At 37.2% G+C, this 60,948-nt stretch overlaps 1 protein-coding gene across 2 annotated transcripts; it reads left to right on the top strand.

The window, feature by feature from the left end:
- The first annotated feature begins 1,031 nt into the window (after nucleotides 1-1,031).
- On the top strand, nucleotides 1,032-43,047 carry LOC108706763 (prostate androgen-regulated mucin-like protein 1 homolog). Of its 2 annotated transcripts, XM_018243446.2 has the most exons (5): nucleotides 1,032-1,331; nucleotides 18,875-18,975; nucleotides 30,251-30,961; nucleotides 38,095-38,173; nucleotides 40,224-43,047. In XM_018243446.2, exons 2-5 carry the CDS (start codon nucleotides 18,951-18,953, stop codon nucleotides 40,306-40,308), a joined length of 900 nt encoding a protein of 299 aa, XP_018098935.1. In that variant the 5' UTR covers nucleotides 1,032-1,331; nucleotides 18,875-18,950; the 3' UTR covers nucleotides 40,309-43,047. The 2 variants fall into 2 exon arrangements, with proteins under 2 accessions (XP_018098935.1, XP_018098934.1); XM_018243445.2 differs by lacking the exon at nucleotides 18,875-18,975 and having other exon boundaries at nucleotides 1,033-1,331.
- The last annotated feature ends 17,901 nt before the right edge of the window (nucleotides 43,048-60,948 follow it).

The raw sequence follows: 60,948 nt of genomic DNA, 5'->3' as shown, positions 1-60,948 counted from the left end.
AAACCCACATGGCTGGAAACCCTACCTCTACAGTATCTATTCTGCCCGGTGAGTAAGACCATTCTGGATAACAGAAATCAGTTATCCAGAAAACTTTGAAATACACCAATGCTCATTTAGAAAATCTATTTCTTATTTTTAATTGATTTGCTTATTTCTGTTTCCTTCTCCTTTAAAGGAGTGCGCACAAGGTAGGCGTGAGGTGACCGGCCAGGTTGCCTAGGGCACCCAACTGGCTTGGCCCGGCTCTGATCACTTACCTGGTGACCTGAACCAAAAAAAAACAGACAGCTGGTCTCAGTGTCGGACTGGCACACCAGGGGCCCACCTAAAAACCTTAGACCAGGGGCCCACTCTCAGTACTATTATTCTTCCTCTCCTCACTCAACCTCTATTTTCCTAGTCTCTTTTCTTTACATACTATAATCAATTATTCCATCTATTTAGCCTCTTTTTCTCATAGAAATAGGGAATGACCATGAAATAGGCCAAATGTTTTAGCAGCATGAGGGCCCACTGACACCTGGGCCCACCGGGACTTTTCCTGGTATCCTGATGGGCCAGTCCGACACTGGCTGGTCTATATATTTATTTATATTTCAGACGTGATTAGCTGATCAGGAATGCAGAATTAGAAATAACAATATTTAATTCTTAAAATGTAGGGATTAGTTAAGACAGCAGTTTCAGAACTATCTGTTTTTCACTGTGATGACCAGAATCTTATTATTTAGAAGGGACAACAATTCCCTTTGTTTTGAAAGGGGGGGTTTGAAAACAATTGAACTGACGCAGTCACGCATACATGTCACTGGCGACTGTACTTATTAAGACATTCTTGTTATGGGTGTGAGCGACCGCCTTTGAATTGTGAGGTGAGTGACCGGCACAATCCATCTTGTTCTGCCCTAGGCACCTTTTATAATAACTGTACAAGAGCTAGAGGTGCGCGTACTGCACACTGTCCAGCAGAGGTCGCTGCCGCAAGGCATTGGCCCATTAAGAGTTGCAGTAGAGGCGTGGGAAGGTGCAGGCGGGTCCGTGACACAGGAGAAGCGTGACGCTCCCTAACAAGCAGAATAAAGAATAACCTGTGGGCGCTCAGACACCTGCTACACCTGATGCGTTTACTGAGGACATCGTCTGGTTCAAGATAGTGACCGGCTCTTTTACTGAGAGAATTGGATAACTGGGACAGATACTGTTTTCCTCCTTATATTTTCTGGTGGTCCAGCAAGAAAACGGAATGGGGCTGAAAGCTCGGTGGATGCAGAGTTCCCTAAGGAGCTTGGTGTGCCAGGGTGTCATTGCGTGCTTGCTGCTCTCAGCAGGTAAAACTCAACTCTTGCCCTCAACTTCCTCCTTATTGCGAAAACTTAGCGCCCAACCTCTGCGTACAGACTGAAGGGAACAGGTGGCTTCTACTCATGGCTGGGGGGTTTGGTATCGATTCTATGTGTATAGATATCTGTGTAATGCTGCACTGTATAAAAGAAATGACTGTATGAATCAGTGATCAGGGGTTGTATATAAGGTGCAAGGAATCAGTGGCGTAGCTAATGGGTTGTAATGAATTTATGTTCTTATATATATTTTTTTATATTTAATTTATGTATTCACCTGGCTACCAGAAACTGTCATGCAATGATCATGCACTTTATCACAATGCTAGAAAATGCTGTAATGCAGTCAGCACACACTTTCTGGCAGGGAAGCATTGAGGTTCCAGGGTACTTCTATATATATATATATATATATATATATATATATATATATATCAGGGAAGCATTGAGGTTCCAGGGTACTTCTATATATATATATATATATATATATATATATATATATATATATATATATATATATATATATATATATATATATATAGCTGACCCAGTTGTAGGTGCAGTAAGAAAAACATAATATTTCATATTACTGAACAGAAGGTCCCACCGGTACATTTTTGATGGCGGTATAGATGGGACTTGCTCTAATGCAGTGTTTATTCACTTTCTGGGATGAAAAAGTCTGTATTACAGTCGGCCCGCTTGTCAGGGATCTCAGCAAATGGCTGTTATACAGTGAGCATGCATATTTTGGCTTCACAGTGAAGGCTATATTGCAGTGATCATAGTATTACTAGGACGTGAGTCATGGAAAGGCCAGTTATACTTTCTGCAGTCTCCTACTGCAATCTTGGGAAGAGACAGAGCTGTATGGAATATAGTCACCTTGTCTTTATTATGCTAGCTGGAGATGCTGTAATGCAGGTATCATATCATTTACCATCTATGTTTGTAAATGAACCCATCTAGCTCTCCTTAGTTACCAACAAATCACTTAATATATTTTCTATTTCATCCCCTTTGAGCCCCTGCTTTCTTAGGGTGGTGGCAGATGTGGCTACTGGGGGAGACTAGTCGTCCAGCAACAAATTGCCTTTTCTCGGGCGACTAATCTCCCTAAATGCCTTCCCGCCAGCTAGAATGTAAATCGCTGGCAGGATGGCACTCAGATTGCTTTGGCTTTCCAAAGTCGCCAGAAGTTTCCTCGTGAGACGACTTAGGAAAACAAATCGTTTCAAGTGCCATCCCGCCGACGGGAAGGCATTTATGGGAGTTCAGTTGGCAGAAGAAGAGGCGATTTGTCGCTGGGCGACTAATCTCCCCTAGTAGCCACATCTGCCACCACCGTTATATAGCTTGGGAGTTTTGGGCTTAGCATTCTTTTCCAAGTGCAGTGACCCATAGCTCCTACCCAGTACTTAGCTTTTATTAGTTTAGTGTAGTTAGAATAATGAAATCAAATTTCTGATTGGTTGCATTGTTATTGCACTGGTGAAAATCCATTTATATTCACGCTGTTTGTTTATGTGCTAAGAGTTTTCTCAGTGTTCCATAGAGTTTATGTTTGTATGCAGTGTGCACATGAGTATGTGTTTACTTGAACTTGCAGTGAGAGTATTGATAGATAACTGAAACCACACTGTTTATTCATATAACTCATTGACTGTCATTTGTGCCAAAACCTACTCTAGTTCCGCCAATCACAGTATAGCTCTTGCTAATGAAAACAGTGCATGGGTTTCAAGAGGAAACAGCATTCAGTTTAATGTTTCACTATCATCTCAGTTCAGACCTTAAAGGGTCGTTCACCTTTGACTTAACATTTAGGGACACAATTACTTAGCTCGAGTGAAGGATTAGAATGAAAATTACTTTGAATTTTTTTTATGGCTACATCGACCATCGAATTGGCTACTCCGACCTTCGACTACGACTATGACCTTCGCCAGCTAAAACCTACCGAGCACCAATGTTAGCCTATGGGGACCTTCCCCATAGGCTTTCTAAGTAATTTCTGATCGAAGGAAAATCGCTCGATCGATGGATTAAAATACTTCGAATCGAACGAATTGTGGCAAATCCTCCGACTTCGATATTGGAAGTCGAAGGATTTAACTTCGATGGTCGAATATCGAGGGTTAACCCTGATATTCGACCCATAGTAAATGTGTCCCTAAGTATGACATAGACAGTGATATTCTGAGGCAATTTGCAGTTGATTTTCATTTTTTATTATGTGTGGTTTTTGAGTTATTTATCTTTTTTTCAACAGCTCTCCAGTTTGCAATTTCAATAATCTGGTTGCCATGCTCCAAATTGCCCTAGCAACCATGGACTGATTTGAATAAGAGACTGGAATATGAATAGGAGAGGCCTGAATAGAAAGAGGAGTAATACAAAGTAGCAATAACAACACATGTGTAGCCTTACAGGCATTTGATTTTATATGGGGTCAGTGACCCCCACTTGAAAACTGGAAAGAATCAGAAGAAAAACGCAAGTAATGCCAAAACAATAAAAAAGAAATAATGAAGACCAATTGAAAAGTTTAGAATTGGTCATTCTATGATATATTGAAAGTTACCTTAAAAGTGAACCACTCCTTTAAGGGCGAGGTCACACACAGGATGTTTTTACGCTGCTTTTTTAAAAAAATGTACATCCAAGCATAAATACGCACAAAATGAAGCCCTACTGAAAATAATAGAAAATGCGCTATAGCAATTCCCACTGGGCACATTCAAGCCAACATCTGTCACGCAAAACAACATTATTTGCATTTTTAGCAGAAAAGCCAACAAATTTGGTTCAAGTGTGCTTCAAAAGCGGATCAGGCTCCTTGCAGCCCCGGGTGCAAGCTGTACCCCCTGCCAGGGCAAACTCTGCATAAATCCAATGAAAACAGCAGCACTCCAAAGTGTCAAAAGTGAAAAACTTTACTTAAAATGCCTTAGGCAATACGCCGAAATGCGACAATACACCAAGGTAACACCCTATTATTTAAATCTATGGGATCCGCAGGTTTTGCTGAAATACACAACGTATTTTCAATATGGTGGCTAAACTGGCAAGATGGATTGCTCATATATGTATTTATGGTATTATAAGTTGGTTACGTAATTACATTGCGTATCGATGGCTACATTTTGCACATGAAAAGGGGTTTTCCACTTGGCTTTTTTCACAAAAGTTTACTAAAATTCTGAGTGGAATTGTGGAGAACAATAAAAAGCAGAAATGTATGTTGGGAAAAGAAAACTACAGGCTGAAAACACATATTATCATGCATGTGTGGTTTCACTGGCATATTTATGTGATTTAAAAATGAAACGTAAAAATGCAATGTAAAAACGCCACGTGACCCCTTAACTGTTTTCGGAGAATTATTGCATCTTCTAGCTCATGTACAAAATGTCAGAAGTAACCTTTTTTTGTGTTGTGGTGGCTTTAAAACACATAGTCCTGTATCATTCCATTCCAATTTGTAGTGTACGTAACTACAATCTGAGTTTTGAGTGTCATTGTTAATTAAGATGACTCAACATTCTTTTTATCTTCCATTCTAACTTCCTGGTTAGTTGCTAGGAAAAGTAACAAAGTAGCCCTAGCAATAACGTAATACTGACACTAAAAATGTTCTTTTCAAATATTAATCTACATTTTGGGGCAGATTTATAAAGTGTCAAATTGAAAATTCGAATTCAAATGTCAAATTTTTTTTATGGTCAAAACTGTCAAATTCAACTAGGGAATTATCCAAACTTAATTCGAGTTTTTTAAAAGACTCAAATTTGATTTTTGAGAATTATCAAAGTCTGGGCCTTTAAGAATTAAAATTTCGACTATTCGCCACCTGAAACCTGCCGAATTCCTGTATAAGCCAATGGGAGAGTTCCAGTGAGCAATTTAAATGTTTTTAATGTTGCCTTCTGAGTGAATTCGATTCAAGTTTTCAGGTTGGTAAAAAAGAGTTTTACATATTGGATTTTATATACTGAACTTATTCTGAAAAAAATCCAAAAAAATAAGATTCATATATTTTTACGATTTCATCGTGACTTTTTACGCACAAGAAAAAATCTTGAAAATTTATTGATAATTGGGAGGAAGTCTGTGCGGATGTGGTCGGAGTACTTTTAAGAAAATAGTGAGAGCTTTTCAGATTTTGATAAATAACCCCCTAAGTGTCTATGCTAGTTGCATTTAGGTCAGTGGTAGGATGCCCATGTTACAGTACCTGTAGTGTTACATACTCTACTTGTTTAAAAACATATCAGGAAAGACATAAAAAATACCTGTAGCTATCAGGTGATGATTAAAGCCAGTTCATCACATGCTTTATTTTCTTGGCCGGTGTAACTAGTAAGGAGTTTGACATTAGTTTGAACTGTATACAGTGAACCCAAACAACCTGAATACCTTGTTTTAATTATTGTTTATGTATGTTGGTTGGCCAACATTAGGCTTCCAGTAAAATCCACACCTGCCAGCATGGAAATGAATATTACATAGACAAAATAAATTTTAATGTTTTTCCATTACATTTTTCTTTTATTATTATTCTCATTCACATTGGCAGTGACAGGCTTGGATGGCCAATAAGTTACTGCGTCAGCTTCCTAGACAGTTGTGAGCGTCCACTGAACATTATTTAGGGGGAGAAGCAAACTCGTCAAGCAAAAACAACCTGTTTTTCTTAGATTAACCCTTTAAGTGCCACAGAACGTAGAATCTACGTTCTGTGGAAAAGTAACTTGAAATGCCACAGAACGTAGATTCTACGTTCTGCAGCACTTCCGGGTTCTGGAGCGGAGGAGCGGCTGTTAGAGCCGCTCGCTCCGTTCCGCTTCGATCCCCTGCCCCTAGGCAACGAGCAGAGCAGGGGATCGAGTGGCCCCTGGGGCGCGATCGCCCAGGGGCCCAAAAACAGCAGCAGGCACGTGTTCCTTACGTGTCCTGCTGCTGCAGCCTGCACTGCGCCGATCAGCTCCGCCCCCACAGCACAGAGACACGCAGATCGTCGCAGATGTCTTCCTGGGACCCCTCCACATCGTGTGCAACAGTCTTCAGCGACTTTTTCAGGTTAGTGCAACAATTACACACACAAACACACCAACACACACTTATTACAGTAATACACACTTAGATTCACACTTACACACACTTACACATACATTTTTGGGGATTGGGGGGGTCACTTACACTCACTGCACTTACACACACGTGCACACGCACACACGCGCACATAACATGTAATTTACCATTTGTACACACGCACACGCACATACATGGCATTGTGGCTTTTTTTTTTTTTTTCTTATCGCATCGTCTCTTTATTTTGCTGAAAAAAATGTTTTATTGCCATTACGAATAGCGTATTCGCTAACCGTACTGTGCAATATCTTTTGTATGTTATTTCGGTGATTATATTGCAATTTTGGGTATTTTGGTGCATTTTTAGCCATTTTATTGAATTTTTAGCCATTTTATTGCATTTTCAGCTCTGCATATGTTGTGTTCACTTGTTTCTAGCCGTATAACCTGTTTGGCCCAGCTAAAATATTCAAACTGTGATTCTGACGGCCGATAACACTATTCTGGAAAAAAAACATTGATTTTTGTGGTTTTATTGGATTTTTTTTCATTTCACTCTTTACTGCCTTATTTTGTTTTGCCTTGTAAATTTTATCTACTATATATCCATTTGGGGGTCTCTGTGCGCCACATAGTTTGGTATATCTATGCATATTGGGCATCAAAGTGTTCAGTAGACCTCTGGCGTTCATATTTAGGATGTTTTATGCTGATACGTTACGAAATGTGGGGCATATAATGGGGTAAAATTCAAGCTTTGTGACGATTTTCAGAAATTTGATAAAAACCGTTATGTTCAGCATTGCTTTGCAGTTTGGCAGTTTGTAGTAGAAACACTTATTTACCCATATTGGATTCGTCAGAATGTGTACTTTCTGAAAATATATGGTTTTCTGGGGTCTCTGTACTGTTAGGGGGGTCTAATGTCGCATAATACACACACCAGGTGCTCATATTGCAGCAGCCAGCGCGTCAGCTGTGAAAATGTATATACACTATTGTCATTTGGTGGTCTCTGTGCGCCACATAGTTTGGTATATCTATGCATATTGAGCATCAAAGTGTTCAGTAGACCCCTGGCGTTCATATTTAGGATGTTTTATGCTGATAGGTTACGAAATGTGGGGCATATAATGGGGTAAAATTCAAGCTTTCTGACGATTTTCAGAAATTTGATAAAAAACCGTTATGTTCAGCATTGCTTTGCAGTTTGGCAGTTTGTAGTAGAAACACTTATTTACCCATATTGGATTCGTCAGAATGTGTACTTTCTGAAAATATATGGTTTTCTGGGGTCTCTGTACTGTTAGGGGGGTCTAATATCGCATAATACACACACCAGGTGCTTATATTGCAGCAGCCAGCGCGTCAGCCGTGAAAATGTATATACACTATTGTCATTTGGGGGTCTCTGTGCGCCACATAGTTTGGTATATCTATGCACATTGGGCATCAAACTATTTAGTAGACCCCTGGCGTTCATATTTAGGATGTTTTATGCTGATACGTTACGAAACGTGGAGCATATAATGGGGTAAAATTCAACCTTTGTGACGATTTTCAGAAATTTGATAAAAACCGTTATGTTCAGCATTGCTTTGCAGTTTGGCAGTTTGTAGTAGAAACACTTATTTACCCATATTGGATTCGTCAGAATGTGTACTTTCTGAAAATATCTGGTTTTCTGGGGTCTCTGTACTGTTAGGGGGGTCTAATGTCGCATAATACACACACCAGGTGCTTATAGTGCAGCAGCCAGCGCGTCAGCCGTGAAAATGTATATACACTATTGTCATTTGGGGGTCTCTATGCGCCACATAGTTTGGTATATCTATGCATATTGGGCATCAAAGTGTTCAGTAGACCCCTGGCGTTCATATTTAGGATGTTTTATGCTGATACGTTATGAAACGTGGAGCATATAATCGGGTAAAATTCAAGCTTTGTGACGATTTTCAGAAATTTGATAAAAACCGTTATGTTCAGCATTGCTTTGCAGTTTGGCAGTTTGTAGTAGAAACACTTATTTACCCATATTGGAATCGTCAGAATGTGTACTTTCTGAAAATATATGGTTTTCTGGGGTCTCTGTACTGTTAGGGGGGTCTAATGTCGCATAATACACACACCAGGTGCTTATATTGCAGCAGCCAGCACGTCAGCCGTGAAAATGTATATACACTATTGTCATTTGGGGGTCTCTATGCGCCACATAGTTTGGTATATCTATGCATATTGGGCATCAAAGTGTTCAGTAGACCCCTGGCGTTCATATTTAGGATGTTTTATGCTGATACGTTACGAAACGTGGAGCATATAATGGGGTAAAATTCAAGCTTTGTGACGATTTTCAGAAATTTGATAAAAACCGTTATGTTCAGCATTGCTTTGCAGTTTGGCAGTTTGTAGTAGAAACACTTATTTACCCATATTGGATTCGTCAGAGTGTGTACTTTCTGAAAATATCTGGTTTTCTGGGGTCTCTGTACTGTTAGGGGGGTCTAATGTCGCATAATACACACACCAGGTGCTTATATTGCAGCAGCCAGCGCGTCAGCCGTGAAAATGTATATACACTATTGTCATTTGGGGGTCTCTGTGCGCCACATAGTTTGGAATATCTATGCATATTGGGCATCAAAGTGTTCAGTAGACCCCTGGCGTTCATATTTAGGATGTTTTATGCTGATACGTTACGAAACGTGGAGCATATAATGGAGTAAAATTCAAGCTTTGTGACGATTTTCAGAAATTTGATAAAAACCGTTATGTTCAGCATTGCTTTGCAGTTTGGCAGATTGTAGTAGAAACACTTATTTACCCATATTGGATTCGTCAGAATGTGTACTTTCTGAAAATATATGGTTTTCTGGGGTCTCTGTACTGTTAGGGGGGTCTAATGTCGCATAATACACACACCAGGTGCTTATATTGCAGCAGCCAGCGTGTCAGCCGTGAAAATGTATATACAGTATTGTCATTTGGGGGTCTCTGTGCGCCACATAGTTTGGTATATCTATGCATATTGGGCATCAAAGTGTTCAGTAGACCCCTGGCGTTCATATTTAGGATGTTTTATGCTGATAAGTTACGAAATGTGGGGCATATAATGGGGTAAAATTCAAGCTTTGTGACGATTTTCAGAAATTTGATAAAAACCGTTATGTTCAGCATTGCTTTGCAGTTTGGCAGTTTGTAGTAGAAACACTTATTTACCCATATTGGATTCGTCAGAATGTGTACTTTCTGAAAATATATGGTTTTCTGGGGTCTCTGTACTGTTAGGTGGTCTAATGTCGCATAATACACACACCGGGTGGTTATGTTGCAGCAGCCAGCGCGTCAGCCGTGAAAATGTCTATACATATTGTCATTTGGGGGTCTCTGTGCGCCACATAGTTTGGTATATCTATGCACATTGGGCATCAAACTATTTAGTAGACCCGTATGTTTATATTTAGGATGCTTTATGCTGGTAATGATACATGGACAATACGATGCTGGAAAGTTGAAGCTTTGAGGCAATTTTCAGATATTTCACCAAAACCGCCAAATTTGGCAAAGCCTTGCGACTCAGTAGTTTTGAGCAGAAAAGCATGGGTACCCATTTTAGATTCTGTAGAATGTGTACTTTCCAAAAATGTATTGGTTTGGGGGGTAAACATATATTTCTGTGTTTTTACCCCACAAAAATGCAGACAATGTGCTGATTTTTCATTAGCTGAAGTTACCCACAGGACAATTTGTATGTGCTAACTTCATTTTGGGGCCTCTAAATGCCATATACTTTGGTAAACCTATGCACAGTGGGCACCAAACTGTTTGGAGGACCCCCGGCAATCACAATTTGGGTGCTTTTTTGTGATACGTAATGATACATGGGCGATATGATGCTGGAAAGTTGAAGCATTGAGGCAATTTTCAGATATTTCACCAAAACCGACAACTTTGGGAAAGCCTTGCGACTCAGTAGTTTGGAGCAATAAGGCATGGGTACCCATTTTAGATTCTGTAGAATGTGTACTTTCCAAAAATGTATGGGTTTGGGGGGTAAACATATATTTCTGTGTTTTTACCCCACAAAAATGCAGTTAATGTGTTGATCTTTCATTAGCTGAAGTTACCCACAGGACTATTTGTATGCACTAACTTCATTTTGAGGCCTCTAAATGCCAGATACTTTGGTAAACCTATGAACAATGGCCACCAAACTGTTCGGAGGAACCCTGGCAATCACATTTAGGGTGCTTTTTCTTGGTGCATAACGATACATGGGTGATATGGTGCTGAGAAGTTGAAGCTTTGAGGCAATTTTCAGATATTTCACCAAAACCGACAATTGTGGGAAAGCCTTGCGACTCAGTAGTTTGGAGCAGAAAGGCATGGGTACCCATTTTAGATTCGGTAGAATGTGTACTTTCCAAAACTATATGGGTTTTGGGGGGCAAACATATATTTCTGTGTTTTTACCCCACAAAAATGCAGTCAATGTGTTGATTTTTCATTAGCTGAAGTTACCCACGGGACTGTTTGTATGCGCTAACTTCATTTTGGGGCCTCTAAATGCCAGATACTTTGGTAAACCTATGAACAATGGCCACCAAACTGTTTGGAGGAACCCTGGCAATCATATTTAGGGTGCTTTTTCTTGGTGCGTAACGATACATGGGTGATATGGTACTGAGAAGTTGAAACTTTGAGGCAATTTTCAGATATTTCACCAAAACCGACAATTGTGGGAAAGCCTTGCGACTCAGTAGTTTGGAGCAGAAAGGCATGGGTACCCATTTTAGATTCGGTAGAATGTGTACTTTCCAAAAATATATGGGTTTTGGGGGTAAACATATATTTCTGTGTTTTTACCCCACAAAAATGCAGTCAATGTGTTGATTTTTCATTAGCTGAAGTTACCCACGGGACTGTTTGTATGCGCTAACTTCATTTTGGGGCCTCTAAATGCCAGATACTTTGGTAAACCTAGGAACAATGGCCACCAAACTGTTTGGAGGAACCCTGGCAATCATATTTAGGGTGCTTTTTCTTGGTGCGTAACGATACATGGGTGATATGGTACTGAGAAGTTGAAACTTTGAGGCAATTTTCAGATATTTCACCAAAACCGACAATTGTGGGAAAGCCTTGCGACTCAGTAGTTTGGAGCAGAAAGGCATGGGTACCCATTTTAGATTCGGTAGAATGTGTACTTTCCAAAAATATATGGGTTTTGGGGGTAAACATATATTTCTGTGTTTTTACCCCACAAAAATGCAGTCAATGTGTTGATTTTTCATTAGCTGAAGTTACCCACGGGACTGTTTGTATGCGCTAACTTCATTTTGGGGCCTCTAAATGCCAGATACTTTGGTAAACCTAGGAACAATGGCCACCAAACTGTTTGGAGGAACCCTGGCAATCATATTTAGGGTGCTTTATCTTGGTGCATAACGATACATGGGCGATATGGTGCTGAGAAGTTGAAGCTTTGAGGCAATTTTCAGATATTTCACCAAAACCGACAATTGTGGGAAAGCCTTGCGACTCAGTAGTTTGGAGCAGAAAGGCATGGGTACCCATTTTAGATTCGGTAGAATGTGTACTTTCCAAAAATATATGGGTTTTGGGGGTAAACATATATTTCTGTGTTTTTACCCCACAAAAATGCAGTCAATGTGTTGATTTTTCATTAGCTGAAGTTACCCACGGGACTGTTTGTATGCGCTAACTTCATTTTGGGGCCTCTAAATGCCAGATACTTTGGTAAACCTAGGAACAATGGCCACCAAACTGTTTGGAGGAACCCTGGCAATCATATTTAGGGTGCTTTATCTTGGTGCGTAACGATACATGGGCGATATGGTGCTGAGAAGTTGAAGCTTTGAGGCAATTTTCAGATATTTCACCAAAACCGACAATTGTGGGAAAGCCTTGCGACTCAGTAGTTTGGAGCAGAAAGGCATGGGTACCCATTTTAGATTCGGTAGAATGTGTACTTTCCAAAAATATATGGGTTTTGGGGGTAAACATATATTTCTGTGTTTTTACCCCACAAAAATGCAGTCAATGTGTTGATTTTTCATTAGCTGAAGTTACCCACGGGACTGTTTGTATGCGCTAACTTCATTTTGGGGCCTCTAAATGCCAGATACTTTGGTAAACCTATGAACAATGGCCACCAAACTGTTTGGAGGAACCCTGGCAATCATATTTAGGGTGCTTTTTCTTGGTGCATAACGATACATGGGTGATATGGTGCTGAGAAGTTGAAGGTTTGAGGCAATTTTCACATATTTCACCAAAACCGACAATTGTGGGAAAGCCTTGCGACTCAGTAGTTTGGAGCAGAAAGGCATGGGTACCCATTTTAGATTCGGTAGAATGTGTACTTTCCAAAAATATATGGGTTTTGTGGGGTAAACATATATTTCTGTGTTTTTACCCCACAAAAATGCAGTCAATGTGTTGATTTTTCATTAGCTGAAGTTACCCACGGGACTGTTTGTATGCGCTAACTTCATTTTGGGGCCTCTAAATGCCAGATACTTTGGTAAACCTATGAACAATGGCCACCAAAATGTTCAGAGGAACCATGGCAATCATATTTAGGGTGCTTTTTCTTGGTGCATAACGATACATGGGTGATATGGTGCTGAGAAGTTGAAGGTTTGAGGCAATTTTCACATATTTCACCAAAACCGATAATTTTGGGAAAGCCTTGCGACTCAGTAGTTTGGAGCAGAAAGGCATGGGTACCCATTTTAGATTCGGTAGAATGTGTACTTTCCAAAAATATATGGGTTTGGGGGGTAAACATATATTTCTGTGTTTTTACCCCACAAAAAATGCAGTCAATGTGTTGATTTCTCAGTAGCTGAAGTAAAGTCCTGATCAATTTGGATGTGCTAACTTCATATTGGTGTCTCTAAATGCCAGATACTTTGGTAAACCTATGCATAATGGCTATCAAACTGTTCAGTGGACCCCTGGCAATCATATTTCAGGTGCTTTTTCTTGGTACCTAATATAGTTTGGGATATGCAGAGCAGCAAAATAAAACCTTTGAAATGATTTTTCAGAATTTTGAATTTTTTTTTGAAAAACCGCTATGTTCAGACAAGCTTTTATGTTTGGTAGTTGGGAGTAGAGAGACATAGTTACCCATTTTGTAATCGGCAGAATGTGTACTTTTCAAAAATGTATGGTTTTCTGGGGTAAACCTACGGTTTCAGGAGTTTTGGCCTTGGAATCTAAAGCATGCCGTTTTCTGCCTTAGTGCTTTCAAAATTCGGCAATATACTGCCGGGAGTTTTTGAGGTACAGAAGTCCTAAATCTCCCTAAAACTATACATATCTGGTATTGGCACGTTCGAGAGACATAAGGCTTTCCAAATCAGTTGGATTTTCATCCGTAAAATGAAATATTTTTCTGGTATAAATTGATATACGATGAAAAATGGTAATTTTTCATTTTTTTTTGGTATTTAGCACTATAAATTTTTTTGCACAGGTGGAAATACATGAAAACTCAGGCAGATTTAGAAAGCTCAGTTTCTACCGAAAAAAACAATGTATAGTTTTCCTAGGTAAACTATAGGTTTCCCCTCAGAAAATGCCCCTAAAGTGAGAGAGCACAAAATGTTTCAAAAACGGCTGGCATTTCGCGTAACCAAAATGTGAAATTCTGCTGGCACTTAAAGGGTTAAGCCTGTATACAATAACAAGTGCCAAGTTTGTTTGTTTGTTTTGTACACATGCACTTTGTAAACAGACCTAAATACTGCACCCATTTTACCAAAAAATATCCTAGACATGTTGGTATATTTACTACAGAAAATGGAAAACATAGAAACCCCAGACTAGGCAATAAAATCACCAAATATAGATAATTGGCATTTTAATACCAAATGTGCCAGTATAATTATTACAGAAAGAGGACATTCTGTATATTAACCCAGACAAGCCATTATAATTACTACGGAAAATGAATCGTCTGCACATTAATCTGAGATATTCCAGTGTTATTACTTTAGTTCTTTTTTCTTGTTGCTTTCACTCTTCTCACATCTATCTCTCTGCCTAGCTCATGTAAAAAGTCCAAGATGGGCATGTATTCCACAGTGGAATACACAGCCATCTTGGATTTTCTTCCTCCAAAACCAGGGTGCTAACAATAATCAAGGATAAACAGGTCAACGTGAGACATATAAACATAGATCTAAGATAGGATTCTGAGGTATGCAAAATTCCCGGGGGGGGGGGCAAGTGCCCCCCCCCCTTTGACCTTGTTTGTGGACATCAGTGTACTTGACTCCTTTGAATCTAAGAAATTTTCCATCTAAACTGAACATTAGTTAGATGAAATTTCTTCACTCGTGTTTACTATAGTAACTAGGGCAACCAGGAAAATGTTCTTAGATTATCAAGCACCATAAATTTTGTGTGGCGCTTCCTGATAATTATAATCCCAGAAAAGCTGAAAGTGGAAAAGCATTTTTTAACTAGTTAACCGCTGCAAACATGCTGCAACAGAACTACAGCACCGATGGAAAACTGGATAAAGGGAAACTTTTACATTGTCCGAGGGTGAGAATAGATCTAAGTCAGGGAAGCCCGAAAGTAGATCAAAATATTGTTGGGGAGCACAAGGTAGATCAAAATATGCCAATAGTTCTTAATATGATGACTAGTAGATGACAATAGCTCTGCATTAACCATGGAGAACTCCATAAGATTACCCTTTTGTTAAATTTCCTTACTTCTGTTTTTAAAGGAACAGTAACACCAAGAAATTAAAATGTTTTAAAAGAATCACAATATAATGCACTCTTGCCCTGAACTGGTAAAACTGGTGTGTTTTCTTCAGAAACAGTACTATAGATTATATAAATAAGATGCTGTGTAGCCATGGGGGCAGCCATTCAAGCAAGATACACAGTAGATAACAGATAAGTTCTGAAAAATCCCATTGTATAGTATAAAGCTTATCTGTTACCTGCTATGTATTCTGTGCCTTCTGCTGTTTCAATAGCTGTCCCCATGGCTAAACAGCAGTTTGTTTACATAAACCAGTGAAGCACAACAGTACATTATATTTTCATTTGTTTAAGACAATTTTATTTTTTGGTGTTACTGTTCCTTTAAAACAATTATTTTCAATTTTGGGTTACGTGCAGGTTAATTGGCTCCTGATAATACTGATCTTAGAGTATGTGAATGTGATAGGGACCTTGGATTGTAAGCTCTTCTGGGGCAGGGACTTATGTCAGTGATGTATACTCTCTTTAAAATGCTGTGGAATAGGATAATAATAATAATAATATAGTGAATAAAGTACCCCCTATTGTAAAATATAAGGATTTTATAAGTTACTGAGGAGTTTCATGACCATATAAAAACACGAGGCCGAAAAAGTAGACTCCACATTGGTTTAAGTCTAGGAACCCCAAATCTACTTACAGTATGTTATGCCTTATGTTCATCATCTTTTGCAGGCCATGACAGTCCCCAAACAGCTAATCTATGAATCAGAACATACACTCTACTGAGCTTATTACAGCCTTCTGTGACTGGTTTCTACAACTTTACCAACAACCGCAGATACTGAACCCCAAAGTTGATATTTTGGGTCATCCCTAGGCTGCATTATTCATCCTTAGGTTAATGATTTGGCTTAAATTCATAGAAGTAGGCCTGGACAGTTCAAGAACTACTGTATAGGTGATAGATCAATAAGTATTCCATTAGTATCATCATCACTGTCTCTCATGGCTGTCAATAACCCTGATTAAACAAGATGCTTAATGGGGAAGAGATTCATGGGATGAAAAGTTATTTCATCAGACAAGTATCACTATTTATAAACAGGAAAGCGTAAGCAGACATTCTTTATAATTTATCACATAAAAAAACATTTACTCATTCAGTTTAGAAAGCATGCTGGCACTGTAAAAACTGATCTTAAAATGTGAACAGATTGATTCTCTGTTGAAAATCTGGCAGTAGCAGCTTTGTTTGTTCTACTTTTCTTTATATGTACTGTAAATGTTTCTGTTAGGGACATAGTGAAGAGCAAAAGGTGAGACCACTTCTGAGAAGTTTAGCAGCCGGGTGGGACTGAATATATAAAGGTGCTGAGCTGAAAGGGGAAAACAACAATACAAGAATCACGTAAAATGTGTGCTTCAACACATCTGCTATAATAGCTAGCCTGTCAATTTGCATATTAATTTTAGCACATTATTATTGTTTGAAAGATTAACAGAAGGAACTGCAATATTTTAGTTTACCTTTGAGCAGAAAGTAAGTCAGACCCTGGCCTTTCGCGCATGGTTATAGTTAGTGAAATGAAGTACTTAATGAACTAGCCTCTCCTTATATGTCCAAGACTGCCCTGTGGTGTTGCTTGTAAAATGGATAATGCATACCATGCTATTAAATGCAACAATATAAGAAACCACAGCAGGCTGAATGCTGGGACTAAGGTAGGTTATTCTAGGGGACTATTTAGAGCAATATGAGAGATGAAAAAAAAAAAGTTTAACTATTCTTTAAAGGAACAGTAACACCAAAAAATGAAAGTTTTCTAAAGTAATGAAAGTATATTGTCTGGGTGTCCTGCACTGGTTCAACTGGCGCGTTTTTTTTTCAGAAACACAACTATAGTTCATATAAACAAGCTGCTGTGTAGCCATGGGGGCAACCATTTGAAGCTGAAAAAAGAGAAATGGCACAGGATACACAGCATACAAAAGATAAGTACTGTAGCATACAATGGGATTCTTCAGAACGTATCTGTTATCTACTGTGTCTCCTGTGCTTGAATGGCTGCCCCCATGGCTACACAGCAGCTTTTTATATAAACTATAGTTGGTTTTCTGAAGTAAACACACCTGTTTTGCCAGTGCAGAGCAACACTACATTATATCGTCTATTCTTTAAAACAATTTCATTTTTTGGTGCCAGACACAGATGAGAGGATGGGTCAGGCTACCATATGAACAGAACCCAATGAGCCCTATTGTGCCAATTACTTTACTGTGCAAATTGTACTGGGCACTAAATTACTTTCATAAAATAGAAACATCACAGGTAGTAAGGGGCTTCATCTGTTTTCTGATTCCATATTTGTTTAATACACATATTCTGTAACTACCAATAAGTCTCTTCCTCCCACAAGTCAAAACAGTGAGACCTCCAGTGGCCAGTTGTAACATATCATATTACTACAGGTGGGTAGGGTTTAACATAACTCCACTTACACCCCGTGAATTAAAAAACTTGAGGTAAATTCCACTGCCCCCCAATATACTGATTGACTTAGTATTTTAATTAATAATTTTTACTATCTATATGAACTACTACTGACCATTTTTTTGCCAAGATCATTTGGCCCCCGTAATTTTGGCAACAAGGCATTTTCCATTAACATGTATTGCAGCTTCTTATCAGTCCCACTGGACCACCAGCAGTTGCAGGGTCTGTTTCATCTATAGTTACAACACCACTACTTTTCAATACAATGTTTGGTGAGTTTGTATCATAGTAGTACAAAAAACTAATTTGAACACACAAGGGGCGTGGTATTCAAGGTACTGCCTGCTTGTATTCATGGGGCCTCATATAGATAACTTGTACATAATCCAAAAGGTGTTAGGATTTAAAAAGGCAAGACTAGATCATTATCGCCTATTGGAAACCTTATAGGATTGTAACATATGTATTTCTAGTTCCACATATAACTAGAATATATATAATAATATTCATATACAACTTGTCATACAAGTATATACAACCCCAAACTGGAAAAACAAGAACTTGCATTCAACAGACTACATGCATTTTATTAACATAAACCTTCGAGTTTGGCAAGTTTTCAATTTTCTGTTGGGGGAAAAAAACAAATATTAGATTTTTGATAAATTGTCCTCCCCAGGGACATGATTTTCAGGATGCCTTTTCAGTAGCTGTTCTTTACATATGCCCACAAGAACAGGGCAGATTAAGGATTTATTGTTTCCTCCCAAAGAATAACAAAAGGCAGATGAGGATGGGTTTTTTATCTGTATTGTGCTCTACCATACATCAAATAGTTTATTGACGTGACACTTTTCTCATGCTTATGAGTTTGGCGTTTTGAATTTATTTAGCAATAACCTGTAACATAAAAAGGAAAAAAAAAAGTGGGTGTGAATTATTATTTGTAATTGTACAAAGCTTGTAAATGCATTTGGGAGTTATACAGGTTTGTCAAGTAAAGGACAGAATACAAGTTTGGGTGTAGCAGTGAGGATAAAAACATAAGAAAGCCATTATGAGAGCTGTCTGACCCCTCTGTCAGTAAATTGAATAAGTGAAACCTACACAAGCTTAAACATATAATATGTTTATTTTTGTTAGTCATTAATAAAGTCAAGTATGAAATCTTTTATTTATAATTCTAGAACCTGGGGTTTCAGGACCATCATGCCTTGAGAATTACAAATTGTAAAAAAAAATATCTCTACATCTCATGAATTTATGCTATCTACATCACGTAAAAAAGGTAAGCAGAGCAAAAATGGGCCTCCAAACATCACAAGTTTCCCCACTTTGAAACTTTTAGCCAGATGTGCACCCAATTAGCAATTGTACAATTGTGTTAATTTCGTCATATCAGACACAAATGCAATTCTGTGCACAGCCAAAATGATGCTGGAATTGTGGGAAGAAGAGATGATTTGTGGGTAAAAAAACATGCCAAAATTCATCCTAAAATGCACTTTGCACACTGTACTTGTGTAAGGAACTCTACTGTTATTCTTTGTATAGACATGACCTTTTGCTCAGTGTTTTATAAATTCTGATTCCACTGATCTAGCAGAACTAGCAGTGTAATTTCCAAAAAAACATGCACACTAGGGTCAATTAAGTCAGTAGTTAGTTAAACTATCAGTTTGTTTTTGGACTGCAAAATGAACTCAGTCAAACTCTCCAAACTTCATTCAGACAGTGCCCTTGTTATAACTGAATGCCACCCCTGCAAGGCTTCATTGCTAACCAATGTGCCATTCTCTTTTAAACCAGGGTGTTTTGTCTGTTTGTTTAATAAGACCCTAAAGGTAGCCATACACAGGCTGATAAAAGCTGCCGACAAACCAAGTTGGCAGCTCATTGGCCCATGTGCGGGGCCCTCCGACGGGCTTCCCCGATCGATATGTGGCTGAAAGTCGTTACCCAGAAAGCTCAGAATTACAGAAAAACTCTCTCTTATTTTATCCAAATAATCCAAATTTGTAAAGATTTTTTTTCCCTTTTTCTCTGTATTAATAAAACACTACATTGTACTTGATCCAAACTAATGTTTAGATGATTTTCTAGTAGACTTATGGTATGAAAATCCGAATTACGGTAAAATTCCTTTATCTGGAATACCGCAGTTCCCAAGCATTCTGGATAGCAGGTCCATTCCTGTTTTTAACAAACATATTTTTCTTATGTGACCTTAAAATAATAAATATCTGAATGAAAAGCTTGAAACAGGAGGGTGATAGAGACAAGCTGTTTGTTGATAGTGTCTTGAGATCTACTGATCCCCAGCTAAAGGTTTACTGTTAGATCCCAATCTACCTTTTAGACACCCATGAATTAAAGACTCCATCTGGCATGGCATTTGCATTCTTATGATAAAGTTTATTTCTAAGAGAGCTGGAGTTTCAGACCCTATCATTAAACGACCAGTCAGCGGGGGAGCCTAAATTGCTCCTGTATGCAGCTATTTTATATAAGAAAACATAGTAACTTAAATGTTCCAGTCCTTTGTGAGACAAATACAACAGCTGTAATTAGGACTGATTCCTTGCTGTGAAACAGAGTTGTGCACAGATCAGAAGCTCATTATGGCAAAATATCTGCAATAATTTGTGGTCTAAGCAAAGCATATTCATAGCTTTAGGGTAACTGCTAATTTTTTTTGAATATGTATGTATTTGTCTTATTATGACAGCTACTGTATATTAAACTGAAAGATTTGAATTTTTTAAAGAAACCATTTTTCCAAGGTGGCATTGCATTAATTATTGTGTTTTATGCATATAGTAACTTATTTTATCTATATCATGAAAATCTACATTTCTATCCAAAAGCTCCCAATACAAAATACTGATTGCTGTCAAGATTTGTGCAAATGTTGGTTGGCTATAATCTCTTAAATATTTATTGCGTACATAAACCGCACAGAATTTATCAGACTACTAGGTTTTAAATAGCTGTAAGAATAACAAAAAAAAGTTGGACATTTGGATATGGAAATATCTCCCTTATACACTTTATCAACAAAATATGTACAATAGCAGCAGAAGGCTCGAGAGAAAGCACTTGAGCCTTGGTAAATATTTGTTCATGGACCAACCAGTAGCATCACTCACTTGGTGTTGTTGCATGCTTGCAAAGAATGAATTGGCTGCTCTTGATTCTAATTAATCATTTCTATCACTTCTGTGTTTTTCTCTAATGGGAGGTATTTATCACATTGTTGTTGGGAGAAGACAGATCTTAGTTGATTAATTGCTAACAATAAGTTGCTTTCATCGAACAGGTATGGGATCCCTCACCTGAAAACTTGTTATCCAGAATGTTAAGAAACACATGAAGGCCATCTCCCAAACAGTCAGTTAAAGCAAATAATTCTGTTTTTGTCTGTAATAATAAAACAGTACCTTTATATTATCCAAACTATGGTCCATCCATATGGAACAATCCTGTTGAGCTTATTTAATGTTTAAATTATTTTAAATGACAGGGGGATAATATGCCAGGCTTCACTGTATAAAAAAAGCATACGTTTTTTACACAATTTCTAAAGGTATGCCTTTCTTCTAAACACACCATTAATTTCTCACCGTTTTCTGACCAAATCAGCACGGACTTTTTCCCCCTATTTATTAATCAATTTTCATAAATTTTTCATGTGCAGAAAAGGCAAAGGAAAATTATTAACAATTTTGATTCCTACAATTTTGCACTCTTTTGCACTCTAAACCTACGATTTTTTTTTTTAAATCGCCCGAAATCAATTTTTTCAGAAAATATTCCAGTTTATAATGGGACATCTGCCACCGACTTCTACATTTTCTTGGCAGAGTTGGAGTAATTTTTTCATCGGACTTTAAACACCATCAGACTTTAAAAAATCACAATCAGGATAATGGATAGCATATGGTTACTATTTTCTGTTGCAGTAAGTAGCTGCACTTAAACCCTAAAAATGAATACGGCTAAAAATGCCATATTTTATATACTAAACTTATTGCACCAGCCTAAAGTTTCAGCTTGTAATTAGGGATGGGCGAATTTGACCTGTTTCGTTTCGCCAAAAAGTCGCCGCTGGCGAAATGTCGCAGACGCCCATTAAAGTCTATGGGCGTCAAAATAATTTTGTCACACAAAATTTTTTTGGCGGGTGTCATTTTTTCAGCGAAACGAGGCGAAAAATCCCTACGTAATAGCAGCAATGATCCAGGACTTGGGGGTCACCATCTTGGAAATTATCTGAGACACTCATGTGCTCAGTGTAGCTGTTGAGAAGCTAAGCTTAGGGCTTGTCGCAAATTATCAAGAAGAAAATGAGGGTGGCCTGTCATATAAACCTAAGCTATAGGGCAGATAATTAAATTGTGATGCTAATTGTGCTGGTTTCTTTGCTACCATGAGTAATTATCTGTGTTTATTACTAATCAGCTTTATATAGTGAAATGTATTTTCTATGTGTACTGTATATATTGAGTCGTTCCCAAAGCTCAGCATATGTAGTGAATCAGCAGAAAAGTAGACAGGGAGCTACTGGGGAATCTTTGGAGGCACAGATCTTCCCTGCTAAAGGACTGCTTTTGCCTTAGACTGATACAGAAGCCCAAAACATAAGGAACAACATTTTTATCCTACTTGTTTAGTTAAGTTTTAGTTCTCCTTTAATTAAAGTGAATCTTGGGGACCACTCTAAACAGAATAGGGAGCTACTTTTGGGTCAAAATCTTTACATTAAGAATCATTACCATACAAAATAGGTAATGTTCTGTTATGCGCCAGTTTTGAGAATACATTCACATATCATGTTGAAGTTCACTTTTATTATTATTTAAACCATGAATCCTTTTAGCATAATACATGTTTAATGGCTACTTCCTATTCACTTTGTACTGCATAAAAAAGCAAATTTGCAGAAAAATACTATTTTACAGTTGAAATTTCATAGCATTCTTTCTTTTATTTCTAGATCTTTTGAGTCATGAATACATTTATTGTGTCATGAGAAGCACAAAGCCTTTTAAGTCACTTGTAGTAATTATAACTAAGTCTTGTCGATATCATTGATTTCTTACATTCTTAAAATGTTTTTGAGAACTTTAAAGGTCAAGAAAAAATACAGCTAATTAAGTATGACTTACATGCACTATGCTTAATAAAAGCTTGTCACAGCAGCTTCCTCTGTTTGTTATATCTGCCATGCTTAGATTTAACAGAAATCACACTTTTTAATTAAACGCCAATAACAGATTCACAGTTTGGGATAAAAGAAATCGTGGACACTATTTATAAATCTTGGGAGTCACAGATCTGATGGAATACAGGTATGGGACCTGTTATCCAGAATACTCAGGACCTGGGGCTATCCGGACAACGAATCCTTCCATAATTTGGATCTTTATACCTTTAAGTCTACTAGAGAATCATGTAAACATTAAATAAAACAAATAGGCTGGTTCTGCCTCCAATAAGGATTAATTAGTTTGGATCAAGTTCAAGGTACTGTTTTATTATTACAGAGAAAAAGGAAACATTTGGATTATTTGGATAAAATTGAGTCTATGGGAGGATTGCCTTTTCGTAATTCGGAGCTTCCTGGATAACGGATCCCATACTTGCACTACCCTCTGGGTAAATGCAAACTAAAGGCTTGTGCTGTCAGAAACACCTTAAAATTACCCTTCAATGAGCTGGTGCTACAATGGTGTTGGAGTCCAGAATGTAGAGCAGGCCCGGGAAGACCGGAAGAGGCTGGAGGGATAGGGCCATGACCGGGTAAGGAAGAGGAAACCCGGAAGGCAGCGCAAGGGATTGTGGGGAATGTAGTTTTAGGGAGGCGGCGGGTAAATAGTGTAGACAAAAGGCTGGAGCGGGAAAGACTGCCTGCCCACCCTCCCCTTTTTTGTAGGTGGAGATGAGAGGGTTAAGGAGAACAAGTCGCAGCCACTTAGGATGTAGGAATTGGAGAAGGGAGTATGGCGGAAGATTGGTAGGTCTGAGGCTAGGGGGTGTGGTCATTGGCCACGGTTAAGAGGGGAAGGTCAAAACAAGGGGCCTAGCCTCAGGATGTGGATAGGTCCAGTAGCAAGGGGATCTCCATAGGAGCAGCCTTCAGCGGCTAGGGAAGGGGATCCCGCTGGACATTGGTTATAATGTTAACGTTGGAAATGTTAAATATATGTGATTGTTAACTTGTGGGTAAATAAAAGTGGCTGGGGCCTTTCCAATCCATTAAAGAAGTGTGTTGGGAAGAGGGTTCAAGACTTGACGATACTCAGGTCATGGAATTCTACCATCCCATCACATTCTAGTTGTCACTGCTATTTACAGCTCTTTGTCAAAAATGTACAGTACGTTTTTTTCTTATTACATAAACATTAGGTGAACAGCATCTGCTGTAATAAAAAAATACAATATTGGTGTGATATTGGGCCAGATTCAATACAGTGAGAAAACTTTTTCTCGCTGAATTGCATCTGGCCCATACAGTAGTTTGGAAAGATTGCATTTTTCAAAAAGCTCCTTTGTACACTATTGCCAACTTTTCCTTAAGGTCAGAGTGTAACTGTAAAATAACAGAGTACTGTTAAATTCTTTCTGCCTCAAGTGGTAAAAATGGAATCCTGGCACATCATGCTTTGTGTGTTACTGAAATGCATCAAACATATCAAGAAGTTGCCTACTAGTTTTTTAGAAAAAGGTCTGTCTGCTTAAAGTGAAATATAATAAACTATTGGATGCATTAAATGATAGTTTTTATAATTGTGTAGCACAAGATCAGCTGAATTGAAAATATAGAGAATAACATACAGCAGTGCAATAGCAACATAAACGTATATACTCGTGCCATAGTGATGTGCGGGCGGGTTCGGGCCGACCCCTGGATAAAATGCGCGGGTCGCGACCTAGTACTGCTGGCTTCCGGCGCCGGAATTTCCGCCTGCCCCGCCCCTTTTGTGACGTCAATGCGGTGCGGGGCGGACGCGGGTCTATAAATAAAGGGGAGTAGCGGGCCCTGGGCAGGTCGAGAAATTCTCAACCCGCACATCACTATTGTGCCATTCTGGCTACAATAACAACAAAACAACTGTTAATGCATCCTATTAGATAGAACAAACAAGTGTCACTTCTGGACCAATGCCAACAGTAAAATAGACCAGAAATAAATAGCTACAAAGCAGAGTAAAAATTACTTTTGCCCTGTAGCTTTAGCTTTAGCTTTCATTAAAGGACATGCCGTTTGAAATGAAACTCCTCTTCCATGAATACAAATGTTACACCTGTTATGACATTACAGTAGAACCCCCATTTTATGTTTTTCAGAGGACCAGGAAAAAATAATGTAAAATCCAGGAAAATGTAAAATCAGGGAAATGTGTTAAAGTAATTTTTTCTTCAAGCACTGAAAGGATATAAGCACAGGAGTGTTTTACTTTGAGATACAATATTTACTGTGTTAATAACAAGGGTTAAGCATTGCAGTGTTAATGTTACACTATGTGCAAGGCCTCTCTGTCAGTCACATACACAACCCAAAGCAATAAGTGGTGCAGGATTGTATAAGGGGCAGACTAATTGGAATTGACCATTTACAGGCAGAAAACCATGAAAATATACATCTGGTTAGAACTTTAAACCTCTTTATTTCACAAATAAAAACATTCATAGAGGAAAAAAGCAGTGTTTGGGAACATCAGGACAAAATTTTGATGTAAAATCCAGGAAAACATTACTCAAAATCATGGAAATGCACCCATTGAAATGCATTATAAATTGGTGGAACCACAAACAAAAATGTAAAATGCGGGAAAACTTAAAATCAGGGTACTTAAAATGGAGGTTTCATTGTACTTCCATATTTACAAAGCAATATGCATAGTATCCTGAATGGATACTATGCATTCAGGATACTATGCATATTATCCTGAATGGATTCAGTGGGCATCTAGTGTATTCATGGTTGCATTTAAGGAACATAACGTACAGTAGTAATAAAAAAGCATATGGTTCTGTTTTCTGCCATTTATATAATTTTTTACCTATACAGGTATGGGATCTGTTATCCTGAATGCTCAGGACCTTAGTGTAAGGAAATTAACTCACCCTGGTGGTCCAGTGGTGCGACGGGGACGCCCGACGCTCCTCTTCTCGTGCACTGGCTCCTTCTTAGTGCGTGTATGGCGCGCACTTCCAGGTTTTGAAGGAGCATGCTTATTCTTACTGTTTGTCATTACCCGTGATAGGATTGATATCCTGGTGCTTCCTGAGCCTTGTGCTTTCTGACCCTGAATCTGTATCCTGTTTTGATCCGTGTTTGACCCTGCCTGTATCCTGACTATTCTGAACTCTGAATCTTGACCCAGCCTGAGCTTTGACAATTCTCTTGCCTGATCCCATCTGTCTATTTGATACCCGGTTTTGATCCTTGCCTGCCTGACTATTCTGATATCCGGCTGCCTAGACCCAGCCTGTCTGACCATCCTCTTGCCTTGTCCTTTTGTACTGTGACCTTCGGCCTAAAAGACTCTGCTAACAGCCGTGCCCCTTTGCCAGCCAGAACATCTCGCCTTGCACCCCTCGTTAAGTCCAGGTGGCACCCAAGTAAGCTGAGAGCTCCTCCCGAAGCCCAACGGTGGTCACACTACTGGTGAAGCCGAGCCGAGACCAGGGTGCTTGGCACTTGTTCTGGTATTGGGTGCCGGCCGTGACACTTAGGTTTCCGGATAATGGTTGTTTCTTTAATTTGGATCTCTTTGGATCTACTAAAAAATAATTTAAACATTAATTAATTCTAATAGGTTTGTTTTGTCTCCAATAATGATCAATTATATCTTAGTTGGGATCAAGTACAAGATACTGTTTTATTATTACGAAAAGGAAAGAAAAAGGAAATCATATTTTAAATTTAAATAATATGATTAAAATGTAGTCTATGGGATCCTGTCTTTCATAATTCGGAACATTCTGGATAACGGGTTTCTGTTAATAATATTTTGGTGTTTTTTTCTCAGGTTTACTCACAGCTGTAGGTTTGGTCACCCAAAATCTCTTTAAGAGAGATCATAAAATAAACCTTGCAAAAAAATTTTGGTCTGTCTAGAGCATATGTTGCCCCTTTTAAACAATGACTACAACAAATATGTTTTAGGTTTTTCAAGGAAAATACTACTACTGAGTTACATTAAAAAAAATCTAGTTTATTTCCCCTTTACATTTTTGTTGAACTGTTACAGCAGCAAAGGATGTCTACAGTGCAGCTCAAGGGATCAATAGAGCACTTCGTTGTGTTCTGACTTTTTTCCTTATATGAAAAATGCATACTGGCAGCACAGCGGTGAAACTTTGTGTTGTGATTTATTGCACATAAGTTGTCATTGTGAAAAATGGCCATATAAATAGCTATAGCATTCTTTTTTTCATCAAATCTTGAGAGCAGTTGTCTGCCAGTGTGCAGCTGTCCTCATGATAAATATATATTTCCAGTTTTGGCAAGGAATTTATTGACTGGTGTCTAGTTCCAGTGTTACAATGCCCTTTTTTATATTGACTCTTTATTATAAAGAATTAATCATGCAGTCACAGTTTCCACTGTAGTACTGTCTTGTTTAAAATGTAAAATGAGCACTAGGAGTTGTATAAAAATTGCTTTACCATCCACCAGCTGTCAGTTGCGTAGCATTCCATAATAATGTATTATGAAGAAACGTTGGCTTAATTTTCTTTTATATGTATATAATATATAATGTATAGAATTTAGCCCATTCCAAGGGAGTGGTCTGTTCTTTTAACTTGTTCTTCTTTATTATAACTCTGGTTTGACCTATGAGCCTTCTTTCTTTTGTGTTTCTTTCATTGCCTACAGCATTTTTCAATAGTTAATAATGATCCATTCCTATTATGGAGATAACTTTTGGTTGAACATACCTTAGCAAACTGAGCCAAGGAATTTCCAGACGATATATCGTTCTATGATCCTTACAGTCATTAGCGCAGATTGGAGAAGAGCTGTTCCTAATAGGTGTTTTTGGAAGAAGATATAATTACTACAGTGATTATCATTTAAATTGAAAGCTATGGAACACTTCTGAGGGCAGCAGAATGGAACATGAAAGACATTATTAATTCAATTACATAATTAATACCCAGTAACGCCTCCGAAAAGAAGACCTTGCTGCAATTGTGGATGAAGGTCATAGAGCTGCCCAGTTTGAGTATTGCTTTTTTTGTCACTAAAAGGAATCAAAAAATAGATGCATATTGCATCTATTGCAGAACTACACGTTTCAAAACCCAGCTCAGCTGGACTAACAGACTGCTGTGACAGCATTATGCTAGGTAATTATATACAGTAGATATGTTTAAAAAGCATAGTAAAACATAAACATTACAGAGGTTAAAAGCTTGACTGTATAATAAAACAAAATATTTCCTGGAAGTAAAGATGTCACTTTAAAAAATGATACATGATGACTTTTCAAGGGTAATCAGCACAAAAGCATGTGAGCTTGTCATTTTGGGGGGCTGTCATGGGGCAAAATGGGGGAAAGAAGCCGGAAACCGATCGCTCCATGATGCTTGCTGGAAAAAAACCCACACTGGTGCAGTTTTCTGCTGATAGGAGCACTGATCTGGGGTTTCAGGTAAGTATATACAATCACTTTGGGGTGCCTAACTTTTGGCACCCCCAAGTAAATACAGCCTTTCCATCTCCTTTAATCGTTTATTCTAGTCGTTTGCACAAGTGACCAACACAGCAGCGATTACCTCTAAAATGTGATATCCACCTCATAAAAAAGAGTCGTGATTGTTTTATAATATAGGCTTGATTGTGGGGTAATTGTCAGTGCTTTTCATTTTGTCATTTAAAAAGCCATTAAAGTAATTATTGATAATTATCTGTTTGCATAAGGTGGTTATTTGTTACCTGGAAATTAGTACTTACTCTTTAATCAAGTTAATTAAAGAGAGGCTTAATAGTGTTTTTAAAGCCAAAATTACATCAAATGTGTGGCTAGGGATTAACGTTCTTTATATGGGAGATAATGAAGGATAGATTGCTGATGCTCTATATTTACTATCTCAAAGTAGCATTTAAGGTTGGAATTTCTCTCAACAACAGTGTTTTCTTTAATGTTTTGTCGGCAGTGGAATCGCTTGATCAAGGGAGATTTTTTCTGTAAACCTGTAGTACAGGTAAAGACAGACTCTCAAGTGATAGCATCCAGCATGATGGAGACTTGGAGGGTCATTTACTTATGGAAATACAGTGTGCACAGAGCAGTTGTGGATACAATTTACCAAAATAAATATTTATTTTTAGTAGTATGTGGCATTGGATAACCCTAAATAGAAAAGCAGCCATTTTAAGTACTAAGGGGCGACTCCTGGTTCATACAATTCACTGTGCACCACACACAAACCAAGGGCACACACAATTTGGGTTGAAAAAGAGACAAAAGTCCATCAAGTTCAACCCCTAAAATCGCAGAGCACATAGTTACATAATGAATTACATGCTAGGTTACATTAACTAATGCATTTTCAGCAATCTGTCCTTTACTCCCACATCTCTTCCTATTAGATCCTGCATTATTTCTATTCAGGTTATCATTTATATAAATTATCAGTTGGTTAACTATTCATATTTAAGGTTCAATTTTCCTTAACTGATAGCATTTACATTGGTTTGTGAATCTTCACAATCTTGCATTTGTCTGTTTACTGTTGGGACATGTTTATAGATCCTGGTTAAAGTGTTCCCTCTGTATATTTTGTATATATAAATAGTAGACTGTGAAGGAAGCCACAAAACTGCACAACGTTGTTGCTACTTTTTATTGTACGACATGTTTCGGATCACATGGACCCTTTCGCAAGTGAGAAACATGTCGTACAATAAAAAGTACCAGCAGAGTTCTGCAGTGTTGTGGCTTCCTTCACAGTTTACTTTTGATGAATGCCCTGGTCTTTGTGGTGTGGCCATAAGAAGGTGAGGCTACTATAAAACCGGAGATAAGGATATGCTGAAAACCATTTGTATATATATTTAAATAATGATATATATATATATATATGCTTAGAATTGTGCAAATGTTCTAGTAATTAATACTATTTTTAAATGTATTGTGTTGTCATTATTTAAATACAAAAAGGAAAGGTTATTTGAAAATATTTGTTTTATTTTGAAAATAATATTTAAAGGGGCAGTCCACCCCCAGTTTGAACATGAACGAATGGGGCCTTTGTATTAATTGTGAAATATCTATTGCTTGAGCTTAACAGGGCAAGCTAAGAGATTGAAGGTACTCCATGTTTGGTCCTTATGGGGTAGATAATTAGATTACTAAATCCCCTTGTGTAATGGACTCCTGTTTATCTGTAAACCAAAACAGTTTAATGGAAGGAGAAGGTTGTGTATTGGTCCTGTTTATTACACTCACCTTGAAACAGAATATTCTGCCCTTTTAACTTCCACCTGCACTTTCTATTTATAAATCTATTTAAATGTATCCTTCTGATGTATTCTTTATTATCAGGCCTATGTGAACCTACTAAAAATAATACAACATATACTGAAACCGGTCCAACCACAGATGACTCTATATATACTACTCTTTCCCAAATGTCCATTGCATCAACTGTTGCAACATCCATTGTCGCATACTCCACTGAAATGGCTACGTCACTTACATCAGAAGAGCACTCTACAAGTAAACCAGTAGTTACCACCACACCTACAAGCAATACAACTCTTTTATTAGCCAATTCTACTGTCAAAGAAACTACATTATCAGAAACTACTTCAGCAGATACATCTACAAATTCAACAGGGAAAACAGACCTTTCAGTGCCAATGTTAAGTACAACATCGCCAATGACGCCAAGTGCTGCACCAAACATCACAGACACAGCCCCAAGTACAAATCTCTCTACGGTATCTTCTTCCAATTCAACAGATAATGTAACTGGAAGTGAACTGACATCAGCCCCTACAGCATCAGACTTAAATCCATCAACAATGGATGTTACCTCTTCTATTACAGAGGTAACTAAAGTAACCCAAAATCCATCTGAAACCAGTAGTACTGTTGATACTAAAGAGACAACTATACATCAAATAGCTAGTGAAGCAACAAAATCACCATTCACTATAAGCACAAGCCAAAAGTCAACATCCAAGAAAGTTACTGCTACAAGTGAGGCAACTACTGATGTTGGCATCGGAGAACCAAGAGCTTTGAGTTCAGGTAAGTCAGACCATTTAGAAGTAGATTAAAAAGAGCATAATTCTATATTTTACTTACTGTGAGATGTAAAGATACACAACAATTCATTTGATACAATGATATAAATATTGATCACCTAACTGAGCTACCTGATTTTTGTGCAGGCAAATTACACATTTCTTTCTGCCTGCTGCTGTTGATATCAAATGAGTCCCTCAAGGTCATAAAGTCACTTTCTTTGCAGCTACATTTTAAATAGTGCTTATTCTTGTTGAAATAATGAACCAACAGATTATTGGATCTACAATGAGTAATCTGTGGTTATTTCTCAGACTTTACTAAGCACATCTATCAGGTCATTAAAAGACTACATTTCCCAGGAACCAGACAAGTCATTTACAGATAGTGAGATTTGGCTTCCGTGAGCGGTCAGTTATCCCACTGCTAGCCCTAGCTAGAATTTTCCAAGTCACCTGATTTTTCCAAGGAAAAAAGTGCCTTCTGTACCCGAAAAATATCTTAAGATCTGTTCACAAAGGGGATTATAATTTATTTATTTTCCCATATATATATATATATATATATATATATATATATATATATATATATATATAATAAGCATGCGCATAATGTAGACTCATTTACTCATTAGTAAATATGAGTGGGAGCTACCACCCAACTGTAACCCTGAAATACCAAAATGTGAATTCAGAAAGTAATAAAAAAAAACTCACTGAAGTTGAGGCACAAAGTATGAATAATTGTACAAAATGTACAACATTTCTAGCCTACTTCTTGAATTAGTTTTTAGTTCTACTTTAAGCAGATACCTTTTGTAACCTAAATTGCACTTTGTTTTAAAATTTGTCTGCATTTTTAGTGTAAAAATAAGAGTCACTTGGTTTCATCAATTGGTCAAAATAAAAAATCCACTAGTGGCCAGGGCACCCTACACTATAACATACTAAAAGTTAAATTAAAGGTGAACCTCCCCTTAAAAGGAATTTGATTGTGTAGTAATACACATAAAAAAGGGTACAATGGCTTGAAATTGTTTTCACCATAGGACCCTATGAGTTAATATTTAATTTTAATAGAATTAAATGTATGGTGTTTACATATAGTATATCACTGCTTAAGCAAAATGCCTGTGTTGACACCAAGGAGCCGACTTACTAATATTTGGATTTCTATTTTTTACAAATCGTATTTTTACTCTAAAAATTTGTGTTTTCATTTCTCTAAAATTAATTCTCTTAAGTCTTGAATACAAAACTTTGCCAAGTAAAAGCTGTTAAGATTCTATCGAAGTCAATGGGAGCTGTGCTGATCATATTTACTTATACTATACTTTTTAGCCATTCAGACTTTTAGGGGTTATTTACTAAAAGTCAAACTTTGTTTTAATAAAAGATCCGACCAAATGTCAAACCCGAATCTCCCATAATTTAACAATAATTTTTCTCTAAAAACTTTTTTTCTAGAACACTAGCTCCTACTCTCATTTTTCACAAAAAAAAGTTGCAAATCACATTGTTCCATTTATTTTCAATGAGGCTAAAAAGCTTGAATGTTTGAATGAACTAGTAAAATAAATACGTACATAAATTCCGACTCTCCAAATTTTAATGGGAGGGACAAGAACAAATTTTGCAAACCATACAGTATTTATAGGAATAATTATGTAGTTAAAAGAAGTAAACCCTGTTTTAAATCAACAAAGGCACCCAGCTCCCTTGTACCTAATACTAAAACGCAGAGTTGCACTATTTTTTATTTTATTAAATAGAGCGCATCTGTGACATTATACCATGGGTTCTACAGTTAAACAAATTGCATCTGTATTTCAGCATAGGTAGAAAAGTACATTCAAGCTATTTCACACTTCACAGTGACAGTGAGATATCATCTTGCAGTTTGTTTAACCGGATACATCATGTAAGGTGATCCAGGGCAGGCAGCAAGTCCATCTGTTCACTAGCAGAGCACAAGATCACTTAGTACCAAAGCAACATTATGAAGCAATAAAAGGCAGAATATGTAACAAAACATATAAATTATGTTGCTGTGACAACAAGCAGTTCCATAAATTTCACTCAAATTAATCCCTTTGTAGGTAACATAGATAGGTAGGTAACATAGGGGGAAATGTAGCAAAACTTTGCGAATAAAAATGTATCTGTCGCCTAATACTCTTCTTAGGCTTTTATTGCATTGCGGATCTCAATTGTACATTGCGAACCTTTAACACCTGCTCTGGAGTTTCTCTAAATATTTTGTCGCAAAAAATGTTTTGTGATTATGAAATTTTATTACATACACTGCGAACGTCCACAAAAGCAATTTGGTCACAAACTTTGAGAGGAATTCGTTGAGGTCTTTAATCAGTCTTTAATCAGTCAAAAATGGTGCAAACATGGTCGCTAACAGGTGTTTGCGAAGGTTTTTCTTGCTTGGCTTTGTAGATATACCTTTAGGTCATAAATTGCACCATTGTTTTGTACTGGATAATCTTCAAGTGTCATTCTGCTGAAGAAAGCCATGACAGCCCTTACTGGTACACAAAGACAAAGAGCTACACTTAGGCTAGGGCCACACCACAGCTGATTTCAGCCCCTCACTGCAGGTAGTTTCCTCCTTCTTATTTCCTGTTTGGAAACCTTTTTGTCAGCTCCAGCAGAAACACACTCTTTGGATTTCAGTGAGAAATGCAAAGTCTCACTTGTCTTTGCTGATATCCACCAAGGGTGTTTGCACTGAAACCCGTGGATTTCAGCAGGCTGATTTCGGATCGGTGTGGCCCTTGCCTAAAATGGATGCAAATTGATTCCATTTATTATTTCACACTCCTTGCACTTCTGTATAGTTACATTATGTGCCTGTTGAACCTGTGAAATCTGAAGCTACTGCTACCCTGATTGTTGAGTAAATAGCCAAATTTCTTTCAAGTTTAAGACAGATAACTGACCAATGTATCTACACATACCAGTAAACAAACCCTGATCAGATTGTTCGTCACTGATTGGAGTCAGGTTAGCCCTTTAGTTCACTCAGCCGAGAACATTTGTGCCATTTCTATTGTAGGGCACCCATTGGCTTTAGGCCAGAGGAACTGTGGAAGGGACGCATAGACAGAATTTTCCACCCCTGGTCAAAAATTGATGGCAGTAGGCAAAACTTTTGCACCCCCCATAAAATAATCTGGACCCATACCAGATACTTATGGACCCCCTAAGGCAAGGATCCCCAATGTTTTTCATCAGTGAGCCACATTCAAATGTAAAAAGTGTTTGGGAGCAACACAAAAAAGGTAAATTTAGGAGGCTGTAAATTAGGACACCTAATTTATATTAAACCAAAACTTGCCTCCAAGCCTGGAATGCAAAAAGAAGCACCTTCTTTTAAGGCTACTGGTTGGGGAACACTCCCCTAAGGACACTATCAGTTTTTTCCATGTGAGCATTTTACAGTGGGCAAGCAGAACTTAGGACTTATCAAAGAGCAATGCATTTCTTTAAGGCTTACTATAACTGTTCACAAGTGATATCAGTATATTGTGACTCAGTGGCAAAAAATTCAAGGGGGTGGTGGATGGTGCTGCATAATCTTGAAAGGAAACTTGGCACTACAGAGCTACATCAGTTGCTAAAGCCAGGCTTTGTATTATTGATAAGAATTTAAAGTCAGCTGATCTAAGGTTGACTAGAGCTGCTGTATATTTAGGAGATGAAGGAAATGTAATGGTTTCTAATTTGTAGAAACACATGGTAAACTATAAATGAGAAGGCAAGCACAAAGAGCAAAAGTGCACAAATACTGCTTTTGTTCTCATTGAACTGCATAAGAAGGATCATTTGTGCGTTTCATGAGAGAAACTCCCCCATAAGAGCTGGTTCTGTGTGAAGTCTGTTACGTTTCCTTAGATGTGAGTGAAGTATAAGAGAGGCCTTGAATACGTTGAATTGCATACATTTTAGATCTATTGTATGAAACTTTAGCAATAATATATTTTTTTTATAATACTGTATATATAAAAAAGTCAGACCAAACTAGAATCCACAATTGGACCTTATTTATTATTAAAAAAAAACAATTTAATCTGATCAGGGTCAAACTAGATTAAATCGAGAAATCGTACAATTTTTCCCCAATTGCTCGATTTTTTTGGGCTTTTTCCAGATCACTAGACATAACCACTAGTTCAGCTGTGTATAAAATTCATTATGGCACAAGCTGTGTCTTCTCTGTGCAGCATTAAGCTAAATAAATGAGAGTATACATGGTTCATAACTTCAGGACCTTAGGAGCCATGTATACTTGCTTCTGATTGGCTCCTGTAACCAGCATGGCCAGATAGCATAGTGCCATGGATTACTGCCTAGGTACATATTTGCGCAGTGCTAGTATAAATAAGCCCAAGACAATCACTTTGTATAGCCATAAAATATGTTACAGGTATTGGATCCGTTATCCAAAAACCCGCACAGAAAGGCCTCCTCCTATAGGGGTATATTTATCAAAGAGTGAAGTTAATAGTGAAGTTCCGCCACTAGAGTGAAATTCCGCCACTCTCCATTCAATTCTATGGGATTTTTATAGGCGTATTTATCAAAGGGTGAACTTTCACTTCACCCATTGATAAATACGCCTTTCAAAATCCCATAGAAATGAATTGAGAGCTGCGGAATTTTACTTGTGTGGCGGAACTTCACTCTTTGATAAATTTACCCCATAGACTCAATTTTATCCAATTAATCCATATTTTTAAAAATGATTTCTATTTTCTCTGTAATAAAAAAAAGTACCTTGTACTTGATCCAAACTAAGATATAATTAATCCTTATTGGAAGCAAAACCAGGCTATTAGGTTTATTTAATGTTAACGTGATTTTCTACTATATATAAGGTATGACGAGCCAAAAACCCCAGGTCCCGAGCATTCTGAAGTCTCATACCTGTGCTATCAAATCTTAAAGAAGAATTTTGAGAACACTTGGGCAGACGAACAACAGGCACAGTTAATTCTGGCCAAATCCCATTGGTTTTCTCAACAAAAATTTGAATTAGATCTGAGATGGCAAAAGCTATTATAACATACACTTAAGTTAAAAAAGACACACAAAAAAATCTCTTCTTGTGCTAGATACATTTCCACGATAGATGCCTAAGTTAGACTCAGTGGGGAAATTGATTGCAATAAATGCAAATGCCTAAAAAAACAAAAAGATTTTGTGTAGCCATAACACATGCACAAAAAGAGGGGGATCAAGGAAGTCAAAAGGGAACTTTTTCAAGCAGTTTTTGATAAATCTGCCCCTCTGCGTGTGGTAGAATTTTAATGAACTGAAATTGTAGCAGCAGCTTCACTAATACATATATGCAAACTAAATGCTTCCAGTTCACTTTCATGCAGACTTGCAGCAGAATACAAATCATTTACAAATAAAGAAACACTGCATGTAGTCCTAATTGTGTTTCATGCCCCATGTTCATTTTTCTTATGTAATTATAGCTGTGGCTGGTACCAGTTACTAACAGCTGCCCTTGTTGAAGTGCCCTGTGACTGCTGGAGTCCCTGACAACCTATTGAAATGCACTTATGTAGAGTCATTTGGTAACTGATAGTAGTCATAGTTATAACTAATGTAGCAACAAAAAAAAACAATGCCAGAAGGAAAGTGGATGTTTACAGATTTCAGAAAATAAGTAGCTTTGTCTGCTTAAATATTATTGGCAATGAGGTCTTATTAACAAAAATGTAGCATTTTCAGTCTGAAAGGTGATATACCTTATCATCCATTTTTATACATCATGTGGTCATTTACAATGCCCCACATAGAGTAAAATGTTTTTTTTTTGTTAAAAATGCTGTAAAAAGCCATTTTCTTGAACTTGTTACAAATAGCCTCTGTTTCTTAGTTAGAGACCTGTGGACTGTGCCAAGAATGCTGCCCACTCGATTCAAAAAGGACACGGGGAGGCATATACAGTAGGTGTCCCCTTGCGTCCAGGGGACTGGTACATATAGGGTTGCCACCTGTCTGGATTTCACCCAGACTTTTTCCAGGTGTTTGGAAGGGCTGCCCGTGTGAAAACTGCCTGTCCGGATTCCAAATTAGGAATTCCGGACAGGACTTTTAGGTTAATGACATGGCGATCAGCCAATCACTGATCGCCACATCATCGGTCCCGCCCCCTACACCACCTGCCTGTCACACAGCCCGCCCACTGCCCGTTTCCCAACACACTAAAGGTGGCAACCCTAGGTACACAACCCTTACAATGTGTACCTCTTATTTGTACTTCCCTACAAAGAATAATAGATTCACAAAGTGGGCTTTTTTAGTATACACAGCCTTGCAAAAATATTTACCCTTCTTGGCTTTTTAACTATTTTGTTACATTCCAACCTGTAATTTAAATGTTTCTTAATCTTATTTTATGTGATGGAACTGCACAAAATAGTCTTAAATTGGTGAAGTGAAATGAGAAAAATATAAGAATATAAGAAAGAATTTAAAAAAATAAAAAACTGAAAATTGGCATGTGCATATGTATTCATGAAGCCATGCCATGAAGCCCCTAAAAAATCTGGTGCAACAATTACCTTCAAAAGTCACAAAATTAGTGAAATGAAGTCCACCTGTGTGTCACATGATCTTTCAGTATAAACACACCTTTTCTGACTTTGTACCACAACAAACCTGCCAAGAGAGGGCTGCCCACCAAAACTCACAGATCAGGCAAGGAGGGCATTAATCAGAGAGGCAGCACAGAAACCAAAGGTAACTCTGAACATTGGCCGGAACTAGGGGTAGGAAGAAAAAGCACGTGCAAAGATAGAGGGGTGCCAGGCTTTGCCTTCCCCTAGTTTTTACCCTTGTATCGACCACCTCAGCAGCTCTTACTTCTGTCACCATGGTCAAAACGCAAATGTGCTGTTCCATGCATTCGCACACATGTCAATAAATAAGGCACTGTCAATAACTTCACAGGAGACAGTTCATAGAAATGAAGTCATTCTTTATTAAAAAGTAACATTTATTTTGTAATATGCTGTGTAATCAAAATGTTGTCTTGAATCATATTGGAATGTTTATATTTAATGGAATTTTAAGATATTCATTTTGTCCTTTTTTTAAAATTCTGTGCAGGAAGTGTTGCTGCCATCACAATAATTGTAATTTTAGTAGTATTAATGGTGTTTGGAGGAGCAGCCTTCTGGAAAATCAGGTGAGTGAACAATGCTTTCATTATTTTCAGTGGAGGAATAAAACTGGAGTAAAGAATAAAAAATAAAAATAAAGAAGTAAAATGGAAACAAACAAGTTCACCAGAGCTGCTTTTCAGCCTAAATAATGAATTTTATCTTGTTGTAGCAAAACTGAACGTGTAATGTTTCGGGACACACTTGCTTTTCCCGAACCATAATAATCCATTGTTCCCTGCTTCTATTCTTCTTGCATCAGCAAAAACAGTAGCAAAATCAATACATTGTTACTACAGTGATTCATAAACCATAGAGACTAATATCATTGTGAAAGATTAGTCTTCTGTATTTGTTCTAGGTAATTTCTCTTCCATATAACTCTTCTTTTGTGTCCCTCCTATAACTGCCTCTCTCCTCCTGTATATTCAATATGTCAATTTCTTTTTCCAGCCCCTTTTTTCCCAACCCACTCTACAGTTGGCTGGTACAGATTGCCATATGCCCTGCTTGGCACATTACCAACTTTGATATGTTTCATGCTGATAGCAAAGACAACCAGACTTCTCACATGGAGACTTTTATTTTAAAACAAAACTTTGCACAGAAACAAATATATGCACTTTGCTCTTACTCTGAGTAGAAAAAAAATGTCTTCCAAGCTAAAGGGCATTAGCAGAGAAAGGGCATTAGAAGGGCATTAGAAGAGAAACCCATGAAATTTAGTTTGCTTAAGTTCACAAAAGAATAAACTAATCTGCTGTCTTCTCAGAATGTTCTAGTCATTACTTTTTACCCAGCAATGCAAACTATTATTAGATGCCTTTAGAATCCTGACAAGAGGAACTGCTGAATGCTATTTTTATGTCTAGACAAAATATATTTAAATTAAAGAATATATGCATTTCACATTCTATAATGAACTATTACTGTTAAACAACATAGTTAGTAGACTATATAATGCTGTATATAGATGGTTTGTATTTATGTATTAAAGACATAGGATCCAAGCATTCAAACAGATTTCTCATCTCATAAAATATATATCCACCTATTTTTTACAAATATTATTGCAACAGAGCTGCATTTGTGGCTGGACACGAGTTTTAAGCAGCTACCAATATCTTCTATTGGTAGGAGTAGTTTGCTGGAAGCTGTTGCTGGAGTGTGGCGGGTAGAGATGTGCAAGCCGACCCATAGGTTGGAGGGGTTCGGGATGACATCCACGAAAGTTTCATGGGCCGCAGGCTGGTGCAGGCTGAACTTTACCATGCGCCCACCGCACCCACAACTTTATTATGCCCAGCATCCACCTCCAGTCTTTCCTTTATAGAGTCATTATAAATTTGCACCTGAGTGCTCCAGTATGTCTCCATCCCTTCCATTAAATCAGAGCAGGGAATGCGCAGGTTTATAAATATGGAGGCGTGTTGGTAATAAAAGCGTACAGGTGCCTGTCGACTTTTTGTCAACCCGCACATCACTAGGTTGAGTAGGCACCACATGGAAATCCAGTCTGTTTTCTGGTAATCAGTCACTATTTTAAACTGGCCTGGCTTCTGTGTTGTTGCTGTTTTTGTTATTTAATGTTTTGTTCATCAAATCTCCAGTTTGGAATTTGGAAGTTTGGCAAGAAGACAAATAAGAGTGCACATAATAAAATCATAACAAAAGCCACAGTATGAATCTTCTTTCTGGTTGGTGTAGCTGACCCCAGCTGAGCTTAAATTAACGAGAGAGAAGATTCATACCGGATTATCAGAGCAAGCAGTTGCAACCTGTTTGGTGGAGTGTGGGTGCAGCTCAGTTCAGTAACTACCAGAAATTGCACATTCTGTTATTACATAGCACTAACCACTGTAAGCACGAATTTTTTTAAAAGATTTCCATAGCACTAACCACTGTTGGCACTACTAAATGTATTTTCTATATTAATAATTTTTTCTAAAACATTCAGATAACATTATGTTAATGCATGATTAGATCTCACTCATATCCACAGTCAGACCTTACATGAGTTGATAAGGAAATCAGCTCTTTTTGCATATGTAATTTACTTAATGTTTTCCTTTGTAGGCATTCATCTTATGGAAGACTACTAGAAGATCAAGATTATGGCTCCTTGGGAAACTACAACAATCCCCTTTATGATGACTCTTGAAATCATGGATACTGCCCATATCTACCACATGTTGTTTGTATTGTTTTTCTGAACAAAAAAAAAACAGCTTTGATTGTTTTCCCTTTACGTTTTCATACCGGTAAAATGCCTTCTTTGCTTAATACCTTCTGTGCAGTGAACAAGGCAAACAAGTATTAATTGCAATTACACACAGCAATTCTATAATAAAGGAGGAGCTTATTATAACTGCAAAGTACTCGTCCAAAAAATCCCAGGTTTCTAATTCGGATTGTGTTATATATGTATGCAAATCAAATTCAATTTCTATTTATTGAAATAATTATTACAAAATGTATAGTCTACAGATCAATCACCGACAAAAGCATTGTATTTATAAATGTGTTTTTTAAGGTCTTCAGATGCAAGAGACATGATTTTTGCACTAGAATGCACACAATACTTATGTATATGTGTTTCCAAAAAGTTGTACAGCCAAACAGATCCAGTATGTCTAACAGGAAGCCTAAGGACCACATGTGGCCCTTCAAGAATTTTTTATGATTCCAGCCTTTTTAAAAGGCCTCTCTGGCTCACAGTTGGGGTGGCTCACAGATGGGATGTATTAATCCCCTTAAATGAAAGGAATTGGACATCACTGGTAGATGATATAAAGTTCTCTGACGTAAGGCAAACCACAATTTTATTCTTTGTACGACGAAAGATCATTAATTTCAATGTAACAATCTACAATTAACCATTCAGATTAAATTATGTAAGTAGGAAAAATAAATCAGACTAGGATCTGGCCTTTCATTGACAGACAGCAATCATACAAAAGTCAAAGAAATACTGTAGTAATAATAGTCACCCATGGATATCGTCAGATAGGAAATACATGCAAAGATATTATCTTCTGACCTGTCCAACAAAACTACGTATCTCTGTGGTATGAAAAATATCAGAACGATTATTCTGAGCTCACAGAGGATCCAAAAATTTTATAAAACTTTGTTGCGTCTATGGCCAGCTTTACAGCTATTTTATTTTATAAATTACATATGGGTTAAAATTAATGAGTTAATGTTCTTTATAAAAGAAGATTAGATGCCCATAGTATTCATGATGATAAAACTGTAAACGACTCTTCCTACTGGGTAAGTATTAATATTCCTCTTGAGCAATACTTGATAAAGCAGCGTATTTATCATCCTATAACTCCCTCAGTTCAAGAGTTTTACCCCATACCTTTTGTTCTGGTGAAGAAAACTGTGGGATATTTTTACAGTATTTAGACCCAGATTTAATTCAGTGGAAAAAACTGTTCTAATTGAATTCCAGTTTTTCCTGTACATCAGCAAAGTATCTAAAATCTTGTTTTCCTCTTGGCATATTGGTACCTTATGCCTAACCTATCAAGGACCATGGCCTTTCTCTTTTTATAATGTTGTTTTTCATGTCATACTACAACAAAGTTCATTTTTGTGAGTGTATGTGTGAATGGTACCCCCTCTCCCCAATGGAATTAATACTAAGTTAAAAGAACAAAAAAAACAATATCGTATTTTTGTGCAGTTTCCCCATATAACTGCCAGAATTATGATTTGAACAATACAACACCATGTAAGATGATAGTTCTTGATAAAATTCTAACTGCATCCAAGGATATTGTTTAAATAGATTTGCCCTGAAAGCTAGGAAGAAGAGAAAGCAGCAACGGAATGCATGGAGCTAGGAAATTATTAATGCAAATAGTGGTGAGAACAATTTTCCTGTGTCATTTTTTACCGATTTAGTTTATGAAGTTTCTGATAAAATTATTTCTTTGGGTGCTAGATAACTGGTAAAACAGAGACAGATCTGGGACTAATGTTCCCTTGTCTGTGGCTATTTTTATAACCTAATAAAGAAATATAGTTGACAAAGACAAATTAACAATGTACTGCATTGGCAACCTTCCCAAAGTCTTAGCATAATAGAGGGTTTGCTAGTATCAATGACTACAAAAAACTTGAGTATCCAAGCATGTTTCTTTCAAGCCCAACCAAAGAATCCCAGTTCATTAAAAAAGTGATTTATTGTATACCTTTATCCATACTGGTACTACTTGTGTTGTTCTATGCATATCTTGATTACTTATTTTGTTTTGCCATTTATTGCAACCATCTGCAGACTTTGCACATTGTAAATATTTCAAGCAAAGATGATGTACAGTATATACATCCAGCAGTTTTTAAAATAAGTTAATATGTAGTTGTTCCTTGTACATTGGACCATACCTTACATTAAGGTTTTATTTTAAGTGCAAGGATGATCTGCATCAGTGCCTCCCTCATATTTTCTGAGCAAAGAACATTGCGCTTACCTTTTGGAAGACAAAAACAAACTTGGGTCTGTAGACACCATGTATGTGTTTGTGGTTCACTAGTCAGGGCCAAAACTATATTACCATATAATTCAATGTTAACCATTGGAGCATTATTAGGTTTTTAATCATCAGTTGCACTTGTCTACCCATCAGTGACCAATAAATATATTTTCCAGCTACGCTTATATTTTTCCCCAACTATAGAGATGAATTTGAAAGCTATGTTCAAAGCATATGCCAACGGAAATACATTTTATTCTATAAAACACTTGTTTATAATGGCACAAGCTCAGGTTTGGAAAAAAAATGTTTAGTCCAGCTCATGAATAATGAATATTTAAAACTTTAAGACTGAAACCAGTTGATATGTTTAATAATTGAAGCAAATAAACCATTAGTGCTTTTGATGTGAACACTTTGATTTTTCTTCGCTGTCCACAAAGGTACAAATTCCTTACTTGCAGAAGTGTACTGTATACACCAAACTTATGGATTACATACAGTACGTAGCTACATAAAGAGAGTTCTGCTCTATAATTATTAACTTCCCTAACTGTAACAACTAGCAGATTCATTTGTACATAATTGCCCTTAAAGTGGACCTGTCACCCAGGCATAAAAAGATGTATAATAAAAGTCCTTTTCAAATTAAACATGAAATCCAAATTCTTTTTTTTACTAAAGTATTCAGCTGTCAATCAAATAATTGCCTGCCCTCCTCTATGCGGGGCAAGCAATTACTTTCACTTTCCATTCAGCAATTCCTAGATGTCACTGCTCTCCCCACATTCCCCCAGTTCTCTTAACCATTTAATTGCGTAGCCAGTGCATGGGGATGGACATCAGGTCCCCCATTCTGGTGCACCAACAAGATTCTGAGCTGATGCAAGGCTTGCCTTGATAACATTGTCCACAAAATGACTTCTGCTATAATTATGAGTTCCCAGACTGAAGGAAACAAGATTCAAATAGTTTATATAGTGTAATTAAAGTTAATTTTGCTTCACTAACTTTTTTTTGGGGTGACAGGTCCCCTTTAATCAAAAATATGATCACATCTGTTGTTCAGAAAATATTCTTTGATGAAAAAATCTTTTAAAATTCTTGCTTTCTTTAAACTTTATTTTTTTTAAATCACTTAAAGGAACAAAAAAACTGTGATGCTTAATTTGCATAATTGCTCTCATAGAATGTTCCGTTCTCAAATAAGGAGTGCTTACCATTGTAACAGGGGAGCTTTCCTGATGACAGCTGTCTGAAAGACCAAAAGATTAAATGTTTGCTGCAATTTCAGCACACAATAGGGCTCCATTGCACTACTCATCTTTGTCGTTTTTCTTTGTAAAATGTTTTCTCGGCATACATATTAATCTGCCATTGGATTTGCTGGGATTCATTTTCTGCAGTGGGTGCTGAAGTTATATCAATACCTGTTGAGTGCTAGTATTGATTTTTATTTACAACAACATGGCATGATGGGATGCTTTATGCTGCTTAAGCTAAAAATTATGGTGCCAAAGCATTATTAAATTAGATTTAAAGTACCCTTTTCCCAACATTTTTATCTCTGGATGCATCATGGTAAGCTCAATGTTTCTGCAGAAGCTCGGATTGAAAACCTAAAACTCTTTATAACACAAATTTTTTTATACGTTTCCGCTAAGGATGCCACCTGGTGGGTATTTTAAAGGGCTAGCCATTGACAGTAAGGCTTGATATTGATCATAAGTGGAAAAACAGAAGCACATGTATGGTTATAATAGAAGCAGTATTGTAGGGTGGTTTGTGAGTTTTTCCATTGAAGGGGTTGAGGGCGAGCACCATGGCAAAGGAGGCCCAAGACATACCATCAGTCACAGATCACCAAATAGTATTGGACCCTGTGTCATGAATGGGTATTTTGAGAGTAAATACCAGACCTTGTGCTCTATAGGAGAGCAATTTTTTATTTCTACAAAGTTGGCAGGTCACTCTTCCCAGTGGACCTATGGGGTTGACCCTGCTAACTTTAATACTTTAAATTATGAACAACTGGATGCAATAATGTTCTATTTAAAAGTTGTGAAATGTTTTGATTCTCCTAAAATATGAATATGCTTTTAGGGGTCGAATGGAGGCTTTGATATTACTCCAACTTTGTTGGTCAAATGGTTTCTGAGTAAACTGTATATTTATTTGCCCACAATACTTATAAATGCTTATGTGCACTCTTACATTTGAATTAAAGAACACACAGAGGGTTATATTTGCTATTACTAGGCACAAAAATGCCCACAATCACAAAAATTTACACAAGTCTACTATTTTGTCACATTTTTAAAATACTTTAGGAGATTTACATAGGGTCGAATATCGAGGGTTAATTAACCCTCAATATTCGACTACCGCAAATAGTTCCGCAAATAGTTTGATCGAATGAAAAATCGTTCGATTCAAAGGATTTTAATCCATCGATCGAACGATTTTTCTTCGAACTTGTTACAAAGCCTATGGGGACCTTCCCCATAGGCTAACATGGCACCTCGGTAGGTTTTAGGTGGCGAACTAAGGGGTTGAAGTTTTTTTTAAAGAGACAGTACTTCAATTGTCGATTGTAGAATAGTCGAACGATTTTTAGTTCTAATCGTTCGAAGTCGTAGTCGAAGGTCGAAGTAGCCAAAAAAATCATTCGAAATTCGAAGGTTTTTTTATTCTATTCCTTCACTCAAGCTAAGTAAATGGGCCCCTAGTAGTACAACAGAGAGACAGGGATGGGTTACATTAAGTGGATTTCAGGTCAGATTTTGGTTATTTACTGCGCTTATTCATTTATACCAACAAAAACTGCATATTAAACAGCAGCTAAATCTACAGAAAAAGCCTGTGGCTCATGTTATGATATTTTTCCTTAGAGATGTGAGATTAGGGTTTACAGAAATGGTATTTTGAAAAAGAAAAGTCATTAAGAACAGAACAGCAAAACTATTACTCTTTTAATCCCCTTTCTGTTCCTTAAAATGTTACAGTTGACCATTTCTGAGCTTCTGGCTGAATGTGAAATGTACAGCTAAATGCCAGGGAACTTAAAATAAAGGCTTATCTCACACTGTATCAAATAATAACACACCCTTGTAAATTACTGAGAAGCCTAATCCCCTCTGAGGGACTCTGAACAAGTGGGATCATGAACGGTCATAAATCACAGGCTAATTTACAGATATAGCATATTAACCTATGGAGCAAATGAGCCTCTGCACTGAAAATGACTATTGATAAATGCAGTAGGCTAAACTGCAGAAGTTATTTCATAAATGAGTTTCGAGAATAAGTTTTACTGTTATTCTAACTGCATTATTGTTGAATGCTTCCACAAAAGCACAATTCACAATTTTGCAAGCTAACAATGATTGCCATTGTCTGCAATGTAAAAATATTTTTGGGCACTTTGTTGGCTACAGGAGTATTGATTTCTCACTGGCAACAAAATGCCCAGTCTGCAATTTCTCTAAAGTTTGGTTGTATGTTGTATTTAGGATCCTCTGCACCTAAATGACAAAGCCTAAAACCCATGTTAATTAACAAGGATAGTTCCTCCTCCCACAATTTTATAAAGACCATAGATGTAAAACATACAGTAGCTTCCTCCACTTCTTGCACAAAGACAAATTGCTTATAGCTTATATGATAATATCTTCTATGACGAACAATGTAAACTACCGGCCTACAGCTAAAAATTCAGATTACATAAAGTAGTAAAAAAGAAAAAATCAGACAATATTCTGGCCATGAACTGAGACAGCAATTGTATGAAAGTTATTTCCGATAAATAGTATTGACAGTCACCTATTGATATCGGCAATACATGCAGAGATATTGTTAGATATATTGTTTCTTACCAATCGACTAAACAACCAATCGCCATGGGACTAAAAATGTCGGGATGATCCACACATGGTCCCAAAGTCATACAAACCTTAGCTTCTTACAACTTTACCTTTGCGTCCATGTCCGGCTTAAGTGTTTGTCCATTCTTCCAAAAGCTTTTTTAACTTGTACAGTGCATACAGTGTGAGTGAACTGAACCTAACCTAAAGTTTCATAAATACAAAGTCAGTAGAATCTGGTTATTTTAGTTTGCGTTCCCTTTGATTTAGTATGCTTAGGGGCCCATTTACTTAGTTCAAGTGAAGGAATAGAATAAAAAAAACGTAGAATTTTTAATGTTTTTTTTGGCTACTTCAACCATTGAATTAGCTACTTCGACCATTGAATTGGCTAATTCGACTTTGAATCGAACGATTCAAACTAAAAATCATTCGACCATTCGATAGTCAAAGTACTGTCTCTTTAAAAAAAACTTCGACCCCCTAGTTCGCCACCTAAAACCTACTGAAGTCAATGTTAGCCTATGCGGAAGGTCCCCATAGGCTTTGGAACAATTTTTAGGTCGAAGAAAAATCGTTCGATCGATGGATTAAAATCCTTTAAATCGAACGATTTGAAGGATTTTTCGCGTTTGATCGAACTATTTGCAGTAAATCCTTCGACTTCGATATTCGAAGTCGAAGGATTTCAATTCGGCAGTCGAATGTCGATATTAGACCATAAGTTAATTTGCCCCAAGTGTCATTCCTGACTACTGAAACAAATAATATTACCTAATATATATTAAAGAAAAAGGTGTTTGTTCTTTTTGTGTTCAGACATGGTATAACCAAATGCAACATAGGGACAAATTTCTCATTCATTAGGATGTCAACAGGTAATGCAATGGCCCTGCATATTTTGGGGTCCATTTAATTTTGTTGCATTTGTAACAAAATTAGGGAGGCCAACAACTACATTTAGTAGTCACAATTTCTTTCCACCCACAATGGCCCAGCATTATCTCTGATCAATCAGATTTCAGTATTCCATAAGGTATGACTAAATGCAACAAAACATATACATAGAGGTTTTCAATGGTGCTAAGCTTCAGTCATGTACCCACAACCCAGCTGTCCATCTAATCAATCACATAGCACTGTTTCACAGTTTCAGAGAGGTAATCAGCAGGACATTTGGGTCAAAATATTAAGAGCTGCCATCTTTCCAGTGTTTTAAAATCTGATGGTGACCTCAAGAAAGTGGGGATGGAAAGGTGATATCAAGGGGCAGGCAATGGAATTAAGGAGAGGGTGATGATGTTGCAGGTGTGGCAAAGATTAAGCAGGTCTAGATTTAAGAAACATGAAACCTGGACTGGTCATTTTGACCCTGTGCACATGTAAAAATTGTCTCAAGATAAAGAGCCTACTTTGGATACTAATTATTATAGCTTTATACTGATCTTAAAAGCGGCTGTAAGGCAGACACAAAATATTTTGCTAGTAAGAAATAGGAATTCCTGTCTAGTAAATAGTCAAATCAAATACCTTTAACTGCTGAAGTATTATGAAGGTTGTATTGTGTGAGGCAAAGCAAGGCACAGGCAGGTTCTCAGGTTGCCCCAAGGTATTGATATTGTAGATATTCAGTGGGTTGTACAGCTAATAATACTGCTGTCTATGAATTTGGGTTAGTCTTGGTTTCCCATCAGGGAACCATCTGTGTGGCAAAGCATATATTGCCTCTGTTTAATTACACCTCCTCTGTGAAATATAAATTTTCTACAATGACCCAAAACATATTTGGTATGTGTTATATGAAAATGAAGTTGTATATTATATTAATAATAGAATAGAATAATAATTCCTGAATGGCCAATAATCCCCTACACTACATATAGGAAACCATCATGCAGGGTTTAGGAAATGAAGTTTAGCTGGATGGCTAAAAACATTTCTATGTACCCCAACACATGGCTGGTTAGGTCATTGCATGTAGGGACAGATGTAGTTTACAATAAAACAGAGCAGGATAATTGGATGCCCTTCCTACTGCCCCCTAATTAAATCAATTCTGGCTGCCGAAGATGGAACAGTTTTGTGAAATGATGTGTACCAAACACCGACCTGGCTGACAAGCTGCACACACAAAGGAAATTAATATGAAATAGGATAAAAGAATAGTTTTAGGATATCATATAGGATAAGAGAATCATTTTAGGATATGATGTAGGATAAGAGAATAATTTTAAAGGAAAACTATACCCCTCAAACAATGTAGGTCTCTATAAAAATACTGTATATTGCTTCATCTAAATAAACCATTTTCATAATAATATACTTTTTTAGTAGTATGTGCCATAGGGTAATCAACTGCCATTTTAAAAAATAAGGGCCGCCTCCTGGGACCCTAGGATTCACGGTGCACACAAACAAACCTTACTTTTTAGGTCACATGAGCCAATTAATAGAGTTCTGTCTTTTGCTTCCACACTTCTTCCTGTTACAGTTAGAGCTGTAGTATTTCTGGTCAGGTGATCTCTGAGGCAGCACACAGACCATCACGAAATGGTGGTTCAAGACAAGAGATGTAAAAGGGCAAGATTTACTTAAATATATATACCTGTTTGATAAGATATTTTAATATGCCACTTAATTTGATATAAACTATATTGCTTAAGTATTCAGATGAAATATAAGGTTGTCCTTAGTATAATCATCCGTGTGCTTGTGCTTCTCAATGAGCTTTCCAAGTACAGTAGATAATAGCCGGAGAGCACGTTTTTCTGTTTAAAATGTCATATCTTTATTTGCAGAAAGTCCTGTGCAGGACTTTCTGCAAATAAAGAGATGATATTTGAAAAAGTAGTTGTGGAGCTACTTTTGCCAGTAAACCCTATGCGCCAGTTGTGCATCACAGCAACTACTGTATATTTCACTGGGGCAGTGTTTCATTTTACAAGTTCAGCTCAACACTATGTATGTTGTAGGGTATGTACCCATTATGGCACTTTGCAGGTTTATTTGCCCATATGTCTTCTCTCTCCTCTTTGTAAGTAATTGCTGTTTTATTTTGCATGAAAGGTCAGATATTACAGCCAAGTATTTTACAGCAGTCATCCTGTACTGTCAAAATGGGTTATACAGAAACAGGCATTTTACATTTTAAAAGGTTTTCATTAATAGAGCTCATCTGACTGCATGCCAGCTCACAGATCAGATGGCACCGGTGCTGAATACTGATGGAGTTTTAGAAAATGCTTTCTCTTACATTTGGAAGCTTCCCATTCCTGAACTATTAAATCTATCTCTTCCGAGCAGTATAAATATATCCTGGAATCAAAAGGAGGTTAAAAAAGGAAGCAAGATGACATTACATAGTACCTGAGTCAACAAATACATTTCTCAGCTACATAAAACTTTGCATGTTATGCATTCATACACATAGGGGCAGATTTACATATAGTTGAATATCGAGGGTTAATTAACCCTCGATATTCGACTGCCAAAGGTAAATCGAAGTCAAAGGATTTACCGCAATGAGTTCGATCAAACGATTCGAAGGATTTTAATCAATCGATTTTTGTACGACCAAAAAAACCTTAGAAATCCTATGGGGACCTTCCCCATAGGCTAACATTGAGGTTCGGTAGGTTTTAGGTGGCGAAGTAGGGGGTCGAAGTTTTTTTTTAAAGAGACAGTACTTAGACTATCGAATGGTCGAATATTCAAACAATTTTTAGTTTGAATCGTTTGATTCGTAGTCGAAGGTCGAAGTAGCCAATTCGATGGTCGAAGTAGCCAAAAAAATCCTTCGAAATTCGAAGTTTTTTTATTCTATTCCTTCACTCGAGCAAAGTAAATGTGCCCCATAATGTTGTATAGTTGTAGGGGTTCAAGAAAGACACACAAATTAAGGGGCACATTTATTGAAGGTCGAATTTTTTCTGAAAAAATTCAAAAAATCACAACTTTTTCAGGATTTATTATGCAACAAAACTGCGACAAATCCAAACCAAAGTTACGTAGAAGCCAATGGCAGATGTCCTATTACAATTGGAACATGGTTCTTGCCTTCATTTTAACACTGTTTTTTGTGCCATACACAGAATCCATGTATACTATTTTATATTGGATGTTCATTAGTCTCAATTTTAGGAATGTCAGTGAGGCTTATATAGACATAGAAAAAAATCCATATGATGCTGGTTGACTTTTATAGACTGTTGTATTTGTGGCATTTGAGTTGATTAAAAGACTCAGTTATAAGAAGCACAAGTGAAAAAAAACCATGGAACCATGACACTAAAACCGTGAAGCAAAAAAAAATCCCATTGATTTCTACATGACCTTGGCAGCTTATAGGTGGCGTATATTTGTATTAGAGTTGTTCGTCAATTATGCTCTTACCAATTATATATACCAATTATAATCTATTATACAGGTACTATAATAAATTATGAAAAAATCTGGGAAGAGATTAATATGTGAAATAAACTATTTTTGCTCTAAAAAGCACAATTTATAGAAACAAAAAAAATATGATAATTTGTAAATCAGCCACTTAGTGATCAGCCCACTACCCTTTTTTCTTTACTCAGCTATTAGTGTAGTAATAACTTTATTTCTATCATGAAAAGAGTATTATCTCATTTGAACTAATAAAAGTGTACAGTATACTGTATATTATGTACTGGTATGATGGTTCTAGTAGTTGTTTTATTATTTATCTATTTGATGCATATCCTTCTATTGCCCTTTTTGCATATTTACTTCTGTTTAAATTTATATTATGGTATGAAAACAGCCTTCTAGCTCATGTTTAATCTGTGCAGCCAGCAGCTTGTATAACTTAAACATGCAAGGGAGAGATAAAGAAAATGAGTTTGTACTGTATTTGGAAGCAAATATTGATTTTTTTTTAAATAGATATGCAGTATATTACAAATATTTATTTAAGGGTTGTACATCTAGGAATTTGAACAGTAGACAACAGAACCCCTTTAAAGGAGAACTAAAGCCTAACTAAAGAAGTAGGCAGAAATGTTGTTCATTATGTTTTTGGCCTTCTGTAGCAGCCAAATCCAACCACAGCCTTTTTGCAGGGAAGATACCCCAGTAGCTCCCCATCTTCTTTTCTGCTGATTCACTGCACATGCTCTTTGCTGCTGTCACTTACTGAGCTTAAGGGACCATTTCACAATAAGAATATAAATGTCACAATACAAGGCTGATTAGTAATTAATACAGATAATTACTCACATTTATATGCAATCTTTTTGTTAACCCACTGAATTAAAGCTGAAAGTTTGCAGTTCAACTGCATCTGTGTTGTTTCATTTAAATTTCATTGTGGTAATGTACAGAACCAAAATTAGAAAAAAAGTTGTCTCTGTGCAAAGATTTATGGGCCTAACTGTATATGTTCTCTCTGTATGAACACAAATGTGCAGACTTAGGGGGTTAATAATTAAAGTCTGGATGCCAAAAACTCAAAAATGTAGCATTTTTTATTTTACTGTAAAATCCGAATTTTTAGTATAATAAAACTCGAATTATTCAGAATTTAGTATACCCAGGATGGAAAAACTCAGAATCCAACCGGCCGGGCGCCCTAGGCAAATCGGCTGTCCACCCCCTGAGGAGAGAGACGGAGGGGAGGGTGACAGGAGGGATGGGAGAACGAGAGAGGATACAATTTAGGGGAGAGTGATGGAGGGGAGGGTAACAGGAGGGAGGGGAGGGTGAGAGAGTGAAGGAAGGGGAGTAAGACTGAGGGGTGTGGACACAGACTAGGGGTAGGCAGAAGACAATTTTAGAGGTAGCTGTTCAGTGCCCCCCTAAAATTGCACCCTAGGCAGCTGCCTCTTCTGCCTACCCCTAGTTCCGGCCCTGTCTCAGACCTGCCGAGGTTGTATAAGTCAATGGGAGAAGTCCCAAAGATATCCTAATCTGCACTGGGTTTTGTACAATAATCCGAAGATTTTGTGGTTTTTGCCCAAAAATCCAAAAAAACTTTTTATATCATTTTGAGTTTTTTCACGCACAGGAAATTTTTGGTAAAATGTATTGATAAATAAGAGTATATAACCCATGCAGATTTGGTCAGTAGGAAAATAATGAGAAATGTTATAGATTTTGATAGATATCCCCCTATGATTCCCCCACAATTCCTTTAGGAATATATTTTGTTTGTTGATGAGGCAAGAACTAGCTGAACTAGCACTAATGACTTGGAGAGAAAATGAGGAAATGATAAAGCAGGATGTCTCATAATACATTCATTATATAAACTTGGAAACAGATGCCTACATTAATAGTGCTTGGGAATACAGAAATTCTTAGCTTCAGCATTGAAGCTATAGTTTGAATTAAAAATACTAACAAAACAAACATTTTCAAAAATATGGACTAAAGGAAAGGAAATATTTTATCTTGGCATTTGAAAAATGAATGGAGAATAAAAGGGTAGAAATTTTCTTTTGGCTACTGTACAAAGTTTTTTTTGCAGAAAACGATGGTACACAGATGATTATTATTATTAATAACATGTATTTATATAGTGCCAACATATTTCACAGCACTGTAAGAGGATAGATAGATGTTGGTATATGTATGTTGTATTCTTTTTGTATTGTTTCAGATGCAGTCCAGGGTTATGTGACTTCCCTTACATACAGAAAAAATTAACACGCACTCCTGGAGCCAGCTGATGAGGTAAAAACAAAGTTTATTCCATGCTGCTAAAAGTTACTCGTCCTAGCGCATTTCGTATCCAACGATACGTAATCATAGTTACATGCAGTATGGAATAAACTTCGTTTTTACCTCATCGGTTGGCTCCAGGAGTACACGTTCATTTTTTCTAGTTGTGAATTCACCTCAAGCTACGGGTTCAGGGCACGGCACCCGAGCCAATCGGCAAACTTGGTGAGTGGGATTCAAAGCTGATTTTAACTACGTTACATATTTTGCACAGATCGTGCCCGAAGGTGACGGACCTGGGGTCTCTACACCCAGGTCATTGCCCCATCGGGTGAGCTGCAGTTCTACTTTATTTTGCAGTTTAAATAGTAATGCTCGGGATTTATGGTTCCAAGCTAATACTTATATAATGAGTTTTACGTAGTTTGGGGATTAGAGCCGGCTACACATATTCGTTCCCTTACATACCACCAACAATATTGCTGTATGGCAGCTCCAGTGGGCCCCAAGGGGATGCGGGCTGCCGCCTGCACCTCCACCTTTGAATGCAGAAATAGAGTTATGTTGACAGTGCAATCCAACTTCACCCTTTCTTTGCCCAAAACCAGGTCTCTAGTTACTAGAAAGAAGAGAATAATCATTCACTGACACCACTATGGAGACAGACTTAGCAGGTTTAAGGTTCCCCTTTCTAAGATACCCTTCAGATGTCCAATTCCCTTTATGAGTCCCCTCCCAAACTGTGGTCACTTCTAGGGTTGCTGCATTTCATTAGCTGATGGCCCAGACGTGGGCAGAACATGTGACGTACAGGGATTAACAATTACTTTTTGAGGTGATCTAGTGTGACATCAGGGGGCTGCTCAGTGATGTCAGTGGACCAGGTTATGAAGTGGACCATGAATGGCCAAATTTTGCATCAAACAGGGCAAAGTCCTATTTAATTTTCAGATTCTGGAAACGGGTAGTGAGTTTTGAACTGGACAGCCTGTGTAAAAAACGGACTGTTCATTCCAGAGTATCACTTGGGAGAGCAACCTCCAATTTATCAATCTTATGTTGGAGCTGATTGCTGCTCTTTCTAACTTGCCTGTCTGAAGGTGCAATACCTACAACTAAGTGACCACTTTAATTGTCAGACTTTCACTAAGGGTTTTGTGTCTCATGAACCCCAACAGCATCTACTCTGTTGAGCAGGTGAAGGCCAATGAGGAAGGGCCATCTACTCCCACCTAATTTATTAAACATCGAACAGGTAGTATTTTCTGGTCACCTGTTTAAATACAATTGTATTGCTTACTATGGGTTACTGTACCTGGGCAAATTTAGTACAGGTATTATCCAGAATGCTCTGGGGCTATCCAGATAATGGGTCTTTCTTGGATCTTCACACCTTAAAATTACTATAAAATCATGTAAACATTAAATAAACCCAATAGGCTGGGTTTGCTTCCAATGAGCGTTAATTATATCTTAGTTTGGATCAAGTACAAGGTACTGTTTTAGTATTACAAAGAAAATGGAAATCATCAATTTGTACAAATTTGGATTATTTGATTATAATGGCGTCTATGGGAGACGGCCTTTCCGTAATTTGAAGTTTCCAGTTTCCGGATAACGGATCCCAAACCTGTACCTTTAAATACATATGGGGTAGTCTATTCAGCCCTCACTGACGCTTTGCATTTGTAAATATTGAAAGAAGAAAAGCAGCATGTATTTTACTAAAACATGACCCTCTATATCTAGAAGTTGTAACAACTGGCAATTGAGCCTTTATTTAAATTTTAAGGCAAGCATTGCTGAATTTCCAGTTACATGTACGGGTATCTTCCCTAACACACTGGCGGTGCTTTTCTCCTTTATAAATAGTTACAATACACTGTTACTACACTGTCCTATTGAGCAGAACATTATAGTTAACAAGCCAGGTGTGCCAAGCAATAGTGGTCAGTCACTGTTTCAGATTATAGTAGAGTGGTAGCTGTTCACCATGTTTATAATGTGACATAGAATGTTTACAGTCACATGGAGGGTTGATTTGCTGTATAATGTATTTTTTCTATGTTGGGGATTGTGAGTTTGTTTGTTTCTGTTTATATTTTCAGTAACTTTACCACTTGTTCAGTACAGGTTCTGCCTTCTTTACTTTCTGTTAAATGGCATATTGTTACCATAATAGAGCAATAACGTAATTAGGGGTTTAACATCTTAAGTTTACAAAGGTACATATAAATGAGAATCAATGACATATCAGTAAAAATTACTCTCATACATGTACAGTTTATGATGTTGAGAAAAAGTAATTAGAGAAATACAAGGGTAACGGTGATTATAATACATCAAGCCAAACCATACTTTGTAAAGTAAAATGTATAAACAATAATTAATTAAGTAAGATACACAGAGGGTTTAAATGAGCACTAAAAGCACAATATGTTTTTTGTTTCTTCTCTCTCCGCGGCTCACTGCTGTTATCTGTTGGGTTGGGCAACAAGCAAACTACAGGGCTCATTTACAACATGCAGTGTGCAAAGTGCAAAAAAAGGCTGCAATCAGTACGTTGTGTTTTCACTAATATAGTGCTTATTGCGTTAGTAATTGCTGTCTGTATTAGTGAAGAATTAACAGAGGAGGCACATAGGCATCCCGCCTCCCATCACCTACCTTGTGTGTCATTCAGAAGCCTATAGTAGGAAGCGACAGGAGGTGCAGCACGCAAGGGCTGAGCTGTGACTCCTGATGTTTCTTTCCAGCGCTCAATGCAGAGAGCAGCAAACCCTAAGAAGGGCTAAACTCCATGCAAACTTTTGTAGGATGGGCTTGGATAGACAAAATGCACCCGACAAGTCGGATGGTGTCGTCTGGGTCAAAATATAATGGGACAGATAGAAAAATCTGATGCATAAACTTCATGAAAAATTGGAATATGATGCTTGCTGCGTCTTCATCCGACAAGATAAAAAGGGATGGTGTTGGAAAGATTTTTTTTTTCCTCAGTGAAATATATTGACTTTCGGATGTAAACGCATGAAGAAAAGACTCCATCCGACTTTATCTGGTCCATTTTACATTGTAGCCTAGGGGGTTCAGATTTTCTACAAAACCTTGGCATTGCATGGAGCATCAGATGAAATCTGACCCACAAAATCTGATAGAAAATGCTTGAGGATTGTTACCCTTAAGAGGGAAAAGAGCTCTGTAAGTGAGCATCTTCCACCCCTTAGCACTGTTACTCTTGCACTCTGGGGGTTAATAAATGACCCCTTATGTGTCTTTCCTCTCCACCTTGTAATAAACACTGTATACTTTTAAAGGTTAATTACCTATTAATCAGTGTTATATAAGTCATTTTTATAATGGGTCATATGTGGAGGAGACCCTCTGTTAGTCTTGCGTGGTTTTTCAAGGTTCAGGCTAATTTTAAGATATTTTGGCAAACAGGCCTGGATGACCGGCGCTAGGACCATGCAGCCTAGGGTCGCACCAAGATAGAAATCCAGACCTGTTGGCAGATATAATAAATGATTTGTGTTTGCTATTATTATTTGTGTGACATATATTGCTGGTTGGCTTCTCTCCCGGGAAATTAGTTTTATTGGTTTGTTACTGTGGTGATATTTTTAGAAGACAATCTAAGATAATTGCCATATCAAGAATCTTGAACATGACTCTGCTCTAGAATTACAAAAGAAGTATATGTAAATGTAACTTTCCATGTTATGCAATTTTTTCCGCTCTGAAATATATCATGATGGAGCAAAGGGCAACCTTACCCATGTCTTTTTATTTACTGTTACACCATCATTATCTTTATGCCTTGTCAGGATTGAGTCTATCACATAGATTGGTATAAGGGATTGTGGGAGTAGTAGTCCTGTAACATCTGAGAGTATTTGTTGCTTGGCTTTGCTCTTTAAGAGCAATTACTATTTACTTATACCAGTGGTCAAAAGTCATAATTTCATGCGGTAAGTAATTCAGTTACATCCAACACACACATTGCACATCTGTAAATCCATGGGAGACGTATAATCTATATCCTATACAATGCTCAGGCTGGTTGTCTACAATACAGCAATGACAGCACCAAAGCCTGATATGATGGTGTTCTTTATTTCCCGTTTTAAAATAAGTTATTCCAGTTGGCTTGGAGGTGGCCTGGGATTGAATGCACCCTATGAAAAGTAAGTGGTATGCTGAAGATAAAATAACCAAAGCATGAACTTCATCGTCATGGCAAACATCTACAGGCTTGCAACCATGAAGCAATTCTAGTATATTGCACCTACAGTAGAGAAAAGTAAAGGGGTTGTAAAGCCTCCATGGTTTTTACAAGTCAGTTGAGTAAAATTCCAGCCTTGTGGAAATTGGGCTATGACAACTAAGAGTTGCATGATCTACAATTTGGTACTACTATTTTAAAGGTGAGGTCAACCCAAAAAAAAGTTTTTGCGTAAAGTTATTTGCGTTATTGTAGTATTGTGTTTTCTGTTCTCAGGTTGTAACTCTTGAAGCAATGCGACAGAAGTTAGTTCTCTTCCAGTTCTGTTAATCACCTGTTCCTCCTATTTGTTTCAGGGGCCAGGAATGCAGAAAGACAAAAATAACATTAATACCACTTCATTTTTTTTATCTTTCATGGTCTTTTGGGGGAATTTAGTGTTGCTAAATTTAGCATAATGCCAAATTTTCTCCTAAACACATACAGAAACATCTCAGAAACATGTTGCTATGTGTTCTTATTGATACAGGATTGGCTCAATACAATCTGAGTTATTTAGACAGAGAATAACAAGTGTTGTGAAACTGATTCTGATTTCATTCCGACTCTCCCGTGAGCATCATCCATACTACTTTTAATAGCTAAAGCAAATACTTTTTCCAAATCTATATAACTTTGCTTAACAAAAAAACCAAACCTTTGTATTGTGCTAAATGTGACAAATGTATGACATACATAATTGATCTTTAAAAATATTTTTACATAGTCAAAATGAATCTAATTTACAACATCACAGGTTATGCAACTATGAATAATGAGCAGGGCAGACATTACCATGCAGGAAATATATTGCCTTTAATTATTTACTGTATGTGGTAATAAAACAGACATTTTTAGCTAACCTTTGTAACATCTAGTTAAGTGAAACTGTATTTTCATGAAATTGTTTACTCGTTGGTTTGGAAAATAACTCGGCAAGAGCAATGGCAGTTTGTCATTGCACCATCAGGTCACATCTTTTTCAAGTGATAGAAGTGAAATGAAATTATTTTAATGATCTGGTCAGTTCAGTTTATACAAAGGCTATACTATTAAAATTATACAAACATTCCATAACAATATGGCTGTAACTGGCAGCATACAGTATGGCAATACAGGTATAGGGCCTGTTAACCAGAATTCTTGGGACCTGGAGTTTTCTGGATAACTGGTTTCCTGATAAACTAATTATTTACTTATACCTACGACCCACAATTTTAAAAAACATTTTGACCTATGCTATGCTGCATTGGACATAGTTAAGTCAGTCATGCCATGGTGTGTCCAAAACCCTACCCACTTTCTAGTATGTCCTTTAACTTTTTTGAGAGATATTCTTGTTGATAGCTAAGATAGTCTGACTTTAACCAAACAATATTGAAAACCTTTTGTATAACACAGTAGCAACACTAAATATGAACTACAACTCCCATCTTAAATACTCTAGGCCTACTCGGCATCTAAATACATGAAATATACCAAACACACCAGCTAAAGACTATATTTCAGTAGGTCCTGAGTATTTCAGGTTAGTAATTAAGTAACTATGGGCTACAAAATCATAAAATATAATGTAAAATGTATTTATACACCACTTAGGTTAAAGTACCCGATCTCTTAAAACAAACAAGCAGAGCATAGCATTTGGAGGTGCCCCTCAGATAAATAAATATATCATGTGCCTATAGGTGGCACCGTATTCAGCTCTCACAAGTCTCTCGGGTACTGTATATAGTCAGATTATCCTTCACTATTAGGGAAGGGTGCAAAACAAAATTGAATATTAATATTACGATTTAGCTAGTGAGTTGTTATATCAAATTAGGCAACTATAAAACGTAACTAAAGTAAGCAAGGGTAATGTGTCCTATCTTAGTGAGAGTCTAAGAGCAGTGTGGGGCTATAAGGAATGGTATAGTCCAAGAAATACATGGTGGGGCAGCCTAAACACTATAGGGAGACTACTCTTGTTGAAAATGTTGCAGCTCTCCGGAAATACACAGTAAAATCCTGATCCCTACCTGTTGTTCAAGACTACTCGTTCTTAGATTTGTCTTACAGTATATTCATATAACATAAACCTTTCTTCCTTGTGGGGAAGCATAGTTTAAGTCATAACTATTCCTTTTCAAAAAGTTTTGTTTTAACTTTTAAATATCTTCCACAGCAAACTGTGGGAACCTGAAAATATTGCCATTTCACCCTATGAACTGCCAATATTCAAACATGTATCTGCAATCTTAATTTTGAGACATGGAATTGACTTTCCAACATAACTTAAAGTGGAACTATGGCGAAAATGAAAATTTAATATAAGCTTCATCATACTGAAAAAAAGGAAATTGCTAAATACAATCAATTAAAAAAGCTGCATTGTTTCTGAAATAATCAATTAATCTTCACTATTCCTCTCTCAGCATCTGTTTCTTTTCATTCTGTCTTCTTGCAGCAGTTGGGTGTCAGATGTCAGTTAGATCCAATATATCTCATAGGGGGGCTCATTTTGCCTAGAAGATGTATTAGGGCTCACTCTATTAAAATCATCATGTCTCTATACATGGCTCAAAATAAACCAAATGCTAATTATCTCAGGGCCACTGGCCCAGAGATTGGATGTGCGACCTGAGAAGGAAGTAGAAACTGGCACACAGACAGGTTTTGGAAAACAGGTTAAGCTTTATTAAGGCACAAACAGGTTTAACAAGGCAGGCAATGAAGGTACTGTACATGGAATAGTGACTGGAACAGGAAGAGCAGGCAAAGTAGATACAGGAAACAGGCACAGGCAAAAACCAAAGGGGTTAACAAACCTCATGGTCCAAGTCCAAGCAGAAGTCAGGGCAGTAAGCTTTCAGAAATACAGGACCCGTACTTCTGGACTTGCTTCCAAGATGAAAGATCTTTCTGTAATTTGGATCTTCATACCTTAAGATGTAAATTATACTACATGTAAACATTAAATAACCTCAATAGGTTGGTGTTGCTTCCAGTAAGGACTAATTTTATCCTAGTTTGAATCATGTACAAGGTACTATTTTATTACTACAGAGAAAATTGAATCATTTTTAAAAACTTGGATTATTGAGAAAAAATGGAGTGAATGGGACATGGCCTTTCCATAATTCTGAGTTTTCTGGATAATGGGTTTCCAGATAACGGATCCCATACCTGTAGTTCTAAATTACCAGCAGAGTGGACCTACAAAGAGGGAAGGGTATTGGAGACAGTGTTGCTTCCTTTCAGAACCTTTGTTATCATGTCGTCACTGAGCAAAAAATATATTCAGTGTTAAAATAACTGAGCAGAACAGCAGTGTGACATTCTTTGAGGGATTAGCATTCTTTAATAATCAGATTCTGCAAATATTTTGCCAACAATGCGAGAGCAATAACAAGCAACAAACACACCTATAATTAAGGTAACTGAAAGGCAAAATAAGTCTAGCTATAACAGCTGTTATTTCCATATGCCCCTTCTTCATAAGAATTCAAAAGGTAAGG

The sequence above is a fragment of the Xenopus laevis genome, chromosome 1S, assembly GCF_017654675.1.
Source record: "Xenopus laevis strain J_2021 chromosome 1S, Xenopus_laevis_v10.1, whole genome shotgun sequence".
In the NCBI taxonomy this organism is placed as follows: domain Eukaryota; kingdom Metazoa; phylum Chordata; class Amphibia; order Anura; family Pipidae; genus Xenopus; species Xenopus laevis.
Note: the sequence above shows the minus strand (reverse complement) of the source record. Positions and strands in the feature narration are given on the sequence as shown.

What these genes read in the sequence shown, in the direction of transcription:
- LOC108706763 (XM_018243445.2), top strand. Translation starts at nt 1,247, where the DNA reads ATGGGGCTGAAAGCTCGGTGGATGCAGAGTTCCCTAAGGAGCTTGGTG. An exon ending in ACCAAGAGCTTTGAGTTCAG is followed by an intron (nt 30,962 to 38,094) that starts GTAAGTCAGACC and finishes AATTCTGTGCAG; the next exon opens with GAAGTGTTGCTGCCATCACA. An exon ending in GCAGCCTTCTGGAAAATCAG is followed by an intron (nt 38,174 to 40,223) that starts GTGAGTGAACAA and finishes TTTCCTTTGTAG; the next exon opens with GCATTCATCTTATGGAAGAC.